The sequence below is a fragment of the Anolis carolinensis genome, chromosome 3 (genome assembly GCF_035594765.1).
Source record: "Anolis carolinensis isolate JA03-04 chromosome 3, rAnoCar3.1.pri, whole genome shotgun sequence".
Classification (NCBI taxonomy): domain Eukaryota; kingdom Metazoa; phylum Chordata; class Lepidosauria; order Squamata; family Dactyloidae; genus Anolis; species Anolis carolinensis.
The window spans coordinates 30,843,737-30,915,825 of NC_085843.1; the positions used below are offsets into that span (position 1 = coordinate 30,843,737).

The 72,089-nt window shown below is 38.5% G+C and overlaps 2 protein-coding genes and 2 non-coding genes across 5 annotated transcripts; 3 read left to right on the plus strand and 1 right to left on the minus strand.

The window, feature by feature from the left end:
* Nucleotides 1-9,049: 9,049 nt before the first annotated feature.
* usp12 (ubiquitin specific peptidase 12) lies at nt 9,050-45,697 on the minus strand. The gene is made up of 10 exons (XM_062974346.1): nt 45,598-45,697; nt 42,004-42,344; nt 22,327-22,407; nt 18,144-18,357; nt 15,679-15,908; nt 14,532-14,608; nt 14,105-14,188; nt 12,851-13,048; nt 11,389-11,467; nt 9,050-11,067 (listed from the first exon to the last, which is right to left on the minus strand). Exons 1-10 carry the CDS (start codon nt 45,695-45,697, stop codon nt 10,966-10,968), a joined length of 1,506 nt encoding a protein of 501 aa, XP_062830416.1. The 3' UTR covers nt 9,050-10,965.
* rpl21 (ribosomal protein L21) lies at nt 45,561-54,483 on the plus strand. Of its 2 annotated transcripts, none has more exons than XM_008117881.2 (6): nt 45,561-45,704; nt 48,880-48,958; nt 50,023-50,084; nt 53,001-53,113; nt 53,502-53,652; nt 54,356-54,483. In XM_008117881.2, exons 2-6 carry the CDS (start codon nt 48,892-48,894, stop codon nt 54,443-54,445), a joined length of 483 nt encoding a protein of 160 aa, XP_008116088.1. In that variant the 5' UTR covers nt 45,561-45,704; nt 48,880-48,891; the 3' UTR covers nt 54,446-54,483. The 2 variants fall into 2 exon arrangements, with proteins under 2 accessions (XP_008116088.1, XP_003225555.1); XM_003225507.3 differs by having other exon boundaries at nt 45,573-45,716.
* Nucleotides 50,499-50,569, plus strand: LOC134298152 (small nucleolar RNA SNORD102). The gene has a single exon (XR_010005101.1). It is a non-coding gene; the product is annotated as a small nucleolar RNA SNORD102 (small nucleolar RNA).
* LOC134298162 (small nucleolar RNA SNORA27) lies at nt 53,168-53,299 on the plus strand. The gene has a single exon (XR_010005111.1). It is a non-coding gene; the product is annotated as a small nucleolar RNA SNORA27 (small nucleolar RNA).
* Nucleotides 54,484-72,089: the final 17,606 nt, after the last annotated feature.

Sequence of the window (72,089 nt, forward strand, 5' to 3'; positions counted from 1 at the left end):
CAAGGTTTGTACTGATCTGAACATTGGCAATTGAACAGGATGGAAGTTGGGATTATCACATCTTCACCCAATGATGATATTTAGATTTCAAAATATAAAGTTTACCTGCTCATACTTTCAGAAGTGTTCTTGTTAACTTGTTCAGCAAAACACTAATCTTTACTGAACAAAATAGGGGACAATATGGACAAAGAAAACAGTGAAGGTGTAGGCCAAAATGAACAGAGGTGGCCTATCTATCTGGTCTAACATCTCTTCTTCTCACAGTTGCTAACCAGCCTCTGGAGATCTCACAGTTGGAAGATGAAAACAATAACCTTCTCTCACGTTTTCCCCAAGCAACAGGTGCTCAAAGGCACATTCATTTTTCTCTTCAGATATTTATCTAGCCTTTTTTTAAAAGGCACCTAAGCTCAATGGAACCCTGTGGCAGCAAATTTTATTAATTATGCAGTATGCGAAATATTATAAACCTGAATCTTTGACTAATTCAGTTTCACTGAAAGAGGGAGGACACATTTCAAGCCATTTTCTTTGCATTATGACCTTTCTGTAAATCTCTATTACACCATCTCATCCTTTCTTTTCAACTTGTAATGAAATCCCTTCAGGGAGATAAGTGCAGGATATGAAGTTTTATTATTTTATTATATGTGCAGAATATCTCTTGTTAGTAATTATACCCAAACTCCAGAAGCCAAGGACTAGGAACATTGCCTTGGTGAAAGCTTGGGGGAATGTTAAATCTGTTTATCTGGCAAAAGTGCTCTCCCTATCCAGATTTTTCATTTTAGAAATTAACTGAAAATAGACAGACGCCTACAAAATCATTGCATATGAAACATGCTATATATTTCTCTCTGTAATTCACCCTCACTACCAGTGTCAGCAACATATGTGGGAGAAGCAGTGTGAACGAAATGGGAAGGAGTGGGAAGAGAACAGACTGGCATTCACACTCTCCCCAAAATTAAAGCTTTGCGCTCTGATCAGCCAGATGGAAACCATCCATGAGTACAATCAAGCCACCCACGGTTAAGGCAGAGTGAGTTTCTCTCACTCTATGTCTCAAATTGCATTAAAAAGTAGAGCAAATGCTATTGGACAAGTAATTCAACCCATCATCTGTACATTTGCACTCCGTATATTTAAGATGTAGCCACTTGTTGACAGCTCATCATTTTCCTATAGGCATGCAATGTTTTTGACATAAACAGTGACATAATTATTGAAAGTAGCACTTTTTCAAATGATCACAACAACAATTCCTTAAGTGTATGGAGTAGCTACTTTGTTGTAATTTTGCTCTTCTGGCGAGTTCTGTTTCAGGACGATTCAGCAGATTGGGCAACCATATCAGCATTGAGATCCTGATTGTGGCATAGCATATAGCCAGGCTGCACTTTACTTACATTATGTAATACCTATACTGAATACTACTGCAGCAATACAAATGTGTATTACTCCTAAAGGAGTATGGTTAAAACCCGATTGCACTCTCACATTGTCTCAATAAATAAGCAAAAGCCTGGTATGGATAATATACACTCTGTCCAATACGTCTATAACACACTGTACCTGGACCTCAACTTCTATTCCTGTTGACTTAGTACAATTGTTCTCCAAAGTCCAGTAGAATGCTCTCCATGTGTTAGAATTATGTATATCTGCAAATGTCACTAACAAGATGCTGGCCTAGACAGGTTAGATATAGGCCATCTTTGTTCATTGTTTGAGATATCCTGACATATAAAAACTGGAGACAATGTTTTGTTGTGATTTATGCTGTACTAGTCCAGGGAACTCTTCACACATCTCTCCCCCCATACCGTTTTGCAGGCTAATGGTAGACGTACAGGGCGCTTTGCGGTGCCACACGTAACCTCCCTCCCCCATCAGACGGGGGGAAACAAATGAGGCACGCTGGCATCCTGTCCGTCCCCACCACATGGGGAAAAGGGCCAAAAAAATGAGTAGCTCCGTTGGAACTACCCAAAACACACCTTACCTTTTGTCATGGCCGAAGAAGTCCCTTGGCACTTTGAGCATCAATGGGGCAGGTCCAGCCAAGCCCCATGTGATGGCAGTCAGCAGGCCCCGCCCCCCGTGCTACAAAGGGGCAATTTGCCCCAGTGTGATGAGATGGCAGAAGACTATGGTTCAAATCCACAGGAAGCAGCACTACCTCTTAAAATCATACCTGTCAACTGGAATTTCAAATTACTAAAATTAATAATAAAAAGTGTCCTGGCAATCTTTGTATTTTTCAAATTGTACATTTAAAAATACTGAACCCATTAAATGTGGCAACTAAGAGGATCTACATGGCAAAACTTGTACTTTAATATGCAGGCAGGCCCTCCAATTGGAGTATCATGCAGCTCGACATCTGTAGCTGAGCTCTGTAAATCATTCAGCAAAAGAAAGCTTTTAGTAGCTTCCCAAAGGGGGTTGATTGCTGGTAAGGGAAGTCTTCCTGGAAAAAGGAAGAGCAGGAGATAAACCTGAAACAGTTTGTCATGGGCAAAATGCGGAACCTCAGCATGCGAAGGGAGTCGGACTTGGTTTCATTAATCAAACTCAGCCATTGAAAGCTTTCTTCATGAGGCATTAGAGCTGTGAAAAACTCCAACTTCCTAAAGCAATTTAAATTATGGTTTACTTAATGTTCTAAGAGACAGATGTTCTTACCAGTGATATCGACCTGGTTGGTTGTGCCTTTTCTTTGTAAAAAGGAGGAATTTCAACTCTGGAATTTTCATGTTAACAAACAGAAGAAATGCAAAGAGTGATTTAAAGGAAGGAAAACAATAATGGACAAGAGGCTCTTAAATTAAAGTCAGTTTGTCCTTAAAAACTGCTCTTTGAAAAAAGAAGACTGTTTGTTTAAACTGCATCTCAGGTGAAGTAGTTTTCTCCTTTCATTTGGCAGTTAAGCAATCAATTACACTAAGGAAGCTGAATAATCAAACTGTTAAGAGACGAATTAAGCCTACGATTTTGCTCTGAATAGTTTGGAAAGAACCTACTTGCAAGGGCTAAAACGTATTTGTAAGTAAGGCTAAACAATGACAAGGAAAATGGCTATGGCTAGGGCAGAAGAGAGGTGTGATTCTCATAAAATTGAAGGATATGATTCTTCTGCAGATATGTGAAGATCTATGGAAACAGGAATGGAGACAAGATATGACTAACTTGAAGAGGATCGTTCACAAAGAAGTGCATACTATTAAAGAGTCTCTGTGGACTGTTTGAGACATGATTTAAAGAAAACGGATGAAGTTGAGACTCAAGATAATAAAACAGCAACTCTCACAAGTGGATGGAAGAGATTTAGACAACTTAGCACTACTGGAACCAAGAGACAAAGAGTATTGACAAAGGGCCCTTCCACACAACCCTATATACCAGAATAGCAAGGGAGAAAATCCCACAATATCTACTTCGAACTGGGTTATCTGAGTCCACACTGCCATATATTCCAGTTCAAAGCAGATCATGTGGGATTTTATTCAGCTGTGTGGAAGAAGCCAAAGACTAAGAGCTATATTAGAAGGTATTGATTGGGAAATTATAAAAGCCCTGGAAATTGGTTAAGATTGTGAAGGAGAAGAATTGGAACCAGAAATTGATAAAATATATAGTCAATTCTTGGTCTGCAAAACAAGAATTTACCAAGATATATTTTTGTACATTTTGTGAAGAAGAGAACCAGAGATCATTTCTTGCAGGATCATTATAAATTTGGTTTGAAAATAAATGAAAGGGAAGTGATAGTTCTGAAAAAAAAACCCTGCTAGGATATTAAGGAAAAGGAATACATCTTCCTTACTGATAAACTCATATAGCATAACATCTCATTCAGAAGGGACAACGGGAAAGTGTTATTTTTACATATGAAGGCCAGAGGTTCCATCTAAATTTTATTTCTAAAGCCAGAGTTTTCCTGGAGAGATGAGTGGCCAACAAGGAATCAACAGAAGTTGACCTGAAGGATAATAGATTGGAAGAAGGACTCTGCAGAGCTCGGAGCAACTAGTTTGGATTTTTCTAAATAAATATAAAAACCCAATATGAATTACAAATATCCAGTTTGGAATATAAATGGAGCAGATATATCACCCAAAAGGAAGAAAATATTTCACTATCTTAAAAAAAAGACTTCAAGACATAATATGCCTGCAGGAGTTGCACATTCAAAGAAAAGATAAAAAATTGTGTCCTCAGAGATGAGTAGAAGTGTGTAAGGTTCTCTCAAGTAAAAAAATTAGTAATTTCTTTATTAATCATTTTTTATTTTCCTGGATCCTGTGCCCCTAACCTTCAACTGACGTGGAGGGACTGACTGTAGTATTAAAAGGACAGGATAACATTTTTGCTGATGCCAAAATATTTTGTGTATTTCATGCATATTTACAAAATGAGTTCTGGATTATAGATTAGGCCACGATGAGTGTGATGTTTGGACATTACAAAAGTGTTGCCACATGACATAAATAGTTTACACCTAGTACTTACTGTTTCTTAAGAAGGTATTCCCCAGTGTAAATCGAGGCTAAGGAGACACCCATCTCATCCTGTAAATTGCTCTGAAGTAGAATGCTGTCTTATTTTGTGGGGCAAATTTCACCATACATAACTATCACACTTCCAATCTTTATCACCATTGCTTTCTTACAATGCAATCCATTCCTAACAACATGTTTTCATAGTGGCCGATTCTGTTACAGAGATCCATGGCAACATGAAATTAAATCCATGCTATATATCAGATTCTAACAACTTCTCTAATTTGGCCATTTGGAGTGCTGAGAAGAACACTAGTATTTCTAAAGGCATAAGAAGAAGCCTAACTCGTGATTTATTTTTAACCACCTACCAAATTAGGATAAAACAAGTTTTTGCTATCTTACATTCTTGAACATTTATGAGACATGAAAATCATGGGTATATAAACCTGTTATGCACTTTATTTATTTCAATAAACTGTGCAGTGCCCAGCATTAATTTCTTAGTCAATTCCACTAAAATGTGTTGGCAGTCAGACTATGGCCAAACATTACATCTAGTTCAGGAACTGGGGAAAAGCTGTGCTTGAATAATTAGTTCTTTATTCTTGGTTGTCTGACGTTTACTAAAGTTTCTGGTCAAGGCATATTTGTGTCCCTGCAGAGAGGGGACGAATGATGAAATATGCTACAACGAACACTCAAGTACTAAATCCTGAGCTGTATTCATATATACAATTCGTACATATTGTGTGGTAAATGGCCTCTATACAGTATTAGGTTGCAGAGTATGTGAACAGGGTCTGCCTCACATCACCTGCTCCACCTAACACTTTTGCATGAGGTTAATGTATAGGCCTGACTAATTAAATATCCCTCCCCACTTTTTGACTGTGAATACTTAATTTGATAAAAACCCAATACTTATGGCAAATATGAACATTCCCAAACTGCTATACAATCCCAGAATTTCACTTCTTGGTCCTTAACACAGGTATTACAAAACCTTGAATTTTGATCTTTAGTTTAGAATTTAAACTGAAAGAGCTAAGACTAAGCAGCACTTAAGGAATTACAAAAATAAAAAACTAATTAAGATGACATATCCAATTTAGGCCATAATTACTACCCATATTTAGCAGTGGCAAATATATCAGATTATTAATAGAAAAATGTGCATTTATCCAAAGCAGTAAAAGCATTTTATTTAATCTTATGTCCAGAGAGAGAGATGCCAAGAAACACTACCTAACAGTGATATAGCATGACAGCAGCGTGAGTCAAAAGTGAGGTTTCCTGTCTGATGGCCTGTCATTAGAAAATGAGTACAGACATTGCGTATTTTCCAGAACATCCCTGATCCGGCACTGACTTCAAAACACATTCTTAGATCATTAATAGAAAGAACATTTTTGTTTACACTCTGTTCTGGCTCAAATTGCCAATGGGCTCAGCTGGTGTTCAAGAACAAGATAGCTGATGGAACCTTCAAACAATAAATCCTAGAAGTCTTGAAGTTCACTGCAAAACATGATAAAGTATAGTAGGAAGATATATAGGCCAATAACACAAGCCTAATGAATTTTTCAGTAACATTGCATCCACTTTACAAAACAAAAATGTTTGCAACATTTACACAACTTACCTGTTTTAGTGAAACTCTCAAGTGCGGCTGGTTGGGAAGAGGGAACAAGCCTTCTCGGCAGTGGCCCCCCGGCTCTGGAATGCACTGCCAAAAGAGATCAGGCAATCCCCTACATTATCCAATTTCCGTAAGGAACTGAAGACCCGGTGGTGTCGGCAGGTTTTTGAGTAATTATATTGGACTACCGCCGATTTCTGAGCCTGAATATATTGCACAAGATTTCCCTAGCCTAAAATGATACATTTTAATATATTGGGTTTATGGTTCCCGTCCCCTTGATCTGGTCATGTAAGTGTGATTTATTGTTATAATTGTATTATTTTACTTTGTTTAATAATGTGTATTATGTTGTTATGTAATGTTTGTGTTGCTTTTATGACTGTAAACCGCCCTGAGTCCCATCCAGGAGATAGGGCGGTATATAAATAAAGTTTTATTATTATTATTATTATTATTGCATAGTTTTCCCATCTACATTGGCTATACTACAGCATAAGAACAGCATGACAAAATGAGGAAGTCGATTAAAATGTTTTGCAGCTTTGACAGTTAATATTAAAAATAAAAATAGGGATAACATTGGTTTGGTAAAGAGTATAAAATACTATGTACTACCTTCCCCCCAAGAGCATACAAAACAGAAGTTCTAACCAGATATATAAAATAGGGACTCTAGTCCGGCCATAATTTTTCTCTCCAGATGAATACTTTGTGTACTCACACAGAAGTGTTGAAATAAATGCTTTGTTGTGGAGGGGGTTTGCAATGGGGAATCAGATGAAAAAGATTATGACTTCCCCACTGAGAAACTACTTGCAGAAGAAGGCATTAGATCATTTTATATCCTCAAGAAAGAAGCAGTTGTGTGTGTGTGTAGTGTCCCAAAGGATCCCTCAATCTCCTTAGTATGTACAGTAGAGTCTCACTTATCCAAGCCAAACGGGCCGGCAGAAGCTTGGATAAGCGAATATCTTGGATAATAAGGAGGGATTAAGGAAAAGCCTATTAAACATCAAAGTAAGTTATGATTTTACAAATTAAGCACCAAAACATGTTATACAACAAATTTGACAGAAAAAGTAGTTCAATACACAGTAATGTTAGGTTGTAACTACTGTATTTACGAATTTAGCCCCAAAATATCACCATATATTGAAAACATTGACTACAAAAATCGCTTGGATAATCCAGAGGCTTGGATAAGCGAGGCTTGGATAAGTGAGACTCTACTGTATTTTGTTTTGTTCAAATGACCAGTTGTACTTTTGAATTCTTCTTAAACTGAAGTTTGATTCTAGTTAGCACGTGACATCTAATAAGCAAATTTGTGTTTTCAACATCATCAAAATCTGGGACTCAAAGAAGTGGCCTTTAGGTCACAATGATTTACTTGTTCCTAAAGAGCGACACTCTCTCTGATGCCAAGGAAGCTACAAAGAGTTGTATTCTTGTCAGAGTGCAAAGAAATGAGTTAGAAGAAGTTCCCTAGGTAAAGGTTCATGGACATATGCGAATGTAATGATTCACTGAATTTTAGACATTAAAAAGTTCACATATAATACAACATCATGGCTTAGTGTTACAAAACTGAGTTACAGAGAACCTTGGATTTCTCTCTTTTTTGTCTGGAGTGAGACAATCAGAAGTTTCACTTCTTTTTTAAACTAAGTAGATTTTTCTTCTGAATCTTAAACTACAGTCAATCAGAATTTCTGATTTGCTAAAACAAACCATGTGTTTAACTTACGGTCTGTATTCATTTGTTTTAACAAATCTCAACTAAAGTTGAGCAGTCTGCGGGATTCACATGAAACAAGCTAAGGTAAGTGTGACAAGAAAGCAAAATCAAGGTTAGGAATTGTTGTAGTTCCCCTCATAATGTAAAATTATGAATTTCCATTACATAAGAGTATCCTGAAACAAAACCATCTTAAAAGAACAAACATGAGTCCCCTTTGGGGGAGATAAATATGGTATAAATATGAGCCGGGCTGTGGCGCAGCTGGTTAATAGCCAGCTGCAATAAATCACTACTGACCGAAAGGTCATGAATTCGAGCCAGCCTGGGTCGGGCTGAGTGCCCAACCATTAAATAGCCTAGCTCGTTGTTGACCTAAGCAATCTGAAAGATAGTTGCATCTATCAAGTAGGAAATGTAGGTAGCACTTTATGCAGGGAGGCTAATTTAACTAATTTACGACACCATAAAAATGTTCAGCAGTGTGTGGAAGAATGAGGAAGTACTCCATCAAGGACTCGGTGTCACAGTGGATGATGAAGCAGCAGCTCACCCTGTGGCCAGAATCGAGCATACACTCATGAAGCTGGAAAATGTTAAATTGACCGTGTCTTTGTCTCTGTATGTCTTATGTCTAATGGCATTGAATGTTTGCCATGTATATGTACATTGTGATCTGCCCTGAGTCCCCTTCGGGGTGAGAAGGGCAGAAAATAAATACTGCAAATAAATAAATAAATAAATAAATAAATATAACATACGAGGGCTATCCACAAAGTAGGATATGTTTTGGTATTAAAAATGAACAAAGTATAGGAGAAAACATTTATAATATGCAGTTGAAAGCCACACCCAAATACCACATCTCACGTAGTTGCCATTCAACTCTAGGCACTTACCATAGCGATGAAGGAGCTTTGCAAATCCTTCCCCACTAAATTCTGCTGCTTGCACCCTCAACCACTTGTTTCCAACAATGGGGGCGTGGCTGGCAACGCAGCATTTTCGCGACGCTGCGCAGCTGCGGAAAGAGCAGACCAGCTGGTTGAATGGCTATAAGAGCCAAAACCATTGAGTGTTTGTGGAACTACATTGTTCAATCTTCATTAAGGTATGAAGTTTAGTAATAAAGCAATCTCATACAGATCTACTCAGAAGTAAGTTTCATGGAGTTTAATTAGGCTTGATATTAGGGATGCATGTACAGAATCTCACCCTCCATGGCCATATAATTTGCACATTTAGAACACCTCACCATTTTCTTTCCTGAAAGGCTTGTAATGGTCATTTTGCAATGCTGGTATTTCAGTCAAGCAAGTATATTACAAATAATAAGGAAAAAAGGCCAAAACGAGGCTTCAAAAACTTTGTTTTTATAAAAATGATTTAAAATTTTTGACATGACCCCTTTTATGTTTGCTGAAAAAAAAATAGTTAACTTGGGAACCTTGTTGAAAATCGGTCTGGGTACAAGAAGTCATTTTCCTGAGCTAAATAAAACAGGTAAAGTAAATGCATTAATTATAGCAGCAGACAGAAAATAAATGTATATTTTAACATGGTCAACAAAACAAAATGGCAATAAAAAATCCACAGAAATAACAAGGCATAATTGCTCTTATTGGGAATGTGCATTCAATCTGTTTTTGAAAGAAGTTACATTCAGTGACTGTCAGACAACATAATGATAATGTACAAAGCATCAATTAGAAGTCCATAGTTCTATATTGTTGTAAGGCTCCAATCAAATCTTACAGACATTTTTTATTACTTAGATAGAGCCATTATAGGACTGTAAGAGGTCTTTAGTCACATTTTACAGAATATTTAATCCGATATTCATCTAGGATGTATACATCCACTGTAACCACAAACCAAAAACTCAATAAGCTATTTTCAGTTAATGCCACAATTAAGTCCAGTATTACACATATACTAGCCTCTCTGGTCTTCCTGGATGATACACATGTATCACTTTACTACATTGCAGTAAATTGTTTTGACAGATTTAGAAGAGAAAGGAAAAAACAGAACAGAACAAAAACCCTGGCACATTACCAATATTCTAGCATTTTACATTAATAAAACAAGTTGTCTGTTTTAAAATGCCAGAAGAAAGTTTAATTTCAAACTTCTTAAATAAACCATGTCAAATATATAGCAAGAGATACTCCTCGTGGAAAAAGCAAAATCTCAGTTCATCTCCTGTTACTTTGGGTATTAAAAGTGTCATTGAGAAATGAGATAAATCTCTTAAATGACTAATGAACTAGAATATTCTTAGTCTGATCAGCTAATAGACAAATCTGGAATCCAAAAACAGTTGGATTTGAGAAGAATACAAAATACAGAACCTTTATAAATTGCAATAATGCTTAAATAAAAATAAAATCATAGTTATAAACCAAATTCTTCCCAATAGGAAGTTTAAAACCCCAAATTATTTCCACAGAGATACATATCACTATATTGAAAGCTTCTCATCAGAAGCAAAGCATTTTTGCCTTCTTGATTCTTGTACCAACACCAAATTCTATTGATTTATTCTGGTACGATGACTTTCTTTTAATTCGGTGTGCAAAACACTCAGAAACTGAACATAGATAAAATAAGTGCAAAAAAATCACCTGCACTTTTAATAAACAGAAGGAACAAAACAATTAGCATGTGAAACATGATTTTGCTTTTGTGGCACTTTCTTCAAGTACAAGCAAAATTCCAAAGCACGCTGTGGACATAAAAATATGCCCATTAGCTCAAATGGACTTTTAATCACATTTTCTATATATAGTTTCAGCTGCTGGACAGCAACCTCTTATAAGAATGCCTGGCCTCTCTGTTCCCACTGGCCATTTCTGGTGGATCAGCCTTCTCAGCAAGACACCTGAGAAATTAAACGGACATGATATGAATTGTTGAAGAACGCCTCTCTGAAACCATGGCTTTGTTCTGTGCAAACTATGCTACCACTCCTGAGTCTCTCCATTCCTCTTTTTAAAAAAGACAGGTTAGTATTTTCTTCTTTCCTCCAGAAAAGAGGAGAGGCAGGAAGTCACTTTTCACTGGAGACCCAGTCAATCCCGAGACTGATAGAAAAGGATATAACCAGACTCTGAATTCTTTGAGATGTCTGATGTCAACCCGTAGAATTCTTCAATAGCTTGTGCATCTATTTTCTGGAACAAAATGAGAATGTATGACTCCTAGAGGCATAGATAGAATCCATTCTACTTGATCTGCAATAAGTTCTTAAACCCTGCAATAATATTTACATTATTGAACCACTAGCATGAAAAAAGCTTTTTACATTTATGATTACATACTAATAAAAAGTGCATGGGAGATGGCAAAGCTCCATGACCATTTGATCAGAACAGAATGTATCTGCAAACATTTCTATCATTTTAGAGGTAATCTAAAATGAAGGAATAAAAACAGAACTGGTCCTATAAAATAATTTATAGTAATTTAGAGTAACAAATTATAACAATCCTTACCTCTACAATGTCATCATCAAAAAGCAACCAAAAATCATGACTCTTCACAATTGCAATATAGTGTCCTCTGTTAGGTCCACTGTAAAGAAGAAGACAACTTTATACCTAAAGTCAGCTAATAAGATAATGATGCAAAATAACTTTCAAAACAAAATAATTCATCTTAGTTTCTAGGGAGAGTTGAGGTTTGATTTGCTCTTGGATCCACTTATTTGCCTTTTTGGCAGTCCATGGTATCCATAAAACTCTACTCCAGCACCGTATTTCAAACAAGCTGATTTCCTTTCTCTTGGCTTTTTTCACTGTCCAAATTTCACAACTATACATGCAAATAAAAAATATCATGGTATGGATAATGTTGCTTTTTGTATTCTATATCTACATTTGAGAATCTTACCTAGTTCCTTCATAGATGCCCTTCTAACCCTAAATCTTATTCTGAATTCTTGACTACAGTCTTTATTCTGATTATTGACTGGGCCAAAAGATCAACATAATAACTGAGCCCAGCGTCAATGCTACAACATAACCCGCACACTTTGAAGGTTTGTGGACACAGATATCCTGATATAAACATACATGTCCAGGCAAACCTCAGTAAACAAAGCTCCTGACTAAGAAGCTCCACGTTTTTTCCCTTGCCTAGTTCCCCCTATTCTCCATATAATGTTTAGCTGAATTTCTTTTGAACAGTATCTACATTGGTGAACGAAGGCTGGAGAAACAGATTTTTAGTATTAGTTTAAAATAGTAATAAAGCTTAAGCTGGGAGAGAACAGAATTCTACTCCGGGTGATCCTACTATGGGTATAAACTACAGGCAAGAAAAACAGTAGCTAGCTGCCTCCAGAATGCTTTAACGTGTGTATGTGAAGAGGAAATGGGAAAGCAAATACACTTGCCTCACTCTCTATTCCCAGCATATTAAAAAGTAGTTTTAGCAGTAAGATGGAAATAAGAAGTGGAGGCTGATGAAAGAAAAAAATTGTTCCTGAATACATTTTCAGTTGGTCTCTAGGTGATTATGTTTGTTTCCTTACAAATGGCTCACCTGACCTAGTATTTTTTCATTTCATGTGTTCATGTTGTTGGTTTTGGATATGAATCTGATGAAACATGAACTGCTCTTCTTTTTTGTAGAGCGTAGGAACCTATTCCTATTCTTTCCATGTTATTTTTGTCTGAGATCAAATTTTCTGTTAAACACAGCTACTTAATCTGCTGTGATTGTTATGTATTTTATATTGTTGTATTTTATACTGTGTTTTTCATACTGTGTATTTTATACCACTGTATTTTATTGTATGTTGTTGGGCTTGGCCCCATGTGAGCCGCCCTGAGTCCCCTCGTGGAGATGGGGCGGGATATAAAAATAAAGTTCTTATTATTATTAATTAATTGAGGTACACCCGTATTTTCGAGTCTGGCAATAGAAATTATGAGTCATACCACATATTATTACCTTCCACAGTGAACTACCACAGCCACAAGATCATACATTCTGTCAGGATTCGTGGCATCTCCTGATGTATTAAACAGACGAAGTTCTAAGGGAAATACTACCCTGTAAGAAAGTTTTGTATATCGATGTAGCTGATCCATATATTTAAATCTCTTCAGATGGAGAGCCAGAATCATGGGCAGTTTTTTCACTTTCATTCTGAAACAAAATTAAGCTTATCATCACATTTATGTTCAAGATTTCATGAAGTCTCAGCGTGTTTTACTGAAAAGTAAACACAGCCACAAAATATGATTAAAACAAATCCTAACATCAATACATTTTCTCAGCAATTAACACCTGCCAACCACGGGAAACTATACATACAATAAAACCATGACAATAGTAGTAGCACTTTCTAAACATTATGTTAAAATACTGATCTTTGGTTGATGCATTACAAGCCATAAAACAATGACTAAAAAGCAGTTGTATAGTTTGGAATAGAATTATTAAAAAGCAGACACCCAAAAATGCTTAGATGTGGGCCTACATGCAAGTCATGTTGAGGAGAAAATGAGATTAGAATGCATTTTTAAAAAGACAAAATATTTTAAAACTGATTTCACACAATTCAGTTGTATTCGCAACTTGGATACAGAAGACTATGTATTTTTATTCAGCCCAGTAGCTCATATTAGTTTTAACCATTGGTAATCATCATGGAAAGGCTTTTCTTGGAACAGTATGGATACCATGAAAATAACATTGGTGAAATGTTTTAACATACTAAAATAATTAAAAATGTGTATTTGTAATTATTCCCTTTTGTAACAGTGAACCTTTGTTCCTTAAAAAGCTACTACTCTTACCTTCTACTCTCTACGATTATGTGGTAACAGCAACTCACGTTATTTTGTCCAGCTACTCAAAGCTGGCAATGCAAATAGTATTATTTTTTAATATTAGGTATTAGAGTAATATCTGGAGGTTTAGTTCATCCGAGATTAATTATTTTTAAAATGAAATACAACAGTGAAGTCAATGAAGGATGGATTAGAATTTTATGTGAGTATGAAATATTAGGGATATAGACAACTGTATGGCAGAAATCAGACTTTTAAATAAACTATCAAGTAAATAAACATCAAGTATCTTGGATGGTAGAGACAGCGTACTTATTGGAGTAGTTATAAAAACTGAACTTTCAAAACATGACAGAAAAAGAAATATTTGGTCAAATTGCAAACAAACTCTAAAACCTTCAATATGTACCTTTTGTGTGCTTCCTGTTTACTGCGACACTCTTCACAGTAATATTTATATTCACTGCACAGAGTTTCTGTATTGCTGAAACCCCTAAAACAGAAGAACATCCATCAAAATGCAAAATAGACTCAACCCGAAGAACAAATTATACTAATAGCTTAACAACCAGTAGATGTCTCATCGGAGCACTGTCTGAAATTAAATGTGTGCAACATAACATACTTTCGAACTTGCTGGTCCCAAACAACAGAAAATACAATGGAACATGGTATTGAATATTACAAATTCAATTATCTGAGAATATACAGTTCAATGAAATGGGGGAAAAAATGAATCCGCACAAGATGGTCACATAATTTAACCTATTTCATATGAGGGCAACCTTTATTATTAGTTCATTAGACAAAATCAATAAGACAGAATCAATAGATACCTTAAACAGTGTGTAATTGAAGTATTTTGCTCCACATCAACAGAAAGATCTAAGAAGTCTTCATCTTTGCTGCTTATCTACAAATTAAAAAGACATGCAAAAATTGTCCCTTTGCACCATGCATTACTTTTTAATACAAGATCTCTAGGATGACCTTTCATTGCTTTTTTACCATCATGTTTTCAGCAGTACTCTGTTTTCAATCTATATTTGCAAACTGCCTTTGGTCTCACATCAAGAGGAAAGCAGGATATACATAAACTGGCAGTAATGGCACTTGATCTTGAAAACGCTTTAGAAATCTCTGCTGCTGTAGGAGGAAAATGAAATCAAAACCCGCATCTCCCTATCTGCCAATATTGCATTACTATGGCGCTCACAAACCAAAACAGAACAAACCTTCTTGTTGTTTTAATAACAGTGATCAATCGGTGATTAATGATTTGGAAACACTGTAAAAGAAAATTGAGTAGTAGGTGTACATCTCTACTCCAACTGTGTTTTTAAAATACTTTTAAATGAATAATGTCCAGATGGCATTATATAGTCTGGAAAGTTCTGCTTTGAAATTTAAGGTATGTGTTGAATTATTTATGAAATGTCCACCACATGCATATTTTAAGGGCATTTTAATCAAAACAATTTATGAAAAATGCATGAATTTCAATGAACACAAAAGTTCAGCAAACTCTGTATTAGCATAAAACATATTGGCGGTATCCTGTTGGTTGACCCTTAGTAGAGTAGATCTAGTCAAGCAATTGGAGGAGATGGGCAATACCAATACCCCAGGGTGCTCAGGCCAGTGCCTATTGCCCCCAGACCATCTCTTCCCACATGTAGTCTGGGTAATCAAAGTGGCAGGCCCCCAAGATTTAGAGTGTAAATGCAAATGGTAATCAGAGTTGGACAATTTTATCTTCAGTTACTGTTTTACATAAATACAGTATTCAAAAACATTTAATCTACTGATGCCTCAATTAATGTAATTAATTAATGGTAGCTATTGTATTCACAACTTAGTAGCTTACAAATCATAACAGTTAATATATTATGATGCTGTAAATGCAATATGCAAACAGGCCAAGATATACAGATATAATTGCTAGTCTACATGAGAAAAAAGATACCCCAAACAGACACTTACTGTTTCACAAGTGAGACATCTTGTTTCATTTGTTAATGTTCCCTGAAAGATTTCATGAACCCATGTTGGGTCTGGCAGACTGTTATTGTTTTCACTGTCAATACAGCCATTTGGCAGACGACCATTTTGCTTTTCCTGCTTTCTCTCTTCTTGTAAAATGTCTGCTACCGTATTCAATAGATAGTTTAAAAACTCATGTGCATCTTGCTGCATATAGTTGTCAAAGAGCTCTAAAAAAGATGAAATGGACTATCATATGGCTAGACCAAAAGCAAGTAAATAATACCAATTAATACAGAATAAGATCTTTGGAAAACAACAGTTGGGAAAGTTAAACTATCCCGGTGTCCTCTTTCTGGGCACCCTGTCAGCCACTATGAGAAATCAAGTACTGAACCAGGCAGACTTTTAGCCTGAGATACTAAGGCTCTTTTATATTAAACAAGTTTACCCTGGTTTTACTAAACTCTATCATATTCAAAATGCAACATAAACCAATCCCTTCCTCACACAATAAAATTTAATAGGAGCATGAGATTTGACAAACATTCTGGAATTGCTCTGTTATGTTCTTATGTAAATGAATTGTTACCATTTCTTCCTATGGAAGACATAAAGCCACTCAAAATACGCATTAGTTGTCAATGTGCTTCCAGTCTAAATTTAAGATACTGGTTATACTGTTTATAGCCCTATCTGCCTGCCCAAGTATTATAGTCCCACCTGTAGGAGCAATGAGGACCTTCTCTGGTTTAGCCTCCTTGTTATGTTATGTTATTGTTGGATGTTTCTCACCTATGGCAATGCTATCATAGGATTTTATTGACAAGATTTGTTCAAAGGGATTTTGCCAGTGCCTTCCTTTGAGTCTGAGAGTTTGATTTGCCCAAGGCCATCAGTGGGCTTCATGGCCAAGAGGGGATTCGAAGTTTCCAGAGTCATCATCCCATGCTCAAATTACTGCACCATATTGGTTCCTCCAATTATGGAATAGCTGTCTCCAGAGGCTCAATTGGTGCCAAAGCTTGTGATATTCCAGAGCCAAGTCAAAACATTGTTTTTATATTAAACTCTTTAATGGTTAACAGAATTTATCCAATTTGCACATATTTTATGTTTTGCATTTGAAAAATTTAAGATATTTGAACAATTAAATGATCAACAGTTTAATATATTTTAAATCTTTTAAAATCACTGTTGCTGTTATTTATTGTCCTTAACTGATTCATTGCCACCTTTAGGATCTTTGGAGATGAGGTGAGATGCCTTCTGTCCTGTGTTTGTAAGCAAACAATAAAGACGTCTGCAGTACACAAGTACTGGCTACCCTTGATACACACATGACTACCATGCCCAATATTATGATAGTACTGTTCAGCAAATGACATAAAATGGATGAAGAAACTGGCCGCAGAATATGCTAAAACAGACCTCTTGATCAAAGGGGAGTGATTTGAGAAAGCAAAATAATAACAGCTATTATTATTATTTCTTATCCACCTCTCTCCAAGGCTAGAGGTAGGATACAACATGGAGTAAAATATAATACATAACTGAAAACATAAAACCCTTGAAAACACACGAATTAAAAACACAAAACTATTAAGATTAAAAAATACATGAAAATAATTCATATCAATTTAAAATTGACAGTTTAAAGCAAACTGGTTAAGCCTGCAGGAAGAGTAAATATAGATATTATGACTATGAAATAGTGAATCTTGATAGCTTTCATTTAATCAGATATACAGATTCACACAGATATTGGGAATATGTGAGTGAGACAGAGAGAAAAAACAAGTGTGTATAAGAGGATATTTTCTAAAAACAAAAGTGCAACTTTGCACCCAGAATCCTAACCTTGTTTAATTAAGTTTTCTGTAGCTGTGCATGTCATCATTTATATGTTGTATAATTAAACATTTATTCAAAAAGGAGCAAGCCTTTTGTACAGAAGAAGGTTGTATGAACCTTTTAAAGTGCAATCATTTCAGTAATTACTCCCCAATATGCCATTTTCTACAATTGAGGGTTTTAATACAAACATAATTAGTTCATCTAAAATTCATTCAGATCTCTTTCTTATTCATTTGGATGCCCTTCTGACCGCAAAAAATTGAAGTAATTGCTGAATTAATGGCATTCTTTATTTAAGCAATGACTCAAAGTGAAAGTGTTTTGTAAGCTCCCATTGGATTACTCCAAAGTGTTGTGCACTGAATTTGAAGACTGCTCGGGAATTCTAATCAGCAATCTAGCTGCATTATTTTGTACCACCTGAGGCTGAGCAGCGCTCTCACTAGGCGTATGATGGTACCTTAACTATATGTCTGAACAATACACTTAAATTCAGGATTTGAGATTGATACAAATAAGGTTAGTGAAGGTTGAAAATGGAATTACAATGCCTTTCGGAGTACAACAGACACAGGCTAACATTTCATAGAAGCAGAATAAAATATTACCGTTCTCTTTTCGTAGTCTTGTTATGAACTTTTTAGGAGGTATCACTCCAACCTTCTTCTTCTGAGTGGCTATGCTGTGAAAGAGATCAGCTAAGCAGGTGAGAAGGCTCTCTTTTTTTCTAGGTTGACTTTTGTATGCCAAGACTTTCTCTCGAAATGGACGACAAAAATAAAGTGCCTGAAGAACTGAATTGCAGTAGCATGTATTTCCAAACTAGAAAACAAGGAAATTATCTATTAAGTTAGGCTGGAAGGAAAATTAGTCTACGCAAGAAGGAGCACGAAACAAAGGCAAACTTGATTTGATCCTTTATTAATTTTTGTGTACTGTGGTATAATTTATCCAAAAACAGGTGACCGATTAAAACTTTTTTAATGACTATTTGTGCATTCTCATATTTCCCTTATAATGTTTTACAATTACAAATACCCAGCAATTATTCTTTTAACAAGGCCCTTTATAGAACACACCACTCTATAATGAACCTTTAGAATAAAAGAGGGTAAGAAACACAGGGCAGGACTTTGAAAACAGCCAACATAATGAATTTTAAAATTAAAAACTATGGTCCTCTCAAACTTCAATAAAGAAATAGAAATTCATCCATGCCTCCATTATTTCAGCCCAGTCATTTCCAGACATGAGCATCTGTTAATGGAACCAACATACAAGTCTAGCAACATCTTTAGAGAACACAATAAAACTCCAGCTTTCAATTCACTGTTTTTTTTAAAAAAAATAGTTATATTGTCTCAGAAAATTCTATCAGATGTTTATGTGGACTGATTTTTTTTTGTAACGCATATACAGTTACTGTATATGAAAGATATTACATTTTATGATGTGTGCACAAATGTATCTGTATGTTACACATTATCTCTGAGAGCTTTAAAAAAACTCTCAAAACAGCCCAAAATATGTTAATAAAAATCACTCCGGAACATCCTGAGCAGAGTTTGTATTTTCTAAGAAAGGTACATGAAATAAAAGCAAATGTACTGTAATCTAATTTAATCAACAGAGGGAATGATTTAGCAGTCAGTAAAATGGGCATCTGTTTATTGCCATCTGGGTTTTTTGTGAAACACTTTTTAATCCTTAGATCCAGCAGCTAATGGGCCTCTTCCAGCAAAAAACTGGAATTAATAAAGTCAGTCTTTGGGGAAGTATGTTTTAAAACCTCTATAAGGTATTTCACTAGTTTGCAATACACACAACAATACAAATGCTGTCACATTCAAAGCAGACACCTGTTATATATGTTCATTGTCAAGGGTGTAGCATTTGTCCCTTAGAATGACAGATTTAAAATGGATCACAGGCTCATTTGTGTCCTCTTCCATTCTTCAGAGGAGACTGACATTCAATTTCTTTCACAGACTTACTTAGGATTTCCTCAATACAAATTTTCCAATGTACTTAGAGTTAACACAAATCAAGCTTGGTCTTAATCAAGAGAAGAGAAGGTTGAGAGGAGACATGATCACCATTGTTTGAATATTTAAAAGGCTGTCATAAAGAAGAGGAAGCAGGATTATTTCCCATTAAAACAAAACCATCACTAAAATAAAATAAGATAAAATATAGGTATATATTATCTGTTATTGCTATTGTGTTATTTTAATGCTTTTGTTTTATTTTGTGTGTTTGCACTATTGAATGCTTTTGTGAGCCGCCTTGAGTCCCTTGGGGGAGATGGTGGCAGGGTATAAATTAAGTTGATTATTATTATTATTATTATTATTATTATTATTATTATTATTATTATTTTCTGCTGCCTTGGAGACTAGGACCTGGAGCAATGTGTTCAAATTATAGGAAAGGAGATTCCACCTGAACATGAGGAAAAACTTCCTGACCGTATGAGCTTGGAGTGGTGATTGTGCTTTTTCTGCATAGCAGGGGGTTGGACTAGGTAGTCCATGTTGTCTCTCCTAACTCTATGATTCTATGAACATTTCCAAATCCACTTCCAACTTGGTTTGGATGGGGACTTTCACTGATTAGAGATAATTATGGTATCAATACTAAAATAATCCTGAATCAAGATTAATGTCAATAAAAGAAAGTATGGAAAAATTCTTGCAGGATAAAGGAGGAGATTAAGTATAGGAGAGATGAATGCAGTTTAATTAACAATGGCTAAGAGGTCAACAGCACTGCTTCCACACCAGGTAAAGGTGACTGAGGTAACACCTTTAAGAAAGTGTAATCCATACTGTGCTGTCCTACTTGGCTTTCCCTCCCTTGCTTATTTCCTGGTTGCTGTTCTTGGGAGGAATGTTCCATTGGCTCTCATTTTGGGGGTGGAGCTTGGGACTCCCCTTTAGGTTTGGATGAAATGGTTCAGCCTGGGAGCTAATCTCTAGAGGCTTTTTCCCCTCCAATTGCCATTCCAGAGAAAAACCTTAGAGATAGGTCTTAGAATTGGTCTGGGTTCTTTGACCTGGCAAATTCAAACAGGCAACATAAATCACGTACTTACCTTACAGTTTACCTCATAGCCTTGTACTTACCTTACAGTTTACCTCATAGCCTTGTACTTACCTTACAGTTTACCTCATAGCCTTGTACTTACCTTACAGTTTACCTCATAGCCTTGTACTTATCTTACAGTTTAGCTCATAGCCTTGTACTTACCTTATAGTCACATCATAGCTTTAGGTATTTACCTCATAGCCTCATACTTACCATTACAGATAGAGCTCATCATAGCCACGTACTTACCTTACAGTTTACCTCATAGCCTTGTACTTACCTTAGTTTACCTCATAGCCTTGTACTTACCTTACAGTTTACCTCATAGCCTTGTACTTACCTATAGCTTAGATAGTATACCTCATAGTAAAGTATTTACCTCAAAGATAGCAAAGCTTATAGTTCACCTTGTACTTACCACCATAGCTTTATGTACTTACCTTATGTACTTACCTTATAGCTTATCACCTTATAGTTTACTTCAGAGTTATTATAGATAGTTCACTATAGCTGGTATTTACCACTAAAGTCATTATAGATAGTGCTTATCATAGCCTTGTACATACCCTATAGTCCTTGCCTTATAGTTTCCTCATAGCTTGTGTGTTTATCCTTTATAGTCTCTATAGCTTTCATTCTCAATCAATATAGTTTTATTTCTGTATAATTTCAGTGATTTTACCTCATATTATTTCTAATACATTAAAAGGACTGTTTCCTGTTTTCAATAAACATATTTTTGGTTATCTTTAATCAGCTTCTAGAGTATTTACTTTGGGGTTTGAGGTATAATTATAAGGTAAACCGAAGCCGCTTGGGTAGCCAGACCTAGAGATAGCCATTTCCCCCCAGCGTGCCTTCACACATACAATTCACTATTTATATTTCTAAAACAATAATACCCATATGTTGTTTTAATAGGGCCACTTCTCAGTCAATTACACAAACTTAATGGGATGCCAAACTACTGACTACTAATTATATTACTTTTCTCCTTAAAACATCAACACAAGAATGGAAACAATTTTGGCATTAATCCAATTAACAGGGCGGCTTTAATATTTTCCTGTTTTTAATACGCTAAAGCAGTTCTTATCTTCAAGTTAACTCAGTTCACATTACTACTTTCATGGGAGTTTCTGAAACCCTGCTTCTGTAACACAGAGCTTTCAATTACCTTCTTGTTATTTTTTAGTGTACGCATACTGTTTGGTATGTGAGGGGACTGGACAGATTGGTGAAAGTTCACAGTAAGCCCAATGAAAGGTACCAGATTTGGACATATCTGACTTTCTCCTGAGGTTGTACACTTCAGAAGAAGACTTATAAAGATAGCTTTTTGTTCACTTTTACTCATATCATTAAGGAACCTCTCACAGACTTCTTAATTACAGAGTTTTCTAGAATATAACCTGAAAGTGCTAAATTCACAAATCATTTAGAAAACGAACTCTGAACTTCTCATTCCAAAAGTATTTTGCAATGTTGAGCACTATTTAAACTGGAGTTACTTTACAAGCTCTAAACAAAGAAATATATACATCTGTGAAAATAGCTATAGTACTCCCCAATTATATATGGATTAGATTGTCCAATCTTGCATGGAACTAAGGAAATGGCAAGCAACACGTTAGCAAATTTCTTTAATTTATATCATTCATTCCCATGCTATCCATTTCAAAGGAAGAAAAATACGCAACTTACATTTACTAAACCAAAATAGTGTTCATTGTCTGGAAACTGTTCTGGACCAATTTCTTTCTCTAAGGCCGAGGCATTAGCGCCCTAGGAGGAAAAGAAGTAACTATTTATTTGTCATTTGCACAACACATCTTAATCATGACAGCGTAATAGCTTGCAAAACAACAACTAGAGGTAGTTATTCTATAACGTATTTATAAACTTGTGGTAATATATAGCTGATGCAGAACTCTGATTTAAACTTTTAAGATTTCAGATAATAGAACTTTAAAATTATGGTTAGATTTGAGCATTATAAATTTATCAAAATTTTACCAATAACTAGGTAGTTTAAATATAAAGCCCAAAGGCATACTGTAGCATTAAAAATAAATTTTAAAATGTATGAGAATAAGGTTGGAAGATTAAAGTCACAAAGTCAAGTGTTTTGATCAACAAAAATATGTTATATACACACTATCGTAAGTTATGTACATCATCATTAAATAACACAATATAAAATACTTTTTCATCCACACTTATTGGTGCAGAAGAAAGACAGAACAGGGAAACTAGTTTAATCAAATGATATGCCAACTGTTTCCTAACTCCGGCAGATGCTTAAATGATTTAGTCCAGTAATTATTTGCCACATTCAGAACGGCTCAAACCTAAACATTAAGGAAAACATGCTTTTGATGTTCTTTTCATCAAAATGATTAGTCCATGTAATTAAAGCCAGTTGTGTTATAGCGTTTATTCCATAAAGGGAACCAGAGGCACACATAATGGTACTGAATGACCATTCCCATCATTCCAGTTGGAGATGATGGAGTTTGGAGTCCAACGTCATCTAGCAGGCCACAGATAATCTATTCCTATTTTAAAGAATTATTCTGTTGTAAAGTGTGATATGGAGGGGACTAAGTGCAAAAGTATTTCTCAATCCAAGTCATTTTAGATTTATGATACTACAATTCCCACCAACCTTCACAATTAACTGTACTGACAGATCAACACTGCAGCCTGAATGTCAACATTGGGCAAAGCTGTTGCAATATAAGCCCCAAATCTACTCTATACAAGGTGTGTGAATGCATGTGCTTTCAAGTTGCCTACTGGAATAATAATAATAATAATAATAATAATAATAATAATAATAATAATAATAGAGTTGTTGTATGTTTTCCGGGCTGTATGGCCATGTTCTAGAAGTATTCTCTCCTGACGTTTCGCCCACATCTATGGCAGGCATTCTCAGAGGTTGTGAGGTACCTCACAACCTCTGATCCCAGCCATGAAAGCCTTCAACAACACAATAATAATACTTGATTTATACCCCACCCTCTCTCCCTGGAGAGACTCAGGGCAGTTATCATGATTTTAACAGGGTTTTCTTAGACAAGGAGCACTCAGAGGTGCTCTTGCCGGTTCCTTCCCCTGAAATATAGCCTACAGGACCTGGTATTTGTTATCATTTCTTGTCCTCATGCGTGTACACACAAACTTGGGAGACAGCATGGTTTGTTTACAGTGCATTAACAAGTACTTTCTAGACTACCTGATGTGAGAGAACAGCAATTCTTTTGTTCTAATATGGTCACCTAATTCAACTACAAACCAAAACCAGTTAGGATCTGGTTTTAGGGTTCAAGACCGTAAATATAGGATGTTATCATATGATTGTATTCTTCCAATGATCATAACTGAACTAAGGGTCTTGAAAGTAGCATGGCTCTCAATAAACATAGGCTTATATGATTCCCAAATCCTTCCAAATTTGAAGAATTGCAGCCTTTTATTGACTATTTAAAAGGAGGAAAAAAAATGAAAATATTGGGTTTTCTATAGTACCAAGGGAACATTTGAAGTACAGGAATATAGAAATAACAAGAAAAAAAATAGAGAAGTCAGTGACAAGAATAACAGGATCCCCAATGGTATCCAAGGGATGATGGAAAGTTAATGTGCCAGAGATAAGTTTTATTTTATGACAAAAATAGATTTTTTGATTATGAAGAGGACAGCAGAGACAAGGCAGGAAGCATTAGTTAGGGCTGGTTTAAATTAGAAAAGAAATGTTATTTTTATTATTTCTCTTTTCTTTTTTTAGCATCACAGAAACCTTTTTAATATTAGAAACCAATGAAAGAAGACAAAAACGTAAGTAGTTAAAATGCCCCTGTTCTATAGTCACTCTTGTGCCCCTCCTCATTCCTCATATATATGCAATAAAGATTATATGGGGGTGGGAAGAGTAGCAGGAAGATTATTAATTTTATGAATAATCTGGCCTACTACAATATGCCTTGAAGGAATAATTCCTATCTAACAGTTGATCAGACATGATGTGTAAATGCAAGGACTGAAAAGTGATGTTTCTTTCACTTGCAACTAATGAAAACCAGTATGCGTGTACTCATGTATATATCTTTGAATGGCTTATGTTACTTTGCTTGCTATTACCTTCTAGACCAGTGGTTCTCAATCTGTGGGTCCCCAGGTGTTTTGGCTGACAACTCCCAAAAATCCCAGCCAGTTTACCAGCTGTTAGGATTTCTGGGAGTTGAAGACCAAAATATCTGGGGACCCACAGGTTAGGAACCACTGTTCAAGACTAATGTGATAAAATAGTGCAATGAACAATTTAAGTAACTCTTGAATTATGCATGAGCCAACAACGTAACACATCCTTACAGAAAAATGAGGTTTCTTTATAGACAGACACTCACACCTAAATAAAGCACACAGTAAAATTAACACCATCTTTGAAAATTCTAATTGCTGTGTGATATTCACCAGCCAAAGTAAAGCATTTTACAATGTGACCCATCTATGGTTGAACTGCCATCAGGACTTAGTTGCTACTTGATCACTGTGCATATCACATGAACAGTTACTAATGCAACTGGATTCTTGACTATAACCTTTGCTTAGCATTATTTTTGCATCCCTGTACAGAAATAGAAAGAAGTTATGCAAATGACTGTTTATTAACTGCATGTTCCTGATGACTGCATCCTAATTTTCCACACTTACAAGTTATACAACTATAAGTGTAACTGCTTACTCAAACAGCCCAGAACTTTGCCGTTGAAGAAAACCAAGAGTGGGGAAATTCAAAGTTTTTAAAAAAAGATTTGCAATGATAAGAGCAGATTAAGAGTAGAAATATCATACAAATACATTAATATATAATACAATTGCTCAAATATACTCATCTCTTTCAATGGCCTCCATAGCTCACTGAACACAGAGATGTTTTAGGGCTAGAAGAATAAACTATAAGTTCAAGTGCTCCCCACATTGCAACAGCTGTGTACAGTTGGCCCTGTAATTATTCACAGTTTGGATTAAAGTATTATCTGTCACCCAGAGGACCTATCTCTAGGAATCTCTTTGGAAGTTGACCACAGAGTCACAATGGAGGACTTAGAAGTTTGCATATAATCAAATCTGTGAAAAATCAAATCCACAACAGTCAATTTGCAGAGGGACAACTCTATTAACCAGTAAGCCTGACATCAACACCAGGAAAGGTACTGTATATACTCGAAGATAAGCTGAGTTTTTCAGCCCTTTTTATGAGCTGAAAAAGCCTCCCCCGGCTTATAATTGGGTCAAGATCAAGCCAGCAGCGGAGCCTGGAGGCCACTGCTTGCAATATATGACATATTTATCTCTCATCTTACCCTCCCTTATCAGTGTTTACTTTTCCAAAGCCTCCCTCGCTCTTAACCAAGGGAATAAAAGCATTTTCCTCTGAAATATTTGTTAATCTCTGCTACAGATATATAAGCATTTTCCCCTGCAAGCCTTTGCAATCCCTATGTACCTTTATATTTGTATCTATCTATACACATTACTTTTATATATTAATTTCCCCTTCATATATTTGCAGATCTTTGCAAATCCTATACACATATAGATATCTAGAGATTTCCATGTACCTGTATATCTGTATCTATGCGTATAAAGTACATTATTTTATATATGAATTTTCGCCTCACATGTTTGCAAGTCTTTGCAAATCCTATACAGATGTAATTATCCATATATAGAGAGATGTCTAGATAGATAGATATGAATATATATAGGGCTAGCAAATATTGTAGGGGAAATGCACACAAACACACACACACACAGAGATTTCTAGATAGATAAACAAATATATAGGGCTTGCAAATATTGCAGGAGGAAAATGCACATATAGAGAGGATTTGCAAACATTTTAGGAGGAAATGCATATGTGAAATTAATATATATAATTATAGATCTATATCTAGCTCTGCATTGTTTATGTAGGCATTGAATGTTTGCCTGTTACTATGTTGGAAGCTGGCCTGAGTCCCCATGGGAAGATAGATAAGGCAGGGTACAAATGAAGTTTTATTATTATTATTATCATTGTTATTGTTATTGTTTTTGTTTACCCTACTTTTCCACTTAAAGAGCTAGTTTGCTGTTTTTCTTTGAAATATGGTAAATATTTAAAAACCTTTAACCTACTGATGCCTCAATATAATTTCACTGGGATCTATTTTATTTTGAAATTTACCAGTAGCTGCTGCATATTCCACCCTCGGCTTATACTCGAGTCAGTAAGTTTCCCCAGTTTTTTGTGGTAAAATTAGGTGCCTCTGCTTATATTAGGGTTGGTTTATACTCAAGTATCTAGGGTATTTAAAATACTTAGAGGGTGATAACAAATACTGAATGACAGTCCAAGTTTACTTTTTGATGAATCACATAATGATCTGGATCGGTTTTATTATTTAGAGAAGAAACAGATCAGTAAAGTGTCTGAAAACATAAAACCAATATATTCTACTGATAGTGATGTACACTTTGGTTCATACAACTTCACCATATGACAAATTGCTTGCTTAATGACTATTGAGTTAGGGATGTCATGGGACGCCAATTACTAACTGGATTATTTATTTCCCTAGAGTGGTCTGAACAGCTAGGATACTAGCAGAAGAAACAAAATGATTATCTATTAGCCAGCTGAGAATCACTTCAGCTAGCAGAATTTTATATTACATTATATTGTAACTACAATAAACTATCGTAATTTGAAAGCCAGTTTTGACTGAAGAGCAGGATAAAAAAATTAAAGTTACGTGTTTTACAGAAAAATATTTATTTTTCAAAAATCAGTGACCTTGACAGAACATAGCCATGTTCACATACCATGGTCATATATCCATCACCTTCTCCTTCCCCCTCCTGTTTGATTTGGACCTAAATACTTTAAAGACACGATATCCTACCTGTTCTGAGAAGCTAAGCAGCATCAGTTCTGTTTAGTACTTGGATGGGAGGCCATTTACATCTACCAGGTGCTATAGGCTATATTTGAGAAAAAAGAACTGGCAAAACCATCTGAGCATCCCTTACCTAAAAAAACCCTCATGGGATTCATGGAGTAGACATAAGAATACAAGTAACTTGAAAGCACGCACGCACGCACACACACACACAATTTGGAAGAAGAATTTAGATTTCATGTCTCCTTAAATGTGGCTGCTGCGTCATATGGTGCAATTAACTGTTGCTAACATTAACCACGAGTAATTTTCACCAAGTACCTGCAGGAGAAAATAAGTTAATGTACTGAACAATTCTTGTCCTCATGCGTGTGTAAACAAACCTGGGAGATATCAAGGTTTCTTCACAGTGCACTAACAAGTACCTTTCAGACTACCTGATGTGGGAGAACAGCTATTCCCTTCTTCTAATACATAGTGGTTTCCAACAGCTGGTAATATTTATGTCTATTATAAACAGCTGTTGCTTTTTCCCCCCCTACAGATCATCTGCAATTCAGCAAGCCATGGTTTGTGGTCCAGCATTTGTTGAGTACCACTATTTTGATTAGTATTGAACTGGCCTGGGGCACTCATATGGCAGTGCTGGTTAAGACAGCCCAGCAAAGATTGTACTATCTAAGACTTCTAAGAAACCAACAACTGAATGAAAAACTACTGGTGACTTTCTACTGCTGTGCTATAGTGTGTCCTAGCTTACTGCATCTGCACATGGTTTGGTACCTGCACAATGGCAGATAGGAAGGTACTCCAAAGGGTCACCACTATTGCACAGAGAATCATTGGTTGCCCTTTCTCGTCTTTGGAAGAACTTTATAAGTCCTGTAGCGTTAAGAAAACTCAGAACATTCTTAAGGATTTGTCTCACCCAGAATATTTTTCTTTTCTTTTTTGAATTACTGCCACCTGGCAGATGGTACAAGGTGACAAGGACAAACAGACTGAGAAATAGCTTTATTTTGAGGACTTTAACTACATTCAACTCCATGGTTTTGCACTGATGTGACATTGGGGGCTGTGTGGCGGTGGTTGGAGGGTGGAGGGATGGGTGTTGTTTTTTGTGATGTGTGCTGGGGAAAGCATTTAGTTATTATATTATTTTCAAACTTTGGCTTAGAATACTATCAGAATACAGTCAGTGATACACATGTAATCTTCCCAAATTGTATTTATTACAGTACAAGGCATTGAATATTTTCTTTTTTATGTCTGTGAGCCACCCTGAGTCCCCATGGGGAGATGGGGTGGGATATAAATAAAGTTTTTGTTAGGTTTTACAATGTACTGAGTCATGCACTGCTAATGGGCTTCTATTGGGAATCATTTGGGGAATGTGTTTGGGCCTACTCTAGGTGATTGTCAATGATGCAATCCTGAGTTTGAGTTGGGTTAATTAGTTGGTAACCAATCAATGATTACTATGTGTATGTATTGTATATAAGGAACCATGTTCAGTGTATTTCTCCCCCCTTTCCTTTCCTTTTTGATGTCGTGACGTCTATATGTAATTAAACCTACTACTACTTGGACAAGATACTACGTTCTGTGGTGAGTCTGTAATATCATCTAGACTGGGGGAAAGACAGTAGTAAAAACTGACAATGGCCGGGCATGTGCTCAAGAGTCTACTATGGAAGCAGACTGAAAGTACTGAGCAGATGTAAGCTACTGGAAGGCGCTGAGACTCTGCAAGCATAAAGTTAAGTCTTAACAGTTTTTGATTTGATTGATTTGTGGTTAATATAAAACATAATTTCTAATATAGAAAAGCACATCGACTGAACTCAAGTTAGCTGCTAATGAACGAAATAATTAAGAGAGTTGGAAGAGATTACAAGGGCCCTCCAATCCAACTACCTACCATGCAGGAACAAACAATCAAAGCACTCCCTATAGATGACCATCTAGCTCAGTGGTTTTCAACCTGTGAGTCCCCAGATGTTTTGGTCTACAACTTCCAGAAATCCCAGTCAGTTTACCAGCGTCCAAACAAGAGTCAAAGAACATGAAAGGCACTGCAGACTAATTCAACCAGAGAAATCAGCCATAGCAGAGCATTTGATGAACCAGCCTGGACACAGGATACTATTTGAGAACACAAAAATGCTGGACCATTCCAACAACTATCATGTCAGACTACACAGAGAAGCCATTGAAATCCACAAGCATGTGGACAACTTTAACAGAAAGGAAGAAACCATGAAAATGAACAAAATCTGGCTACCAGTATTACAAAACTCCAAAATCAAAACAGTAGATGGGAACCAACACAATGAAGGCTTGACTGAACAAAGGATGCCCCCAGGCAAGGGACAAAACATCTCCAATGCTAATTAGGGTGATTAACTGAAACATTAATGCTGGCTCCCAGTGACAAAGGACTCTTGCCACACCTTGGACTTTACACAGATATATATTCTTTCCTTTCCTTACTTAGTTTATCCATACCTCACAACCTCTGAGGATGCCTGCCATAGATGTGGGTGAAACATCAGGAGAGAATACTTCTGGAACATGGCCACACAGCCCGAAAGACATACAACAAACCAGCTGTTAGAATTTCTGGGAGTTGAAAGCCAAAACATCTGGGAACTCAGGTTGGGAACCACTGATCTAGCCTCTTTAAAAACACCAGAGAAGGAAATTCCATCAGACTCTGAAACAGAATATTACACCTTCGAAAAGTTTGGGAAGTTCTTCTAATGTTTAGATGGAATATCTTTTCCTGCAATATGAATCAACTGCTCCATGTCCTAGTCTCTGGAGCAGCAGAAAAAAACCTTGGATCAATTTTAATAAGACATCCTTTCAAACATTTAAACATGGTTCTCATGTTTCTTCTCAACCTTCTCGAAGCTAAACATACCCAGTTTCCTAAGCTGCTCCTCACAGAATCAGCAAAAGCTTCAGTGGGGTGAAATGATTGATTCATTGATATGGATTTATACTCACCTTTCTCCTGTTATGGGATCAGACAATCTTGCAAAAAAAAAAAATATTGGGATCAGAGGAAGTTGGAGTCAATAATAACATGCCCTCTAAGTACCTGCAACGACTAAACGGATCTCTATTTAGCTTCATTTTAAACACATAACAAGAGGGTTTACAGGTCTGGGTATGTTTAGCCTGAAAAAAGGATTCAGGTGATATGACAGCCCTATTTAAACATGTAAAAGGATATCATGTAGAAGATAGAGCAAGCTAGACTAAATGGTCCTTGAGGTCCTGTCCAATTCTATGGAAATGGGAGAAGCTGGTCCTTCTCTTTTGATTTCTGCAGGCTGTAATGCTTTCATGTAATATAACAATATTTCTGGGGGTTTTTTCTCCAACTTCTCTATGCCTACTTGGGATACCAAGGACATGTTGAGGTTATTATCATACAATGACTATAACAGTGGATACAGTTCATTTCCAAAAACACACAAACATTTCCCAAAGGTTACATTGAGGGGATTATCATACAATGACTGTCACAGTGGATACAGTCCATTACCAAAAACACATGAACATTTCCCTAAAGGTACATTGTGTAGTCTAATAAACAAGCTGTTTGAAGTTCCAACTACAGTATATAGAACAATCCTCTCCCCAACTCACACATTCCAAAACAAATTAAAAAAAAACACAGAGATATACAAGATGACTCCCCCTCATTTTCTGTTGCTTTCTCAGTAACAGGATGGGATGGGATGGGATGACATTACAGAAGTGGGGAGGTTGTGGTTCACAGGATTCAAAGCTTTCTCTAGCCCTAACACAGACTCTGGAACAGAAAATCTATGCAAGTCCTAGAGACAGTGTATTTCAGTTTCCTCTACCTGGAATCAAAGAAAGCCCAAGTATATTTTGTAAGGAGAAAAAAGCAACAAAAAACTTCCTAGAAAATATTTGGGGGGGGGGGGGGGTCAGAAAAGAATGCTGCTTTTCCTTTTGGATAACATAGCACCTAAAATCTCCCCATTTCATTAGGATTGATCTGCCCTTGACATAGCAGAATTGTGAAAACAAACTTTATATCAGAGATAATACAACAATTATACATTTATTTAATGGTACTGTGGTGATATGTAAGCTACAGTGTTTCAGAATTCCACGTTATATGCTTCACAGCTTTTCTTAATCTATAAATACTTCACAAGCTTAGCTGCTTCTCATATTACAAGCCTCTCTTTAGTTCAACATTCATTTAGCACATATAAGCGATTACTGCCTCCCTCCTTTTATTTTCTAAATATTGTTTCCGTTGAGTATTTGAGAATTTAAGCCTCCAAATGAGATAAAGCCTTTTTCTGCTTTCCCCCATTTCTGCAGCTACAGTTATATCTGTTTACACTTCTGTTGTAAATTTGAATTAAATAAAATGCAGGAAGGCATTTACTCCTCTCCCCAAATAATCATTAAATAATCCTGATTTCTCTCCAAAGGATAAGAAAAACTTGTCTACAAAAAACATACAACTCATTTCAAGTGACTGTTTTTACAGTTAAGACTGGTGAAAGTATAATGTAACTTTCCCAAATCAAGGCTAATGGATGGAAAGAAGGAAAATGTAAATGCTTGTTTTAGGATGTGTACAGATGTAAACACAGTAAGAACAGTGTATTCCACTGAAGTAAATATACTAATTCTAAAGCTGGCTTTGAAGCAAAATCAAGGCTGCATATCATTTTAGAAACATCAAGTGGGTATTAACTATTTAATTCAGAGCTAATAAACATCCCCATGCTATTTGAAGAGCATTGAAAGGCATACAGCAATTAAAAGATTTATACGTCACTAGTATATTATTGCTGCAACTGTTATCTTGAAATGGACAGTGATGACATAGGGCCCATTAAAACACACCCATAAGGTGGAACCAGTCCCAGGTTTACTTTAGACATCCAAATGACACCTCAAGTACCCAGCGATCCTGGTTCTTGGCATAATATTAGCTAGCAGTATCAGAGATACCATAACTGGGCAGGTTACAAAATAGAGGAGGAAGAGATAAAATTGAATCTTTTTGGAGATGATGCAATGCTTTTTACAAGTCAACCATTATCTATGCCAGTGGTTCGCAATCTTCCTAATGCCACAACCCCTTAATACAGTTCCACATGTTGTGATAATCCCAACCATAAAATTATTTTCGTTGCTACTTCATAACTGTTATTTTGCTATTGTTATGAACGGTAATGTAAATATCTGATATACATGATTTATTTTCATTCACTGGACCAAATTTGGCACAAATACCCCATACATCCCAATTTGAACGCTGGTGGTGTTGGGGGGGGGGGTTGATTTTGTCATTTAGGAGTTATAGTTCACCTACAATCAGAGAATTCTGAACTCCACCAGCGATAGAATTAAACCAAACATGGCACACAGAACTCCCATGACCAACAGAAAATATTGGAAGGGTTTGGTGGGCACTGATCTTGAGTTTTGGAGTTGCAGTTCACTTACATCCAGAGAGCACTGTGGACTCAAACAATGATGGATCTGGACCAAACTTAGCACGAATACTCAATATCCCCAAATGTGAACACTGGTGGAGTTTGGGGGAAACAGACCTTAACATTTGGGAGTTGTAGTTGCTGGGATTTATAGTTCACCTGCAATCAAAGAGCCTCTTGAACCCCACCAACGATAGAATTGGGCGAATTGGGCTTTTGATGGGAGGAAAATATGTATTTTCTGATGGTCTTTGGTGACACCTCTGACACCCCCTTGTGACCCCCCCATGGGTCCCAAATCCCAGGTTGAGAAATGCTGATATACAGCGAAAGATATGATAAAATGGAGGAATATAAGAATTTTTCAGAATTATATAACATTATCAGTAAACAGAGATACTGTGTCTTAATACCCCACTAAGGGAACAATTGGAGATTAGGAAAATCTCAGGATTGAGATTAGGATGAAAGAAGCTAATTGAGATTAGGATGAAAGAAGGAGTATGGATTTACAAAAACCCAAAAAGTATAGCTAAGGGGAATTGTAAGAAAATATCGAAAGTAATAGAGAAACAATTCAAGAAATGGGAATGGAAAACATTAACAAGAAACCAGTTATTTTCAGATATTATTATTACAAAGGCTGGGTGGCCATCTCTTTGAGGGTGCTTTGATTGTGCTTTTATAGCATGGCAGAAGGGGGTTGGACTGGATGGCCCAGGGGTCCTCCACTGAAATAGTGTTAAGTTTATCTTGGTTAAAGTTGTTCATTTTAAATATTGTTTGGTTATTTCTTTCTTGCACTACAAACAAGATATGTGCAGTGTGCATAGGAATTGTTCAATTTTTTTCAATTAGTTCACACAAACACTTTCCATCTATCTGCCACTTGCCTGGCCCATCTGTCAAATTTTAAGACACAATGCAGCCAGTGTCCAAAAGTTTGCCAATGCCTGATTCATATATATATATATACATTAAATATAAAATAATATATAATATAGAAACATTTATTGGGGCTCCATGAAAAACCTTTGCTTCCAAAAGGGCTCAGTGGCTGAAAAAGTTTGAGAACCCCTACACCAAGGTGACCATAACAGTCTCAACTCCATATCCTGCTCTGAAGTCTGTATGAAATGGGTCAAGGAAATGTGTATCATCCAAAACTGCCTGGAGTTGGTGTTCAACTGCCTTCTCAATCATTTTGCCCACAAAAGGAAGGTTAGAGATTGATCTGTATTTATTAAGGTTTAGGGGATCAAGGGAGGATTTCTTTCAGCAGTGGTCTGACTACTGCTTCTTTTAAATAGGTTATGAATAAAATCCACATGCATCCTAAAATCTACATACAAATGTCAAGGGGGAAAAAATCTCTTCCTGGATGAGATTAATTTTCTAATTACTCAGGTAATTTTTTGTGCTACAAAATCTCATTTATTAGTCTTTTCATAGTTACTTCATTTACTCATGCATCAAAATATACCAGCACTGACATCAACAATCTCTTCTCTAAAGCTGATTAATACTGGTTTTGATCCCACCCTGTTTTCTCCAAACATTTATGACATGAAAAAGTAAAACCAATGCAGAAATCATGTCTAAATTATAAAAAACAACATGTACATTCAAATGAAGAACCCATAAAGAGGAAGAGCTATATATATATACACACGCACACACACACACACACACATACATACACACATACATACTAGCTGTGCCCGGCCATGCGTTGCTGTGGTGAAATATGGTGGTATGGGAAATAAAGTCTTAAGGAATTGGTGGTAGTTAAGGTAAATGGTAAAGGTTTTCCCCTGACATTAAGTCCATTATAAATGGGTTATATAGCTGTATGGAAGGGCCTTGAGTCTACACTGCCATATAATCCAGTTAAAATCAGATAATCTGTATTTTATAGGCAGTGTGGAAGAGGCATAAGTAAGGCCTAACTCTGCCTGTCCCCTGGGCTGAGTGGGTTGCAAGGAGACCAAGTGGGCAGAGCTTAGACTTCCAACTGGCAGCAATTGGATAAAAACAATTATTCCTCTCCCTCTAATTAGGACTTTATTTTTCTTTTATTTTTATTGTATGAACGTAGAGGCATGGATGAGGGGTTGTGCTGCCAAGTTTAGTGTTTCTGGGATATGTAGTTTTGTTGTTTTGTCCTAGGCCGAAATTTCATTACCCTTTTATATATATAGATATAAATGTAATGTTCGTTTTACTATGGAATAAACAACTAAACCACTGAACCAAATCACAGCAAATTTGGCCACAAAAGACATAGTCATCCAAAATATGTCTTTCAATTAAAAAAAAACTAGAAAAATAGTCCAAATTACAAAGGATGAGGAAGAGCCTTTCTCCTACTAACTGCCAGTTAGAAAGGTAGGCTCCGCTGCCTTTAGCCCCCCCCCTTGTCTTTAGGCTCTGCCCCCTTTGTATCCTAGCAACTCCCTCAGCCAAAATGGTGCCCCAAGCAGAGTGCACTTAGGCCTCATCCACAGTGCCTATAAAATACAGGGTGTTTGAAAAAGAACTCCCTATTCACCACTGGTGAATAGGGAGTTCTTTTTCAAACACCCTGTACAGATTATCCAATTTGAACTGGATTATATGGCAGTGTAGACTCAAGGCCCTTCCACACAGCTGTATTACCCATTTATAATCTTATATTATCTGCTATGAACTGGATTATACTGCCATATAATCCACTTCAGTGTGGATTTTATACAGCTGTGTAGAAAGGGCCTCATAATCCACTTCTAGCAGATAATATAAGATTATAAATATAATATGAAATAATTACTGTGGTATAATAATACAGAACAATATGATCTCTAAAACCAGGACAGTAAATAAAGAGCTACTCTCTGAAAGCAGGGAAATTGGGAATTCCAGAAAGGAAACAATCAGGGCCAGCTAACTCTTCCCAACAAAGGATTCCCCCAGGGAGGAAGCAGCCAGGCTTTGAAGCTGCAAAGCCATTAAATGCTAATCAAGGTGCCTAATTGCAGCATTCATACCTGCCACACCGAGACTATTAATTGCTATTCAAACTAGCCAACCAAGGATTACTCAAGGTAGAAAGCGGTCAGGCTTGCAAGCAGCAAGGCTATTCAATGCTTTTCAACCTGGCCAACCAAGATTTTCCCTAGGTGAAAAATCCCCAGTCTTTGAAGCCATGAGGCTTCTCCGTCCCATTCAACCTGGCCTAGCAAGGATGCCCTATGTAGAAAGCAGCCAGGCTTTTAAGCTGCAAGACTATTCAGTGCAATTCAATCTGGCCAAACAATGATTCCCCTACAAAGGAAGTAGCCAGGCTTCAAAGCGGCTCTTTAATTGAGGGTGCTACTCCATTTACTCCAGAAAACGGCCAGGCTTTGAGGCTGCAAGGCTATTCACTGCTATTCCACCTGGCCAACAAATGATTCCCATAGGCCACAGCAACGCGTGGCTGGGCAAAGCTAATATGCTATAAAAAAAAATCTATGGAAGTTTCTGCCACAGTGTATTAATCTTTACTAAGATCCAAAGGTAATACAGAATGCTTGGTTGTTTCTTGGCAACACACTATTAATTACCACCTTTCAGATAAGGAAAGCATATTTCTTGGTTTACACACCATGGTTTAACATAGAAGTCATATATCCTGCCATACAAGCTCCACTAAATCGTCTGCTATCTTGAAGGCCCACCTTCTAAATCTCTCCCTATCCACACATTTCTCATGATTTTCTGAAGGGACAATCACCTCTCCCCACTCAAACTAAATCATTACTTCCAGATCACTATGTAGTACAAGGGTGGGCAGAATACAACAACTGGATTTTATTATTATTATTATTATTATTATTATTAATTTGAACCCCACTTTTCTCTCTGACTACTTGGACATTATTTTTTTCTCTTTGAATCTCTGGCTGAGTGTTAATTTTTAAAAATAGTAACAGCAGCAGAAAAAGAACTTAATACCACATGAAAGATACTTACGATTATTGAGTGAGGTTTTGATGTATGTGTGGAAATGCCCTAAGCGCACAGTGAATTTTGTTTTCCACTTCAGGTTCGTGGTGGTGAATCTCAGGGAAATTGAGGGGAGGGGAAGATCAAGAGTGCATCAACATTGTTGAATTAATGCAGCTTGACGACACATTAACTGTCGTGGCTCAGTGCTACAGAATTTTGCGAGTTGTAGTCTCATAACGTCTTGAGCCTTTTCAGCTGGAGTACTGGCACCCTTGTGTCGGCGTGACTGCTAACTTGAAGGTTGGGTAGCTGACCTGAAGTTAACCGGTTTGAATCTGGGAAGAATGCGGATGAGCTCCCTCTGTCAACTCCAGCTCCCCATGCGGAGACATGAGAGAAGCCTCCCACAAGGATGGTACATCAAAGCATCTGGGCATCCCCAGACAACTTCCTTGCAGATGGCCAATTCTCTCACACCAGAAGCGACTTGCTGTTTCTCAAGTCGCTCCTGACATGAAAAAACAAAACAAAATACAAATCCCACAATTCCACAGTACTGAGCTGTAGCAGTTAAAGTGCTACCAAACTGCATTCATTCTACATTGTATATGGACCCCAAATTGATCCTACAACTCTGAAATTGGTTTTCACTCAGATCTAAACAAGACCTCTTTTTTTCTTTTCAAATGTTCTGAACCTGGTTCCCAAACCAAGCACACAACCCCACCAGCTAAAAGTGTATACAGTCCACTCTCTGTATTGATTGATATGGTATCCACAGATTTTACTATCTATGATCTGAAATATATTCCAAGTTTTAAAAATCCCCAAAAGCAAACCTTGATTTTGTAATTTTGTATAAGGCACACCAATTTATTATAATGGAAAAAGTATGCATCTATGCTATAAAATTAATGCAGGTTGACATCACTTTGACTGCCATGGCTCAATGCTATGGAATACTGGGAGTTGCAGTTTAATGAGGCACGCTTTGGCAGAGAAGGTGAAATAACTTGTAAAACTACACTTCCAAAGATTCCATAGCATGGAGCCATGGCAGTTAAAAGTAGTGTAAAACTGCATTAGTTCTATAGTGTGTAAATACACCCAATGTTGCACAGACTGGATCTCCCTTATCCCTTCTCTGAAATGCTTGGGAGTTTAGATACATAAAGCTACATACATGAATTAATAATTGGTACATTCTTTTGAGTTTGTGACAATGGTGGACTGAATGTCAGTGGTTATCTACTACCCAGACAGTTTTAATGAAAGATTTTAAACTTCCATTCTATGTCTAATTTTTGTTTTGTGTATTTTAATATGTATTTTATGGAAATATGTTTTAATAGGTGTATTCTACTGTGTGTTTTTAAATTAGTATGTACTTTGAATATGTGATTTAGCAACACTGTAACCTGCCTTGAGTGTGAGAAGGGCCTGGTAAGAAATAAAATTATCATCATCATCATCCAGTAAAGTTGGACATCTTATCCACAAATCCTGCATCCACTGATTCAACCATCCATAGTGTTAGTTTTATTTTCAAAACTCCAGAATGAAAACCTTCATCTTGCCATTCTACGTAAGTGACACCATTTTACTACGCTATGTATATAATGGAAGTTTTGGTATCTATAGAGCAGGCATGGGCAAACTGTGGCCCTCCAGGTGTTTTGGACCTCAACTCCCAGAAATCGCAGCCTAGGAATTGTGAGAGCTTAAGTCCAAAACACCTGGAGGGCCAAAGTTTGCCCATGCCTGCTATAGGGAATCCTGGAACCAAACCTCAGCAGATATTGAGGTCTCACTGTAATAAAATCTTGAGCTACCACACAAGACCAATTCATGTGAAAGAGTGACCTCCCTCCCACTCACACACAGAAATTGCCTAGGATAGCCCAGCATTGGGTGTCTCTATAGTGTAGAATGAATGCAGCTCAACACCACTTGAATTGCCTTGGCTCGATGATATGGAATGAGGGAGTTGGAGATTTTATTACCAGCTTCAACTGAAAGGGCAGCTGCGCCCCTTCCTAGAACTAGAAAATGTAAAGGTGATAGTGCACGCTCTGGCCACCTCAAAGCTGGACTTCTGCAATGTATTATACAGGGTGTTTGAAAAAGAACTCCCTATTCACAATTGAAATTAAATTGTGAATAGGGAGTTCTTTTTCAAACACTCTGTACAGTGAGCTACCTTTGTAGCAAGTTTGGAAAGTTTAGTTAGTTCAGCCAGATTGGTTATGGATCTAGGGGTATTGCATATCATACCTATACTAAAATCATTCAACTGGCTGTCAATTAGTTTTTGGGTAAAGTACAAAGTGTTGGTTTTAACCTTTAAAGCCCTAATTAGTTTGGATCCAGGTTACCTTAGGATTCTTCGGTCCTCTGGGGGATGTCTATTCCAACCAGCCAGAACCTCACTGGCACCTGTCAATCAGAGGACCTTTCCTTGTGCAATGACCTGCTGGAAGGTATCTGACAACTAAACGAACTGTCAAAATTTAAGACACAGTAAAAACCTATCTTTTCTGGAAGACCTAACCAATCAATTTTAAACTATGCATTTTAAATTTACATTTATAAACACACATACATAATAGCTTAGATATCCAGTGATGCCCAGGTAAGGCATTCTGTAATTAGAAACATCAGAAATATTCTTTGTTTGGTTTTAGATTTTATTAATGGTTTGATTAGAACATTCATAAGGATGTAGGTAAACTACAATTCAAATCATCCTGTCATTGCCCTAAACCTTTCACAGTATTTCATGTTGGCCATGATAGGTCTGTGTGCCAAATTTGGTAAAGTTCAGAAGTTGGTGGGAGTCACAGTGCTCTCTTGGGAATTTCACACACACATAGATACATGCCCATCCACATACGAACATAGTCTCCCTCATACACACAAACATTGTAATAGTATTGTGTTTTAACTGTGCTGTACTCTGCCTTGGGCTGTGAGAAGAGGCAGGAAACAAATAAAAATTATTATTACACTGACTAATTGATATTTTGGTCCTCAAATGTTAGACCTTTTTCTGGGTATATCTGACCCACTGATTCCAAAAACTGCACCTATTTCCCCCTATTCACTCTAGCTTTTGAGATACAGGACATATGCCATCTATCAGTTAACTTTACCAGAGCAATGGCTGTGACTTTTAATGTTGTTAGTACTCTGATAGCACCCTGCTCACTGCACCTTATCCATTTCCCCGGCCCTATCTCACATTGTTATGCACTATCCCACGCCTGACCCTTTGATAGCCTGGTCACACCCATTTTTATAAGCATGATCATTGGTTTCTGTGGAACACGGTATAATGGAGCCTTAATGCTGCTGTTTTTTCTCTTATACTTAATGGTGTTTTTATGGATTGTTGTATTTTATGATGTTCTTATTTTATTTTAGTGGTGGTTTTGTTTAAATGGATTCTCGCTTTTACGTCTGTTGGACTTTCTGTCCCCTATGTAAGCTGCCCCAAATCCCTTCAGGGAGGTGGTGGTGGGGTATAAAAATAAAGTTGTTATTATTATTTTTGTTATTAATGTTGTTTAAGCTGTTTTTACATATAATTGTTAACTGACGTTTTGGTAGTTTTGTGTTATTTTTTGTTTTGTTTTAATTTGATATGTTATCTACCTTCTTTATATTATTGACTATGTTTTATTTGATGATTCTAAGCCGCTCCAGGTCCTTTTTTGGGAGATGGGGTGGGGTACAAATAAAGTTTTTTATTATTTATTATTATTAGTTGCTATGTGCTCACTCATAGAAAACCATCATAATGATATCTAAGAAACTAGAACTGATGCAGTTTTTGCAATGCAGTTTTCTGAATCAGCGCCTCAAATAACCCCAGAAACAGGCCAAAACCAATATGTTGTTAGCCAGAATCACTCAGCTGCTGTGAATTTTCTAGGCTATATGGCCATGTTCCAGAAGCATTCTCTCCTGATGTTTGGCCCACATTTATGGCAGGCATCCACAGAGGTTGTGAGATCTGTTAGAAACTAGGCAGGTGGGGTCAATGAACATGAAAGACACTGCAGACTAATTCCAACAGAGAAGTCAGCCATAGCAGAGCACTTGATGAACCAACATATGATTTGAGAACAGAGGAATGCTGGACCACTCTAACAACCACTATGTCAGACGACACTGAGAAGCCATTGAAATCCACAAGCATGTAGACAATTGCAACAAAAAGGAGAAAACCATGAAAATGAACAAAATCTGGCTATCAGTATTTTTTTTAAAAAAAACCCTCTTAAATCAGGACAGTAAATAAAGAACAACAACACTCAGAAGAAAGAGAAATTCCAGACAGGAAACAATCAGGGCCAGCTAATCACCTCTCAACAAAGGATTCCCCCAGGCAGGGAGCAATCAGACAAACTGCAAGGCCATTTAATGCTAACCATGGTGGACAATTGGACCATTCTCATTTGTCTTAAACAAACAAGAGTTCTTTCTCCCACCCTGAACCTTTAACAGATATATAAACCCCACTTGCCTAGTTTCCAACAGACCTCATAACCTCTGAGGATGCCTGCCACAGATGCAGGCGAAATGTCAGGAGAAAATGCTTCTGAACCATGGCCATACAGCCCGGTAAACTCACAGCAACCCACTAAAACTAATACTTGGAGGGGGGGAGCTGTTGTTATTGTTGTTGTTAGTTATTTAAGCTTTTCTGCCAAAGTGTGCTGAGGCTTCACTAAACGACAACTTCCCGGATCCCATAGCATTGAGCCAAAGGAGCGAAAGTGGTGTCAAACTGCACCTGCACTGTAGATTTAATGCAGTCTGACACCACTTTCACGTCCAGTTTGGCACCGCTTTGGCCCGCCCTTCTCCCCGCCCTTCTGGGCCTCCCCTCAGCAGCAGCTCTTCAGAGGCGAAGGGAAGCTCTTGCCGAAGACCCCTCAGGCCAGGCTCACCATGGTACAGATGGAGGCGATTTTGGAGACTGTCATTAGGATTTCCATCCGCGCGGCGCCATCTTCTACCCAATCACAACGTCGAGGGGAGCCGGAGGGGCAGAGTCCCGCCGGAGGAAGAAGGCGAGGAAGAAGGCGGCGCCGCCTCCGCCTCCTCCCAGCAGCTGGGGACTGAAAGAGAGAGAGAGGCCGACGTAGGACTCCGCCCTCCCTCCCTCCAACCGACCAAAGTGCGCGCCACCTCCGCTCACTCCACAGCCATCCTCCTCTTTCCGGCTCCCGTAGTCTTCTCAGTGCTCGCGAGCCTCCGCACACGCGCACTAAGCCCAACCTCCCCCTCCCTCCTCACGCCAGCCGGACCTACTTCCGCCCACAACCACACGGTTACGAGCAGTCTTGGCGCCGCCTGAGTCGGCTGTACGGGGTGTTCCGCTGGGTCCTAGCGCCGGGAGTTAAAGAGAGAAAGAATGTGTGTGAAGGGTTGCTGTGAGTTTTCCGGGCTGTGTGGCCATGTTCCAGAAAGCATTTTCTCCTGACGTTTCGCCTGCATCTATGACAGGCATCCTCAGAGGTTATGAGGTCTGTTGAAAACTATGCAAGAGGGGTTTATATATCTGGGGGTGGCAGAAAGAAAGGCTTTGAAGCTGCAAGGCTATTCAGTGCTAATCTAGCTGTGTAATAAATGAATTTATATATCTGTGGAATGTCCATGGTGGTAGAAAGAACTCTTGTCTGTTTGAGGCAAGTATGAATGTTGCAGTTGACCACTTTTATTAGCATTGAATAGCCTTGTAGCTTCAAGGACTGGCTGCGTACTGCCTGGGGAAATACTTTGTTAGGAGGTGTTAGCTGGCCCTAATTGTTTTCTGTCTGGAATTATGTTTTCTGAGTGTTGTTCTTTATTTACCGTCCTGATGAACCAATCTGGATTTGATGAACCAACCCGGACACAGCATATTATGAGAATTCAGAAATGCTGGACCATTCTTAACCACTATGTCAGACTACATAGAGAAGCCACTGAAACCCACCAGCATGTGGGTAATTTCAACAGAAAGGAGGAAACCATGAAAATGAACAAAATCTGGCTACCACTATTAAACACAATGTGTGTGTGAAGCTGGATTTTACCCTACGTTCTGTAACAAACAAAGGCATGGACAAACTTTGGCCCTCCAGGTGTTTTGGGCATCAACTTCCACAATTCCTAACAGAGTTGAAATCCAAAACACCTGGAGGGCCGAAGTTTGCCCATGCCTGCTTTAGAATTAATTGAGTTTGACACCACATGCTAGTGGTCATTTGGTAAGGCAGGGAAGGCTAAAGACATTGTTGTAGGAGTGAAGCTACAAGGAAGAATTAATGCTGTTTGACCCCAGTATACTGCCAAGACTCAGTGCTATAGAATCCTGGGAGTTGTTGTTTGGTAAGGCATCAGCACCCCCTGGTAGAGAAGGCTAAAAATAATTCCCTATAGCAGTCTTTCTCAAACTGTGCTCCTCCAGGTGTTTTGGACTTCAGCTCCCAAAAATCCCAGCCAGCTTACCATTGTTCGGAATTGTGGGAGCTGAAGTCCAAAACATTTGGAGGAGCACAGTCTGAGAAACTGCCCTATAGCATCACCACTTTGAATCTCTTTCAAGAGAGAAAAACAGCATATAAATTTAATAATACAGACATACAAAAAGAAGATGGGCAGGGCATGTAGCACAAATAAAAGACAACTGATGGACGGTCAACTCATGAACTGGATACCAAGAGACCACAAGCAGCCCTTGGGCAGACCTCATATTTGATGGGACAAACCAATGGTTAAGCTATTTGGTCAGAAATGGGAAAGAAAAATACAAAATTGTATATTTGGGCAAATGGTAGATTTAAGTGAAGTCCAAAAGAGTGGATCAACTACAAATCTGATAGGACAGGACATACACACAAAACATATAGTCACACCATAACATGAAAGATCACTCCATAAAGCAACAGTACTGAGATCAGGTGATGAAGAATCCCATTATCCCATAGCATTGAACCATGATAGTTGAAGTGGTGTCAAACTGCATTCATTCTGTAGTGTAAGGGTACCCATTGAGGGAGTGAGGCTAGGTCTACACTATAAAACTGCCATGGTTCAATCTTATGGTATTGTGGAAGTTGTAATTTTACAAGATCTTTGGCCTTCTCTGCCTAAGAGTGCTGGTGCTTCACTAAACCCAGATATTATTTCATCTTCCCTCCTGGTAGAAAGACATAGTGTAGGAAGGCAGAGAATGATGACAGTGGGGATAATTTGGCTTAATTGACCATATGTTCCTGCACAATAATGATGACCTGGTTAATGGGTTGGAAGCATCAGGACATTTAGTGAGAGTGAATTCAAGTTTGTAATACAGTGGAGATAGCCAAGCATAGTAAGACACGTGTTTCTAGCATTTAAGCTAATTTCAGTGAATGTACTGAAACACTGGATGTGATATTGTGGTCATGAATACTACAGGGGAGTTCATGATAGATGGAAATTTGTTGTTGTTTATTTGTTCAGTCGCTTTTGACTCTTTGTGACACCAGAGCTCCCTGTCGGCCACTGCCACCACCAGCTCCTTCAAGGTCAAGCCAGTCACTTCAAGGACAGCATCCATCCATCTTGCCCTTAATCAGCCCCTCCTCCTTTTTCCTTCTATTTTCCCCAGCATCATTATCATCTCCTAGCTTTCCTCTCTTCTCATTATGTGGCCAAAGTACTTCATCTTTGCCTCTAATATCCTTCCCTCCAGTGAGCAGCCAGGCATTATTTCCTGGAGTATGGATTGGTCGGATCTTCTTGCGGTCCAAGGCACTCTCAGAATTTTCCTCCAACACCACAGTTCAAAAGCGTCTATCTTCCTTCGCTCAGCCTTCCTTATGGTCCAGCTCTTGCATCCATAGGTTACTACGGGAATACCATTTCTTTAACTATGCCGACCTTCGTTGCTAGTGTGATGTCACTATTTACTATTTTTTCAAGTCTGGTTATTCCTCTCCTCCCAAGAAGTGAACATCTTCTGATTTCCTGTGTCTGCATTAATTTTTGTGCCTAGAAATATAAAGCACTTTTGGTCTCAAAAATTTCGGATAAGGGAGACAATCTGTACAACACAGGATGCATCTCCACTGTAGAATTAATGTAGTTTGACAGCACTTGAAGTGCTATGGCTCAGTGCTATGGAACCACGGGATCTGTAGTTTAGCTTTGACTGCAAAAGAGTGCTGGTGCTTCACCAAACTACAAATCCCGGGATCCCATAGCCTTGAACCAGGGCTAAAGTGGGGTGAAACTGCTTTAATGCTATATAGTAGAAGAACTCACACACATCCAACAGGCAGGCTGTTCTATTAATCTCCGCCTACTTTTTGCATCACAGGGGCCCTTCTTCAAAACCTGTCTATACAATTGCCTTCCTCAATCCTGGATAAGGCCACGGAATAGAAGGCTCATTATACAAGGACTGGTTGGATGCTGGGACATTTTCTTTTCCTCCTGGGTTACAACTGTAAAGAAAAAAAATGTTATTTAAGAGTAGATCAAGTCCGAGTCGAGATTTTTTAGTCGGGCACTTTTGTAGACGACGATAAACTTGCTAAAGACCCGCCGTGGCCGGAAGGAGTGGAACACTTGCGAAGCCCCTCCCTCTTTCTTTTGGCCCGCGGACGCCATTTTGCAGGTACACGGGAAGGTGGGCTGCTCTCTTTTCGTGGTCTGGGCCTCGTTTAAAATGGGTTTTTGGGGGGAATTCTTGCTCTGGCTAGTGGTTAGGAAGAAGTAAAGCTGTGCTGTGAAGGACGAGGCGAGGTCTTCAGTGGTGGTTGGAAGCGGGAGAGGGACCACTCGTGGAAAGCGAAGGCAGGCAGGCAGGCAGGCCGCGTTGGTTTGGGTCAGAAGCCAAAGGGATGGGAGCGATCCAGGGCCTTTGTTGGAGGCCTAGGGTGCATCTACACCAGGCATGGGTAAACTTGGGCCCTCCACGGGTTTTGGTCTTCAACTCCCACAATTCCTAACAGCCTCAGGCCCCTTCTTTTCCCCCCTCAGCCGCTTAGCGGCTGAGGGGGGAAAAGAAGGGGCCTGAGGCTGTTAGGAATTGTGGGAGTCGAAGACCAAAACCCATGGAAGGCTCAAGTTGGGGCCTTGCCTGATCTACACTGTAGAAATAACCCTGGTGGTTAAAGTCGGGTCAAACTGCATTAATTCAGCGATGTAGATGTACCCGTAGTCATCCCTCGTGGTGGAGGCCACAGCTTTCTATCCTTTCTACCTTCAGCACATTTTAAAAACTTCTTTTTTTAAGTAAAGTAGTTCCCATAGCTTGATTCTCCCATGTGCTTTGGAGTGCATCTACACTGCAGAATTAATGCAGTTTGCCACCACTGACTGCCATAACTCAGTGCTGTGGAATCCTAGGATTTATAATTTGGTGAGACACCAAACACTTGGGCAGAGAAGGCTAGAAATCTTGAAGGCTTTCATGGCTGGAATCACTAGGTTGCTGTGAGTTTTCTGGGCTGTATGGCTATGTCCCAAAAGCATTCTCGCCTGACTTTTTGCCCACATCTACGGCAGGCACCCTTAGAGGTTGGGAGGTGTTGGAAACTAGGGAAGTGTTGTTCCATGAAAATGAACAAAATCTGGCTACCAGTATTTTAAAAAACTCTAAAATCAGGACAGTAAATAAAGAATTAACAATCAGAACACAGGAATTCCAGACAAGAAGCAATCAGGGTTAGTTAACACCTAACAATGGATTCCCCAAACAAGAAACAGCCAGGCTTTTAAGCTGCCAGTCTATTCAGTGCTAATCAAGCTGACCAATTGAAACATTCACACTCAGGCAGACAAGAGTTCTTTCTCCCACCCTGGACATTCCACATATATATAAACCCTACTTGCCTAGTTTCCAACACCTTTTAACTTCTGTTTTGTGAAACACCCTGTGAGATTCACCATTTCAAGTAAATCAGGTTGTATTCAAATGTGTTAGTGGTAGAGCACATGCTTTCCATGCAAAATACTCTGTGTTCTTTCCTAGCATCTCAATGCAGAGCTGGGATCTATATGATCATTAAACCTAAGCTATTCAGATTTAGGGAAAGTTTAGTATTTTAGATATTGGCCTGAAACTTCATGATTTTTTATCACTGGCTTTGCTGGATAAGCCTATTGGGATTGGCTGTTGAAGGCCATATGGAGCAGGAGGGAATAACATGCTAGACAGACTGGTTATGAGATACATATGTATATATGTGGGTGTATGCATGCATACATGTGTGTGGGAATATACTGTATTCAGTTCTAAAATATGCTCCCCCCCCCCCATAAACATCTCTAAAATTAGGGTTGCGTCTTAGAATCACAGGTACATTTTATCTATAAAGTAGAGTCACTTATCCAACACTCACTTATCCAACGTTCTGGATTATCCAACGCATTTTTGTAGTCAATGTTTTCAATATATCACGATATTTTGGTGCTAAATTCATAAATACAGTAATTACTACATAGCATTACTGCATATTGAACTACTTTTTCTGCCAAATTTGTTGTCTAACATGATGTTTTGGTGCTTCATTTGTAAAATCATAACCTAATTTGATGTTTAATAGGCTTTTCCTTAATGCCTCCTTATTATCCAACATATTCGCTTATCCAACATTCTGCCAGCCCGTTTATGTTGGATAAGTGAGACTACTGTAAATAACTTTTCTGTTTGTGGTACTGAAATTAGTATGCAATTTACAACCAGCGGCGTCTTGGAATCAAGAAATACAATATATGCATGTCATTTAGGGTGAAGAACAGCATTGAAAATGTAGGAGTTGTCATGCAGATCACATGTGGTGTTGTCTGTTCTTGCACATCTAAACCTACTATCACCAAATTTGCTAAAGTGGTGGCAATTAGCAGTGCCTTTCCTTTGCCTTATATCTTGTTTTAAAGGAGAAAATGCCTTTAAATGTAAAATGCTTTTCTCTCAGCAAGAAATATAGTTTGAAGTATATCTCCCAATTTATTTATTTATTTTTGTGCCAGGAGCAACTTGAGTCACTTCTGGAGTGAGAGAATTGGCCGTCTGCAAGGACGTTGCCCAGGGGACGGCCAGATGTTTTGATGTTTTTACCATCCTTGTGGGAGGCTTCTCTCGTGTCCCCGCATGGAGCTGGAGCTGATAGAGGGAACTCATCCGTGCTCTCCCCGGGTGGATTCGAACCTGGTAGCCAATGATTTCAAAATCTAGCTCCAAAACTGTACAATTGTGGTAGGCATCATCATAAGTATTATTTTGCTTCCAAATGCTTCTCCCACATACTCTAGGAGGTGAGGGAGATAATTTCACCATATTTTCCCCTCTCGTGGTTAGTTTTAGGCTTAGGAGATTCTATTTTTTTTAAAAGAAACTGACATTGAGATCACTTCCTATTTTATAAAAGGCTTGTCTGAGGTATGAAATAACCCACAGGAAACTAAAAATTTTGAAAACATGCCTCTCATCCACTTGGGTGAAGGGTTTTTGTTGTGGTTTTGGTAGCATGTAGCCCTCTGATGTCTCCTAACGGGGTCATGCAAGAGTGCGCTGCTTGATTTAGAAATAAATCTAGTACAGGTTAGTACTGGATGGATTTTCAAAGATTCCTTTTTTAATTTTGGGGATAAATTGTACTATAAATGAACGTCAGCAATGCTTGCTGAGTTGCTTTTCATGTACATACTTTTTCAGTTGCTTTGTGCAAAGCAGAAAGTATCACACTTAACCTTTTGATAGAAGATGAACTATGAAAGTCAGTAAAAAGTGTTTCCACATTATGAACTACTAATTTATGCAGTTGTGGATTTTTCATCTCTTGCAGTAATCAGTCAAGATGACCAACACAAAGGGGAAGAGGAGGGGGACACGTTACATGTTCTCAAGGCCCTTCCGCAAACATGGTAGGTAATGTTTTCAAGTCATTTAATCTAGTTATTACATTTCTGCCTCCTGCTAATCCAGGCATTGGTTGAGAACCTACTTGGGTGAATTGGGGTGACTGTTGAAGAGTAGTTTTAATTCTAAGGCCCCTTCTACACTGCCATATAAAATCCAGATGATCTGCGTTGAACTGGATTATATGGTAGTGTAGACTCATATAATCCAGTTCAAAGCAAATAATGTGAATTAATCTGCTTTGATAATTGGATTACATGACAGTGTAGAAGGCCATATTATCATAAATTTAAGTTATTTTCATGAATATTCCCTTTTGTGGAGTGGTCTGTTATGTGTGAATTTGGAACAAAAAAGTTGTTGCTTCCATGTTTAGCTTGATTCTGAACAGAATTGAAAGCCACATCAGTGGATGACTGTGGGGCTTTTATCCCTTGTTCCATCACTTTCCCCATCAGCTATAAGGTTCTTCCTGAGTCTCCTCTGCTGCCGTGTGCAAAGACTTCCATAGTCCCACTGGTGTCACCAGGAGTGGGGGCTTTCCCTTGTCTACACTTCGGCCAAACGTTTGGACCTCTTTCTTTCCAGTGTTATCACTGTCACCACTCGCTCCCAACATTTCATTCTTTTCCCCTCCTTCCAACTCCTTACCTGAATACCTCTATTCATCAACACACAATAAACCAAACTTAGTAGTGTGCCTTTCTGATTTATGGCAACTCTGTGGCAGGATTTGTTCAGGAAGGTTTGCCTTTTCTTTCCTCTGAGGTTGAGAAAGTATGTCTTACCCAAAGTCACCCAGTGAGCAGGGATTCAAACCCTGGTCTCTAATAGTCATAGTCCAGTGCTCAAACCACTACACAATACTGGCTTTCAGAATCACATTTCCTTAATAGAAAACAATATTTTTACAAAGTGACCAGTTGTGCTATAGTATGTAAATCAGTCTTTATCTACAGGATGCATATGAATTGCCTTAAACAGGTAATGAATTGCATTCAATATATTGTGTTAAAACCTACAAAACTTTCCTCAAATAAGCATGTGTCATATTGCATCTTTTCCATAGGTGTTGTCCCGCTTGCAACCTACATGCGCATCTATAAGAAGGGTGATATTGTTGACATCAAGGTATCTATCTTAAAAATTCTACTGAACTAAAATTGGCTTGTAGACCTTTTTCATCTGCAAAATAAAATTGAAGTTACATACCATTTGATAGGGGAATGTCTTGAATTGAGTGTGGGTTCTGTAGCGTGCATAGAAACTTTTTATTTGCTCTTGATTACCAGACAACAAATGTTGGAAAATGAGTGAAGGAAAGGCTATGTGGGCTTTTTAAAGTTAATCCTGCTGCATGCAGATTGTGAAATTGTAATATAAAATGGGTTCTTGAAAAAAGTTTTAGTAAAATGTTTTGTAGTATCATAGCAACTTACTAAGAGATACTCCTTTTAAATGTACAACACTGGCTGATACAAAGCCTTATTTCATGACCTTTAAGAGCACTTCCTTGCTGAATAGCTTTGGCTGTTGACACTCTGGGGCTTGATGATGATTGTCTCTTATGATTGCTTCTGCAAAGTGAGCAAATCATTTCACCGGCACTGAAAGCAAACCAGAGATGTGATCTGACTCACTGGCATACTTAATTTTATTTGATTGTTAGAGTCTTTTAAAATGAAGGTTAGTAACAGTTATGACTTACTGGGTCATGCAAATTATACTTGTCATTTAGGAGAGATTTAATCAAGCAAAGAGCTTGGCCTAGTTTTGGTCTGAAAAGGTCACATTCAAAGTCATAGGACCAGCAAATGCATATAGGTATACCTCAGCAAAGTAGGTATCCTAGATATTCTTCAACAGAAAATTTGATACTATAGGCAGAAAACACATTAAAGTTTTGAGCTAGATCTCCACACCACAAAAAGGAGTAATTTTACATCCTTCAGTTTTTCTTCTAAAACAACATGCATATGTAAAATGAAAAGGTAGGGCAGGCAATAATAATAACTTTATTTATATCCTGACCCATCTCCCAAAATAGACTCAGAATGGCTTACAAGTCAACAATAGTGCAATATAGAACCTATCAAATACAACAAAAATTAACCAAAGACAGTAAAACAACACCAAATAACATAAAATAACAACATAACAAGGATCAACATAAAACGCCTCAAAGTGAAATAATGAAACACAATAATACAATTTTAGTTAAAAAGAGCTATACAAAGCAAGGTAAGCTTTAACATGAATGGTGAGATTGCTGATAAGGCAGGCAAATCTGTTTCCCTCTTTTCTCTCAGTTTTGCTTTTCCTGGGGGAAGCTGCAGTCTGCAGTTAACCTTGTCTGTTGTCGGCAGGAACACATAGCTGTAGCAGGATTGGCTAGAGGAGAATCCCACTCTTTCCCAGCTCAAGCTTTTTGTCAAGGACAGAACGCCACTAGATAAGATTCAACACAGTTTATTAAAGGTACAGAACCAAAAATGCTCGTAAAAAACAAAGAGCTAGGCAAACACTCGCCTTCAATATGAAAAGTCACTCAAAAACGGTTCAAAAGATAAACCGGATTAAACCAAAAATGCTTACTTCAGCCTGGGACCTTAAACAAACAAAAGCTGGTAAACAAAGATTCAATAGAACATAAATATTAGCAGCAGATTCCTCTCTGCTACTCAACAGCTGTGGTTGAGCAACTAAGTTGTTACTCCTCCGTGCAGCGGGCGAACTCCGGGTCCAAACACATCAATCAAGGGTTGCAGCGGTCAGCGGGGTCCCAATCCGGTCCGAGGTCGTTTACCAGGTGCAGGCGTCTTAGGTTCCACAAAATCCTCCGATAGACAAAGAAAGGGTCGTCCAAGATCGTAGTCAGTCAGTCAGCCAGTCCAGCGCCAATTCCGAGTAGGTAGATAATGTCCGTCAAGAAGACGACGGAGGTCCAAGCTAATAAGATTAAACACAGGTTGCACAACAAAAGCCCACACAGTTCCTCCCGCCGTCTATGCCCAGTGTCCTTGGTAACTTACGTATTCAGCAAACGAAACACACCCGTCTTCAGGAATTTCCCAACAAGATCCCAAGCGTCCGTCCAGATTACCTTGCCCAACGCAATTAGCCCTGGATTCCAAACCCCATTTTACAATGGGGTTTACAACTCCTCATCGCTATCAGCTGTTACCCTAATTCCAGGTGCCTCATCATCATCATCCTCATCAGAACTAAAACATCTTTGACTACGCCCCACAGCATCCCCAGCTGTGGATCCCGTCCCATCCCTCCAACTCGTCCACGGGTCCGATCCTGCAACCCGCCAGTCGCTTCCCATGCTATCATTACCAGGAACACCCAAATCCTCCCTCACACGAGTCCATTCCATGTCATCCTCCTCTGAGCTAACCACCTCTTCCTCCATTCTCTCAGTAAAACCCTCAAAGGAGTCTTCGTCAGATGATTCTGCAAAGATGTCCCGCAGCCGTTTCCTCTCGCTCCTCAAGAGAGTCTGACTCTCGAGGAGTCTTACGACCACGTCTCCCAGTATTGGAGCCATAAGGCTCAACCATAACACTTTTACTGCATTGTTTACAGAAGACATGCTGAAGCTGGCACCAAAAATCTGTTTTTCTCCAACTCTCTTTTATTATCCTCCCAAAATTGATATTCCTATAAACAAACCCCTGCCAGCTGGATAGATGGCAAGGAGAGTTGGGTTCATAAAGAGACTGTAAAAGGGTGCTTCTATGTCAAAAGAGTTTTGTTAACAAGTATGATTACATTGGAAGGATCTCATTTCACAAGAGCATTATTGCAACATCCCACCTTTGTGGACTTGAGACCACTTACAATAGAAAAATATATTTAAAATTCAGCAAATACAGAAGTTAAAATCTAGTTGTGTGACATTGATTTGTTAACGTGTGGTTTCCAGTATTTTCCCAAATATTTACCACTTAATAATAACTTAATTGAATATTTTTGTCATGTAGAACAATGATCCATGGTCATCTATAATGATTAACATTTGACATTATTTTGTATTAACAGGGCATGGGCACAGTTCAGAAAGGCATGCCACACAAATGCTACCATGGCAAGACGGGAAGAGTATATAACATTACTCAGCATGCTGTGGGCATTATTGTGAACAAGAAGGTTAAGTAAGTGTATTTTCACTACTCGGCCTTAGAGCTGTATTACTTTGATGTGTTTCTATCTCCCACTTCACTTTGCCAATTAGACAGCTGTTGTCTCCATTGGCCATTCAGGTGGGGTAGAAAGAATATCCTTTTAAAACCCAGCCAGACTATATTTAACTGGTTTGGATCCTGTCAGAGGAAACAGGCATTTGAACAATTCAGTAAAATCTGAATCTATTTCTAAAACATCCAAATTTTATCTACAAATCAAGATTGTATTTGCATTCTTTCTTGTGGCTAACAGACCAGCCATAATGTAGTAACTTGATCTCCATTATTAGATTCCTGACTGGTGGAATTGCCTTCCAAACCGCAAAACTGGCACTCAGTGTTCATGTCTTCCTTCTAGGGGCAAAATTCTTGCCAAGAGAATTAATGTGCGCATTGAGCATATTAAGCACTCAAAGAGCAGAGATAGCTTTTTGCAGCGTGTGAAGGAAAATGAAAGGAAGAAGAAGGAAGCAAAGGAAAAGGGCACATGGTTTGAACTCAAACGCCAGGTAATATATGAGATGTGGCCAGAGCATATATCTTGTTTAAGAAGCCATTTGTTAGTACTACTTTAAAAAGTATTTAAAAAGCAACTCTCTTACATTTCTGTAGTAAAACTGGAAGGAATTAAGCTTGTGGCAAGAGAAATACGGCAGGTTTATGCATTTGTAAAATCTGACTCAGTTATAAAGTAAGTAGTTCTTGCATAGAAATAAGCAACAGGAGAGACTTTTCCTCATTATCCAGGTTTGTCTTGGTTTTACTTTAGCCTTTTGGTTGTAATTAGCCCATTTCCAGGGCTATGATAGTGTCATTTCTGTACATCAAACAAGGAAAACAAATACTCTGCTGTTTTCTTAGGTTAAAAGTGTTATTCTGTTCTCAGATGGCAAAACTAAACTGAGTTTCAAAAGAGTAACAGAACAGTAATGCTATATATAACAGTGAGGAAACAGAATTGCCAGTTAAAATATTGCCAGGATAGAAGTGTTATAAATTCACAAATATGTGAAGTATTGCAGGGTTAATTTCTGAGATTATATCTCAGCAGTAGAAACACGGTGTTCAGAAAAGACATACACAATTGTAAAACGCACATAGATGCAGGGAAGTCCTGATTTTTCATTGTTACAGAAACTAGAGAACTTGGATTGCTGTTGTGACTCATCATTTTGTTTTCATTTTATTTCTTTTTTTGCTTCACTTTTATAGCCTGCTCAGCCAAGAGAAGCACATTTTGTGAGGACCGGTGGCAAAGAGCCAGAGCTTCTGGAGCCAATTCCATATGAATTCATGGCATAATGTGTATTAACAAAATAAAGTCCTTTGTAGAGAACTCACACATGTAGTAGTGTCTTCAAATCTATATCTTCTGGACATAAAGTACTTGATTTCAGTATAAAAGTGTGGAGTTTTTGGAATAAATGAGGACATTGAACTCTGATCCAGAACTGGGATCTGGCTAACCCCCAGTTTTGCATTAGATTGACAACGATTTTTTAATCTTTATTGTATACTAGTTTGTGGACCTGGCGGTGCCCGAGTTATTTGAAAAGGCATTATTTGTCTTTGAATGTTACGTATTTTCAGTTTGGAGTGGGTGAGTTAGGGTTATTTTATTTACAATATTTATATCCTGCCCTTCTCACCCGGAGTGACTCAGGGCGGCTTACAAGACTGGCACAATTAGATGCCTATACAAAATCGATCAACAATACATAAAATCAGTTAAAACTATTAAATACAGTATAAAATTACAGTATATAAATTAAAAATACATATGCTCAGATCCATTCGTCCAAAAACCTTGTGCTTTATCCATAGATCAGTCCGTGTCATCTTTATCATTTACAATTCCCAGAATCGTGGGTCAATCCTCCCCAAACCTGCCAGTATTCAGAGTTGGCAATTTTGGGTCTGTGTACCAAGTGTGGTCTAGATCAATCATTGGCTGGTCATCGTCTGGCTGCAATGCTCTCTGGATGGGGGTGAACTGCTACAACTCCCAGATTCCTGGGGCAATTGTCTCAAAACATCTGTCAGTATCCACAGCAGGCTATGTTGAGTCTGTGTGCCAGGTGTGGTCCAGATGTGTCGTTGGCTGAGTTCTGTGCTCTTTGGATACAGGTGAACTACAACTCCCAAAATCAAGGCCCATTCCCACAAACCCATGTAGTATGTTCAGTTGGTCATGAGGCTTCTATGTGCGAAGTGTCGTCCTGGTCCAATGTCAGTGTGGGTCACTGTTAATCTGGATGCAGGTGAACTATAAGTCCCTTTTCCCCCAAACTTGTCTAATATGTTCTATTATGGGGGCTCTGTGTGTCAAGTGTGGTCCTGGTCCATCATTGGTGGGGTTCGATTGCAAGTGAACTATAAATCCCAGTACCTACTACCCTGAAATGTCCAGGCCAATTCCCCTCAAAACCCATCAGTATTCAAATCTGAGCATATCGGGTATGCATGGCAAGTTTGGTCCAGAGTCATTGTTTGGGTTCATAGCGTTCTGGGTGTGGGTGAACTACAATTCCTCTAAATTCCCCAGTAGGAGTCACAGTGCTCTAACTTGATGCAGGGTGAACTACAACTCTCACCATGCGGAGTCAATCCCCCAAACTCCTCCAGTAGGTGGGGTCTTGCAAATTTCACACGAATGGAGAACCCTGGGGTTTGCCTGCCTGTGGTGGAGGGAAATGCAAAATCTAGGATGAAGTAGTCCCCCAAATGAAAGCATTCCTTAAGTGGTGGGCCATAGTGTTTGGGGAGGACATTGGCAGGGTTGGGCTACATGTTCATGGCGCTCGCTGTAACCACAATGTCAGTGGAAGAGAATGACTTGGCTCCACAGCACTGGAAACTATAGCCTGTTTGTGCAGGCCGGAGACTGTCTATGTGAGCGGACATCCGTGCCACATAACACGTACAGGTTTTCACTTTTATTATGGACATAGATACAGCTATAGATGAAAGCAGTACCAATATAACTTCCCTCCTCCTTAAATTAAATTGGCTAGAAAAGTTGGGGGTGGGGGCAAGGAACAGATTAAATTTTTTATGTTGAAGTTTGGAAACTCACCTTTGCTACTGAAAATAAACACCTGGAATAAAAGTTCTTTAAGTGGCCTTTGTTCTGGCTGTACTTCATGGATCTGGGAATACTATCCGGTCTAAAAAGCATGACCTCTGCCCTCCTTGTCTCTAGGAGCAGCCAACTAAATACAATAAAGTATTGTCCATTCATGCCTACGCTTTCCCATACCTTGAATTTTATCAATGATTTCCCATTCATGTGCCACCGAATATTGCCCCATAATTGGCAATGATGTTTATATTTGCTTGATGGGGTATAAGTAATACACACTGTAACAGAGGCAGGGTTGCATTAGTTGGGAATTAGAGCTGTTGGTTGGCAAGCTGCATCCTCCCTATGTCTTAATACTGAAGCCCCATGCAATTCTCTTGAGTTTTGCTAAATATAGTCTTGATATCTGCAGGAAATTGATTGGAGGGACTACTAACAAAAACCATCCCCCAAACTAATGGGCATTACTCTGAGGTGTATGTGGGCTTCCAATGTTCCTGAGAAGTATATGTCCCCTTTCCCCTTGTAGTTTGTCCACCTTGTTTGAAAGAAATGCCTAAAATAGAACTATCTCTTTAGCTTAAAAAGGTAACACAATCTTGATACGGCCGGAAGCACAGCTGTTATCAAGGGTGCCGTGTGGATCTAAGTGAAAAGCTGTGAGATTATTCTCTTTGTCATGCTCCCCATTGTAACCTCGGCAAGCAATGCTAGTAGCAAGGAATAATAGGAGTGTTCATCCAAACAACCGGAGGTCATTAAATGGAGAGAAGGGTGTCCATATAAAAATAGATGTTCTAAGGAAGAATATAATAAAATGTTGCTTTTGATCAAAAATTATGTTAAGAAAGCTTCATCTCAAAAAGCCTTGCATATGTCTGAAAGTGCACGTATCTTCTGTATCAATGGAAACGAAATGTTTAGCAGATCATGCCAGAACTGCATTATTCACCGGTAAGAGAAGTGCTATTGATTATTCTGAAATAGCTTGATTCCTGACCTTGACAGCACGATGCTTTCCTTTCTGTCACCACCAGTGTGATGTTGCAGAACTGTTGGGGGAATTGATAAAGAAGTCTATAGCATGCATTGTGTGAAGAAAGGATGCAAACACATTTTTCTCATTAAAAATAGTCAAGCAATGGGAAAGTTAGTGTTTCAGTATTGACAAAGTACTTCAGTCACATGATATATTGATGGCAGGCAACCTGTGTGGCTTTGGAATGGGATCCAGCAAATCGATGGAAGACAGCTATCAGAAGCTGCTAGTTACCTTGAGCTATGTAATATCACCAGTTTTGAGTCAGTATGTAGTTAACCTAGATTCTAAGGAATACTAAACGGTGCTGGGGCATTTATTACCAGTTTATGGGGATTCTGCAAGTATCTAAGGAACTTTGGGAATAGAAAGCAGATCTTGATAGAACTGGTCTGAGCTAGCACAGCTCTGATGTCTTGCAACTGGATCATCCCATTTCCTTTCCTACTTCTGGTTCAACAATAATTGAGGGCGAAGTTCTGTGAGATCAGTTAATTCCCAGTTGAGGAAGGGTTGCTTTTATTTGTGCTTCCTGCCTTAGTTAAACCTTTTCTGTATCAACTTTCCTGATGGTCTATGTCTCAGAGGATTCTGGTGGATGAACAAAGCATATGGTAACCAAGCTTGGCAAGTGTTACAAATCATGAGGAGAAAATAGTGTTGTTCTGATACCAAATATTGGGAAGCTTTTCATGTTGACTGGGAGAGTCATAGTCAAAAAATGAAATTTCCCAGCTCTGTCCAGTGTACACGGGAGTTTCCCTCTCTTGTTCTACCTCCTGCCCCTGAAGATGAGATACAGGCATTGTGTGAAATGCAGAGCTGAAGCCATGATTTTATGTCAGGAGTGGGGAACTTGTATTCCTCCAAATGTCTTGAATTCCTAAGCCCTTGACATACCTGGTGAGGTTGATGAGTTTTCTATCCCAATTTTATCACAGTATGGAACCCAAGTATTTCACATAAAGACAGGAACCCAAAGTTTGGAACAGTGGGGTCAAACTGGATGGGGATTAATTACATCTTGTGTATGCTTTTATGTGGACTTTGTATGGGTTCACCCAGAGGTAGTCAACTTGTGCTCCAGAAGATGTTGGAACGTGGTGCCTACACCAGCCTTAGCCAATGTGGGTGAAAGATGATGGGAATTGTCATGTAACAATACCTGGATGTTTGCAAGCTGTTTACTCATGGCTTAGTGCAGTGTTGCTCAGAGTCCGTAAACCATTTTTTACTGGCTGTTGCTAAGTTTCCAGGAAAGTTAAAAATAACAATTGCAGATAATGGGCAAATTATGATGTCGGTCCTTAGCACAATGAGGAAAAATAGTCCCCATGTCAGCCTGAGAAGAACTGGCTTAGTGGATTTAAAATTATGTTTGCTGAAGACCTTATGAGTCTCTCATGAAGGATGTGTTGATGCAATTGTTTCAGACCTATCAGGAGAGCTTATTCAGTATCAATCAATGTTCAAAGTGAATTTCTCTGTTCTAGCTTTAATGCTGTGTCCTGAAACAAACTTCATTCTGTGGGCAAGATGTGTGTATGTGGTAGGAGGGAGCAGGAGCAGGTATGTAGGCAAGGTGTGAATCATCCTGTGATAAGCAAAGTCTAAATTGTCCTTGTGTTCAATGTCTGTAAGATGATTTGTGAGGGTTGTCATTTGGCAGGAGTCGGAAACCACAAGCTGTGAGGTTAAAGCTGGTCTCCAGGAATCCCAGTTTGACCCTATGAATCAGTTGGTTGTACCTCTTCCATGCACAATTGTTTAGCAGTTAAGGATTTCTGTGTTATATACTCCCCACACCATTTTAAAAGATGGCATGCTTTTTCTTTGGCTGAGTTTGCATGGAGAGTTTTAAACATTTCAGATGTCACAGGTTCAAGAAAATGCTTTTATTTCATCTTTATATATTTTCCAATCTCATTGAATTGGCTTTCTCCTCATTTGACTTTTCCCAAGTCAAAAGTTAAATCATAGACCAGAGTTAAGCAATGCCTCCAGCACATCCAATAGTTAAGATTTACAAATTCCTTTGGGAAAAAAACTCCTAAAATAGTTTAAAGATAAAAATATGTCAGAATTACCTTCTTTACCACTATAGAGAGCAAGGGTCTGTTGAGGTTAAAAAACTGAGATTGGGTGCAGTGCGACAACCGCTATAGAGGATATTACGGCTGCCAGATATCTAGTGGTTGTCCATCCTAACCATATTTCATCCTAAGAGTCAAATGAAATGGAGAAGAGCACCAACCACCAGAGTCGGACACGACTGGACTTAACATCAGGGGAAACCTTTACCTTTACCTTATGTTGTTTTATAACTATGTTATTATATTGTGTTTTAAATTTGTGGACTGTTTTTCTTATGTAAGCCTCCCCAAGTCCTTCGGGGAGATGGAGGCAGGGTACAAGAATAAAGTTGTTGTTGTTGTTGTTGTTGTTGTTGTTGTTGTTGTTGTTGTTGTTATTATTATTATTAGACCTATTGAGTGAGACGTAAAAACTCCATGATTTGATCTTGGGGAGGCAAGATGTGTCTAGACAGCTTTGGTTGTTAGAATTGTAAATATTACTGTAAATAAAGTCTTTAGTGCTGCTGGATTTAGCAGATAAGATTGACTGTTGCTGTCGTTCTTTGTCGGGTTTCACCATTGCGAAGTGGTCTGACGGATGAGCAGAAGGTGAGACCTGATTCATCAATCAGTCAGGACGCTGGTTGCCTGACAAGTCTAAGGTGGTACAAGATCCCTTTGCATACTGATATTCCTGCTGTGAGGTTATCAGAGGTCCTATTTACATTGCCATATAAAGCAGTTTTAGAATGTAGATTTGCACTTTTTATCTATGTCAACTTGATAAAGACACAGGGTCTATTCCCATCCCAATTTGAACTTCCAAGAATTTGCAGCACTTTATCAGTCATCACGTGTTTACAATATTTATATGGTGCACCTTACCCAGTCTACTTTTACAACTTCTCTGTTTTAATCCATGTTTTTATTAGTTCTTGTCATTTGTTTTTATTGGCTAATGTTTAAATTTTTATAATTGTACATGTTTTTTGTCTATTGTTGTGTTTTATATTGCTATTGTTTTTATTTGGGCTTGGCCCTATGTAAGCCACCCTGAGACCCCTTTGGGGAGATAGAGGCGGGGTATAAAAATAAAGTTATTATTATTATTATTATTATTATTATTATTATTATTATTATTATTACTTTATTTTATTATGACACAGCAAACAAGATAGACATGCTGGATTTCATATCACAAAATCACAAGTTGAACACTTCCCAAGTGTCTAGGACTGCGTGATGTATTTTCGGATGATGCGCGCAGATCCCAGCAGGGTGGCCTTTTGCAGTTGGCAGTCGAAATTTTGTCAATGTCTATTGTTTCCAAATGCCGGCTGAGATCTTTTGGCACGGCACCCAATGTGCCCATCACCACCGGGACCACCTGCACTGGTTTCTGCCAGAGTCTTTGAAGTTCAATCTTGAGGTCCTGATAGCGGCTGAGTTTTTCCTGTTGTTTTTCGTCAATGCGACTTCTTCTTCTTCTTATTATTATTATTATTATTATTATTATTATTATTATTGTTATTATTATTATTATTGTTATTATTATTATATTAACGGCATTGAACTGGATTATATGGCATTGTAGACTCATATAATCCAGTTCAATGCAGTTAATTTGTATTCTGAAACTGCATTATATGGCAGTGTAATAATAAAAACATTATTTATATTTCACCCTATCTCCTCAGAGTAACTCAGGGCAGATTCCAACACACAAGAAGGCAAACATTTGATGCCTTAATAAAAACAAACCTGTAGCAGCAAAATAATCCAGAATAATAACCCCACATGTAAACGTAAAATTAGGACCTAACATCAATAAATTAAGCAAAATGTAGGCAAACAAAATTATATAGCGACATAAAATCTAAGCATGAGACATCCATATTGATTTACAGGAGTCAACCAAAGTTCCCAAAGTCATGTGGGTTGATTGTGTGGCCAGTGATGACCGCGGGGCCAACATGGACTAGCAGGGCCCAGATACAACAATAGTTCTCAACCAGAGGTCCGGTACTGATCTCTCATTATCTAATCCTCCTCCTCTCCGTATGCTAATGAGCAAAGATGAGGGGGCCTGAGTGACAGTCAGCATAGCATAGCAGATGGAGCACTGGGCTAGGACTCTGAAGTCTCAGATTCAAATCCTCTTTCAACCATTGAAACTCACTGGGTGGCCTTGAGCAAGTTATTCCCTCCCCCTCAGATAAAGGTAATATCAAATCCCCGCTAGAAATCTTACCCAAATAAACATGTGATAGGTTCACTTCAAGTCAAAAATGAAGGTACACAACAAGTGTTCTGAGACAAACAGAACCAACCAGACATGTACCTGTGAATATACACCAGAATGTCCTAGAAGTAGTTGTTTGGAGGATCCTTATATACACTGGTTCTCAAGGTGAAAACCATTATAATGGATACATGAATTTAGATTATGTGATTATTTCCTCTAGTTGTTTATTTTGGCTCTAGTTATTTTATTTTGGCTCTTGTCACGTAATACCAAATGGTACCATCTCCCCTGAAGATTATGAATGAGCAATAGCTAAGGCAAAGCCATTGCTTGAACAAGCTGCCAAAAGCAAGCTTCTCCAAGACATGTTTACTTTTAGAGCCAGTTGCTTGTCCAGACACCACTTAACAATACCGAACTTCAGGCCGTTTTACAGTAATAACTGTAATAACTGTAAAATGTCTGAGTTTACCAGCAGAATGTATCCGGAAGCAGCTCAGCATGTCAGTATCTGAATCACAAATAGCAATAACACAATTTCTTCCTACTTGGGTATTATTCACAAGGGAGACTTGTGGGAGCACTGCTGTGACGTCCAGAGAAGCCATGGGGGACATTTGCAGGGAGAGTTAATTTGTAACACACACACACACACATATTTTGCAGTCTTTAGTAAATGTCATGTTTTTGTTATTAAAGATCGTATAATTGCTCTGTAAGTGTCTTTATGTTGCTATTTTTGCTTTTGTTTCTTTCACTTTCTTTCATTAAATATTTAAATTCCTGTTTCTGACTCTTCTGGAGATCCTTTCAGTATTTGTTGCTATTCTATTGCCTACCTCATCTTAAGCCTCCATTCTTATTGCCACCCCCACATCTATCATTTAACCTTGCCTTTTCAAAGTTTGAGTCATTGTTTCTTTTCGTACCTATCAAGCAGTTTTGGCAGCTTCAGCTGGAGTTCAGCTTCTGTTAAATGCTGCAAAAAGAAGAAAAGACAGGCATCCAAATCTGTGCCTTTACAAACAGATACCGTAAATAGATTAAACACAGGTAGAGCCGGTCCAAAAATGAGGCGAATTAAGCGGTCGCTTCGGGCGCCAAACATACGGGGGTGCAGTCGAGACTGCTTTTTCTGTTGATTTGTTGTAAAACATGATGTTTTGGTGCTTAATTTGTAAAATCTTAATGTAATTTGATGTTTAATAGGTTTTTCCTTAATCCCTCCTTATTATCCAACATTTTCGCTTATCCAACGCTTTTATTTTTCGGTGATTGTTTTGGGGGGGGAGGGGCAAAATTCTGTTCGCCTACACTTGAAAAATACCTAGGGCCGGTTCTGAACACAGGAGTTGTATCGGGCTGAAAAATATTTGCAAGATGGAAAAGCTTTTATCTGGAAACACTAAGATGTCAAGATCTAATATTTTAATCACCAGAAATATAGGTTGTCATATATTAGTACTACTGTATTTGATAATCCTGAATGGCTCAACAAGTGAACTAGCTAAAAAGAAAAAGCCATTATCTGGTTGTGATGGCACAAAGAATGAATTAGCTGAAATTTGACAGCCATTACCTTGTTTTGATGTAGTATCGCTAGCCAATACATTAATGGAGAAATGTTAGCGTAATACATGCCTCCTGTGTTTAGCTTGGAAAAGAGTAGGTTGAGTGGGGACGTGATATCCAGCCATATTTAAATATTTGAAAAGATGTCACATTGAGGAGGGGGCAAGCTTATTTTCTGCTACTCTGGAGACTCATGAAGCAATGGATTTAAATGGCAAGAAAAGGTATTCCACCTAAATATTAGGAAGAATTTCTTAATAGTAAGAGCTGTTCAATGGCAGCATATGCTACCTCTGAGGGTTGTGGAGTTGCCTTTCCTGGAAATTTTTAAGCAGAGACTGGATGGTCATCTGTTGGGAGTGCTTGGATTGTGTGTTCCTGCATGGCAGGGGGTTGGATTGGTTGTCCCTTGTGGTCTCTTCCAACACTGATTTTATGATTCTTTTCTTTTTATCAAACAGTTTTTTTTTGATCTGATGAAAGGGTTAACATTTATGCAACCAAGCTATATTTGTTAAGTCTGAAATCAATAATAGCCTTTTTCGTTTCTTTCTGAAAACAAAAAATAAAGGCGCAAAAAACAGGATTTAGACCCTTGTGTGTGGTGATGGGATGTAATTGCTTGGTATCGTAAAATCATAGAATTATGGAGGGAGTATCTACACTGTAGAATTAATGCAGTTTAACACCACTTTAATGGTCAATGCTCTGGAATCACGGGTGTCTTAGTTTCCCTGCCAAGTAGTGCTGATGCCTCACCAAACTACAATGTCCTGAGCCATGAGTCCATAGTGTTGAGCCATAGCAGTTAAAGTGGTATCAGATGGCATTAATTCTATGGTGTAGATACACCTGAATTTGGAAGAAATCCATGCAATAACACTTGCCATGTAAGAACAAATCATTGGAAGCACATCTGAGAGATGGCCAAAAAGTCAATTACACTGTCAAACAGCTCTTATTCATCAGAAAGTTCCTCCTAAAGTTTTGGATACATTTCTTGTCATTTGAATTCCTTGGTTCATCTCTGGAACATATTATATCGCTTCAATATTTAAAGATGGCTATCATTCACCTCACAGTCTTCTCTGCTCCAAGCTAAACATACACAGCTCCCTAATCTGATCCTTAGGCTTGGATTACAGACCTTGTACATCTTAATTGTCTTCCATCAGACATGTATCAGCTTGTTAATATCCTTCTTGAACATAATGTTCCTGGTGAAACCTGACCAAAGCAAAAGAGAGTGGAACTATTACTTCCCTTGACCTGGCATGATAGTCCTGCTGATACAACCAACAATTACACTGATTTCTTTTGTTGGTGCTTTTGGTCGCTGAGTCACACTGTTGACTCATGTTTAACCTGTGCACTAGGCTTGAGCGATCCATGAAAAAATTGATTCTAAACTCGTTTCAAAAGCAGGGGGCGCCAGCGTTTCGTTTCTGATGTCATTTCCGAATTTTGCCCCCCAAAAAAATTCAAAATTAACGAAAATTCGTTATTTTCTAAATTAATTCGTTAATGGCGGACGCGCATGCGCAATTCCCAAAAACAGCACAGAGGGAGAGGACTTTACAGGACTCTCCCACCCTCATTTTTTGAGTGATCTTCTTCAAACTTGGTACAGTGGTAGAACACATTTAACACTGATAGCTCACCAAAATTTGGAACGTTTCCCTTATCCTCTGATTTTTGGCGAATTTTCATAGCTTTTATAATAAACCATTTTTTAATAATTGCAGAAATCTGTTCCTGGTTTGAAAGTCTTATTTCCTGTTAAATTGGGTTGTCTTTACTGTGAAAGTCATTGTTCTACTTCAGAAACTTTGTTTTTGTGGCTGAAACTTTGTTAAATTGGTGTGTGTGTGATATATACTGTGTATATATATATAGTCCCTGCATAATGTGTGTGTGTGTGTGTGTGTGTGTGTGTGTGTGTGTGTATAGGTAAAGGTAAAGGTATCCCTTGACGTTAAGTTCAGTCATGTCTGACTCTGGGGGTTGGTGCTCATCTCCATTTCTAAGCCCAAGAGCCAGTGTTGTCCATAGACACCTCCAAGGTCATGTGGCCGGCATGACTACATGGAGTGCCATTACCTTCCCGCCAGATCTACAGATCTATTGATCTACTCACATTGGCATGTTTTCAAGCTGCTAGGTTGGCAGAAGCTGGAGCTAACAGCGGGCACTCACTCTGCTCCTGGGATTTGAACCTGGGACCTTTCGGTCTGCAAGTTCAGCAGCTCAGTGCTTTAACACACTTCGCCATCGGGGCTCATGTATATATAATATACATACACATACACACAATGTGGAGAATATGTGGAAAGGTAGATAGATAAGTTGGGAGCCACAGCGAAGGCACCTTCCTGGGAGCAAGGTCTAATAATAATAATAATAATAATAATAATAATAATAATAATAATAATAAATCCCTTACAATATCCAAGATGGCTCACTGCTACAGAATCTTGGGAGGTTTAGTTTGATATGGTACCATTATTGGCAGAGAAAGCTAAGCTGTAGGAGTTGAAATCCAATCATTTATCCTCCCTATAGAATCAATTTTATATGCATTTTTAGCTACAGAAAAGCTAAAATCAGGACAGTAAAAGAACAACACCCAGAAAATGGGAATTCCAGACAGGAAACAATCAGGGCCAGCTAATACCTCCCAACAAAGGATTTCCCCAGGTAGGAAGCAGCCAGGCTTTGAAGCTGCAAGGCTATTCAATGCTAATCAAGGTGACCAATTGCAACATTCACACTTGCCTCCCACAGACAAGAGTTCTTTCTCCCACCCTGGACCTTCCACAGATATATAAACCCCACTTGCCTAGCTTCGCACAGACGTCAAAACCTCTTGAGTATCAGGCCTGAGCTGAGGCGAGGCGTCGGCGGCCATTTCCCCCCTCCGTCTTCCTCCTCCTCCTCGGCCTCCTTCCCCCTCGCCCCCTCCCATTGGCTGAGCCCGTGACGCCCCTTTTGCTGAGGGGCAAAAGGAAAGGGCCTGAATGGTGGGAGTTTGGGTGATTTGCAAAAGCTTTTTTTTCCTAACGAAAAAAAACGACGACATAACGAAAAACGGCCTCTCGCGATTCGAAACCGCGATATCCAGACGTGTGGACAATCAAGGCCGTATATTGCTTCAAAACAAACGAAAGTAACGAATTAATAACGGGTAATGGGGAAATCGAATTATTTGAGCAAGCCTACTGTGCACAATTGTCAAGCCAAGTGTTGCCCATTTTATATTTGGACATTTCACTTGCTTGCCTTACATTTCTCTCTGTTGAAATTCATTTTGCTAGTTTTGACCAAACTCTCAGCCTCTTCCACTTTGGTGCCACCTGCAAACTTGATAAACCTGCCCCCTATTCTGTCATGTAAGTTGTTTACAAAGGTTTTCAGGGCCCAGGGAAGGACCTTGAAGTATTTCACTCTAAGATGAAGAGAAACCATTGCTAAGTATTCTTCGTGTTCAGTCCATGGAGGAATTACAATCCATCCAATTGCTTAGCCCACACTTTACCTGCAAGTATGTCATGGGAGAAGTTGTCAAATGCTAACAGAAATCAAGATGTACATATCAAAAGATCATATAGAAATTCATAGTTTTGCCCCCAAACCTGCCCTCAATGTACTCATGAAATCATCTTATACGTACCTAAGTATATACAGTAATTAATTTTGACACCACTTTAATTGCCATGGCTCAATGCTATGGGATCCTTGGAGTTGAAGTTTGATGAGGCACCAGCGATCTCTCACAGATCTTGTAAAACTACAACTCCCATGATTCCATTGCAATGATCTCCAGCAGTTTAGGTGGTATCCAGCTGCATTAATTCTACAGCATAGATACACCCTAGGTTTTCCAGTGTGATTATATGGTCAACTTCCTACAGTTATTCTGGACAATCTAGAGATTTCCAGAAAGAAGAATACTTTACGAAGAATCTGTTGATCCTTCAATTCTATGTTTAGAATTCAGCAGAAGTTGACCTCATAGAGTTGTATTGGAAGAGCTAGAAATTCCCAAAAAGGTAAAGGTAAAGGATTTTCCTTGACATCAAGTCTGGTTATGTCCAACTCTGGGGCGTGGTGCTCATCTCCATTTCTAAGCCGGCGTTGTCTGCAGACACCTCCAAGGTCATGGGGCCGGCATGACTGCACGGAGCCCCACTACCTTCCTGCCGGAGCAGTACCTATTGATCTACTCACATTTGCATGTTTTTGAACTGCTAGGTTGTCAGAAGCTGGGGCTAACAGTGGGAGCTCACCCTGTTCCCCAGATTCGAACCACCAACCTTTTGGTTAGCAAGTCCAGTAACTCAGTGGTTTAATCCACTGCACCACCAGGGGCTCCTAGAAATGCACTATTCCTAGAAATGAATTATTATAGTTTAAAAATAGCAATTTCTTTATTCACAATTTTTCACTTTCATAGTAGTCCTGTGCCTAATATCAGTGAACCAAGAGAAATGACTGTTGTTGCTGTAACCCTATTTTAACCCTTTTTTTGAAGATAAAACTATATTTACTCTTCTCTAGTCCAGTTTCCACCATGGTTTGCAACAGTTTATGAAACCAAAAAACTTTACAACGGTGACGAATGGTGCAAAGGGATATTTGCCATGACTGAGTTGGGAAGAAAGACAGAAGTGTGGTTCAATCCTCCAACAGCCATCGGTAGACTCCTTGAAGGAGCTGGGAAAATAGTTTTTCATCTCTTATCAGGTAGTATAAGAACATGACAATAGGGTACATTTTGGCTGTTTTCTATGTCCTTGAATCAATGAATGCTTCGCTTAAATTTTGCACAGTGCTACTTGAAAGAAGAACTGTTTGAGGGGGGGGGGAGCTCCTTTGTACTGATTTGTTAGTTTTCCCTTGCAACACATCATAAAAGGAAAAAGCATATTATGTAACCAGTGTGCTTTGTGAACTAGGAAAATAAATTCCCCTGTTCTGAGATGGGCAAGGTAGCTAGTTGTCCCTTTAGTAGTCACTGAGCAATTCAGTGGGAATCTGTTGTTTTTATTTATCTCCCATATTACTTCCAGCCTTGACCTGTTTCTGCATATTGTAAACAAATAATAAAGTATTTTTCATTCTTCTGGATATAATTTTGGGGTGTACTAGAAGAAGGACTTCAGAAGGGAAAGAAGACTGAATCTATTGTTTAAATGGCCATATTGGATACTAGCCAGAACTATAATTCCAGTCAAAACTAGGTTGAAACAAATGCGAAAAACAAAATTGAACCAACAAAAATTATATCTCATTACTATGAGCCCCCAATAGTGCAGCGGATTAAACCGCCGAGCTCCTGAACTTGCAGACCAAAAGGTTGGCGGTTCGAATCCGGGGAGCAGGGTGAGCTCCCACTGTTAACCCCAGCTTCTGCCAACCTGGCAGTTCAAAAACATACAAATGTGAGTAGATCAATAGGTACCACTCAGGCGGGAAGGTAACAGCACTCCATAAAGTCATGTCGGATACATGACCTTGACGGTGTCTATGGACAACGTTGGCTCTTTGGCTTAGAAATGGAAATGAGTACCAACCCCCAGAATTGGACACGACTAGACTTAATGTCAGGAGTAAACCTTTACCTATACCTATACCTTTACTATGTGCTAACCTGAGTTGTCTAAGTGCCAATCCTCCTGCTGTCCAAAATGATACCACAAAAATCAAGAAGCTTGGGAATGCCCTCAAGTTTGCAGAAGTACAATGAAAACTCTTTAGATTATCCTACCCAACAAAGATGGGGGGAAATGAATAAATGAGAACTGAATATGCTGACTCCTTGGAAAAATAGAGTATCCTACAATTGGATGTAGTTTTAGATCTGAATATTCCACATGGCAAGGACTGGCGACAATCTCTCTTCTAGTATCCTCTAAACTGGCCTTCACAATCCACTGCCCTCCAGATGTGCTGGGCTCCAATACCACCATCCCTGGCTGATGAAAATATGATATCAATTTTCCTAAGATGTTTTGCAATGTGCAATGTGTTAGTAACGACTTTGGGTTAATGCTAACATGCTCCATATTTGTGTCCCACTAACATTATTTCTCTGCCTGTATTGAAACTGAATTCACATTGGAACTGAACAATTTAGAATGCTAGCTACTTAACTGCCTCTCTTCGCACATATTCATTAATCACAATGCTTCTGGAATTCATAAACAGGTTACTTCCAGCTGTCTTACATATGAGTTCCCTGCAAATTTCAACAAAGCAGTTATGAAACATATCTCTTTGGAGAACTAATGCTAGAATTCATTAGTTTCAGTGTCTGGATTTTTGTTTGCTTCTTTACACAGGGGAGGAAATGTGATTCATGAAGTTGTCATTTCTCAGTTTAAACAGAAGTGTCTTATAATATTTCTGTAATGTAAGTTTATTACAATGCTCAAGCAATGTTTTTAAGTTTGTCACTCATTTTGCAATTTCACTGAGATATTCAAAGTTTAATGGCATTATTTACGAATGAATACACTGGAAAAACTCATGAGACACACTGAATGAGTAGCATGCTGTGACTAGAAATAAATCAATATGGAGATGGAGAAAACAGGTGTAGCTAGAAGAGTTGTGTGTTTATTTGTCTCAGTGGAACAACATACGTGTAACTTGACACAACCTGCTGAGTTTTGTATTTTATGGGTCACTAGGGGGAAAATACTACCTGTTTTTGTGTGTCAAAAAGAAGAGTAAGAATGGAAGTAAAAACTTCTAAAGTTTCTGTGAATTTGGCCTGTTTGCCTCTCTCAAACCTATACAGTCAGTAAGCCTTTCATATCCACTAGTGTAAGGGGCAAAGGACGCCTACAGAAGTGAAAACACGTCAATGATAAAAGTGCTGTTTTCTTTTACTTGAGGAAACACCTCTCTAAGAATCTCTAGGTTCTTCAGATAGAATCATAGAATCATAGAACTGGATGCAATTTCATGGACCATCAAGTCCAACTCCCTGTCAAGAAGCAGGAAAATTGCATTCAAAGCACCCCCAACAGATGGCCATCCAGCATCTGCTTAAAAGCCCCCAAAGAAGGAGCCTTCATCACACTCCGGGGCAGTGAGTTCCACTGCTGAACAGCTCTCAAACTTAGGAAGTTCTTCCTAGTGTTCAGCTGGAATCTCTTTTCCTATAGTTTGAAGCCGTTGTTCCGTGTCCTAGTTTTCAGGGCAGCAGAAAACAAGCTTGCTCCCTCCTGCTGCCCTGGAACTAGGATGCGGAACAATGGCTTCAAACCACATCATAGAGAGCACATTTTAATCATATCCATGAATAATCAAATCTTGAATAATCAAATCCACAAAACTTAAATCCATAAATGTGGAAGATTGACTATATATACTATATTTCATCAATTCTAAGATTCCATTGATTCTAAGATGCACAATCAGCCCACTGCCCCTTTGTTTCTTCAACAAAGCCAGGAGAAGTGGGATGCTTCATCTGGCTCACGTGACAAGGTTGAAACAGTGACCCTAAGGCATATCTATCATGGGGTTTTCTTGGCAAGATTTATTCAGAGAGGGGTTGACTTTGCCTTCTTCTGAGGCTGAGAGAGTGCGACTTGCAAAAGGCCATCTTGTGGGCTTCCATGGCCAAGAGGGGGTTTGAACCCTGGCCTCCCAGTGTCCAATGACTTTCTCACATTGAGGACGATTCCAACATGCCAGGAAGGACCAGCCTGCCAGATGCCATCAGACAATGCAAGGCTACTTCTGGTGGGGCTGCATGCTTCCAGTGTCTTGGCAGAATCCTAGTATGCTGCCCAAAGAACACAGGAGGCTTTCCAAGTTATCACTGGCTACAACGGAGCCAGCGCAGAGGTAAGAGGGTGGCAACACTTTCCCCTGTGGGATGGGGAAAGTGTTGATGCAGGGTTCAGGGTGATAGTTTCCCTGCTGCCCACTGGATTCGCCATGCTGCCTGGAAAATGGTTGAGCAATTCTGTTTAGATAACAGATATGCTGGTTTTGGCCCAATTTGATATTGCTTTATAAAATGTCTTATCTATCGGAAACCCATTGAAGAATGAGTTTGAAAGATGATTGTTTTGATTCAGGCATTGTGCAAGGCAGTTTGGGTGTTCTGCTTTAGTGAGACCTCACCTGGAATAATGTGCCCAATTCTGGGCACAATAAATCAAGTAGGATATTGACAAGCTGGAACAAAATGATCAAATGTCCAGAGCCAAGGCTTATGAGGATGGCTTAGAGAGCTGGGTATATTTAGCTTGGAGAAGAGAAGGCTCCAAGGAACATGATAGCCATGTTTAAATATTTGAAAGAATGTCACATTGAGGAGGCGACAAGCTTATTTTCTGCTGCTCTGGAGATGAGGACACAGAACAATACATTCAAATTATATTAAAAGAGATTCCCACTGAACATTAGGAAGAACTTTCTGATTGTAAGAGCAGTTTGGCAGTTGAATGTGCTGCCTCCTCTGAGCATAGTGGTATCTATTTCTCTGGAGTTTTTTAAACAGAGGCTGGATGGCCACCTGTCAGGGGTGTTTTCATTGTGTATTTCCGCATGGCAAGGAATTGAATTGAATTACCCTTGTGGTCTCTTCCAAATATATAATTCTATAAAGGCATCCTGGCAAAGCAAAGACAGAGAAAACAGAGTGAGACCAAAATACTGGTTCTAGCAAAGCACAGTAGGGCTAGGAAAAGCCAAGACAAGAACTGATCCCAGTAAAGCAAAGATGGGGATTATGCAGCAATTCTGGTGCTGTTGAACAGTAACTCCCATCATTCCTCACTACTGTCTGTACTGGTTAATATTTACTGGTTAATATTGCTAGAAACAGAGGTTCTAGAAAATTTCCAGTTTTGTTGAAAACTAAAGCAATGGAAACAAGCAAAGGCAAAGCATGAGTTCAGGTATAAAACAGT

What these genes read in the sequence shown, in the direction of transcription:
- usp12 (XM_062974346.1), bottom strand. Translation starts at nt 45,697, where the DNA reads ATGGCGTCCGCGGGCCAAAAGAAAGAGGGAGGGGCTTCGCAAGTGTTC. An exon ending in GTTTATCGTCGTCTACAAAA is followed by an intron (nt 42,345 to 45,597) that starts GTGCCCGACTAA and finishes TGGCGTGAGGAG; the next exon opens with GGAGGGGGAGGTTGGGCTTA. An exon ending in ACTATTTTGGTTTAGTAAAT is followed by an intron (nt 18,358 to 22,326) that starts GTAAGTTGCGTA and finishes CTTGTTTTCTAG; the next exon opens with TTTGGAAATACATGCTACTG.
- rpl21 (XM_008117881.2), top strand. Translation starts at nt 48,892, where the DNA reads ATGACCAACACAAAGGGGAAGAGGAGGGGGACACGTTACATGTTCTCA. An exon ending in AAGGCCCTTCCGCAAACATG is followed by an intron (nt 48,959 to 50,022) that starts GTAGGTAATGTT and finishes TCTTTTCCATAG; the next exon opens with GTGTTGTCCCGCTTGCAACC. An exon ending in ATTGTGAACAAGAAGGTTAA is followed by an intron (nt 53,114 to 53,501) that starts GTAAGTGTATTT and finishes TCTTCCTTCTAG; the next exon opens with GGGCAAAATTCTTGCCAAGA.